This window comes from Zonotrichia leucophrys, chromosome 4A (assembly GCF_028769735.1).
Source record: "Zonotrichia leucophrys gambelii isolate GWCS_2022_RI chromosome 4A, RI_Zleu_2.0, whole genome shotgun sequence".
Taxonomy (NCBI): domain Eukaryota; kingdom Metazoa; phylum Chordata; class Aves; order Passeriformes; family Passerellidae; genus Zonotrichia; species Zonotrichia leucophrys.
Window position 1 is genome coordinate 5,899,533 of NC_088174.1, and position 72,089 is coordinate 5,971,621.

General features: G+C 37.4%; 2 long non-coding RNA genes across 4 annotated transcripts; both read left to right on the forward strand.

Annotated features, from left to right (window-relative positions):
* The first annotated feature begins 9,992 nt into the window (after nucleotides 1-9,992).
* LOC135447723 (uncharacterized) lies at nucleotides 9,993-31,564 on the forward strand. Of its 3 annotated transcripts, XR_010440265.1 has the most exons (7): nucleotides 9,997-10,034; nucleotides 12,892-12,962; nucleotides 20,752-20,836; nucleotides 20,939-21,036; nucleotides 21,137-21,537; nucleotides 30,277-30,311; nucleotides 31,227-31,564. It is a non-coding gene; the product is annotated as an uncharacterized LOC135447723 (long non-coding RNA). The 3 variants fall into 3 exon arrangements; XR_010440266.1 differs by lacking the exon at nucleotides 30,277-30,311; XR_010440267.1 differs by lacking the exons at nucleotides 12,892-12,962; nucleotides 20,752-20,836 and having other exon boundaries at nucleotides 9,993-10,034.
* Nucleotides 31,565-48,886: 17,322 nt separating this feature from the next.
* On the forward strand, nucleotides 48,887-52,605 carry LOC135447724 (uncharacterized). Its single transcript, XR_010440268.1, has 3 exons — nucleotides 48,887-48,967; nucleotides 50,510-50,570; nucleotides 52,318-52,605. It is a non-coding gene; the product is annotated as an uncharacterized LOC135447724 (long non-coding RNA).
* The last annotated feature ends 19,484 nt before the right edge of the window (nucleotides 52,606-72,089 follow it).

Sequence of the window (72,089 nt, forward strand, 5' to 3'; positions counted from 1 at the left end):
TACACTTAGAATGGAATAGTTTTCTGTCAAGAATTGTTGCTCTGTTGAAGGATGTTGTAGGAGCAGTTTCGCTTCAGCATGATGCAGAAACAAAGTATATTAATTTCAAGATTATTGAGCCTCAAATACCCAACAGTATTCAAATCCCTGTTTCCAAGCCATGAGGCTGGGGAATCGGTGCAGCAGAGTTGTTAAAAAAAAGGCATTCAAAGGGCCTAATTTATTCAAATTTGATTTTAAAAGCTACACCTCTCTCTTGCTACTCAAAGTTATCGGTTTCTTTCTCTTATTCTGCTCCATTTAGGAAAAGCAGCAATTTATTTTGGCCTCCCTGAAGTGACTGAAGGTGCAGCCTCCAGCCTAGGCCTGCTGAGAGGGCCCAGCACTGCTCCCTGCTCCACTGGCACCTGGGATGGTCTGAGTCACTGAGTTTCCTGACTTTCCCCTTGTCCTAAGGGCAGGTAATTTCTTGGCTATTGCTCTAAAGCTGCCTTTTCCTCTTCTCCCTGCCAACACTCTGGCAGTAACTTCCAAAGAACTTTGCTGCATTCTGATTTCAGGCTGTGCTTTGAGGCCCTGCAAACCAAGATCCCTTCTCTGGACACAGACACTTGGGTCTAAATTACAGGCAGGCTTTGGGCCACCTTCTGCTTCTTTATTTTCACCTATAGCACAACTTCTCTTACTTTCTTCCTGCCTTTTATTCCTGCCTCTCTCTCTCTCCTCCCTTCTTCCCTCCTTTCCTTTCCCTTCTGTCGCACATTCTGTGACTTTGAGCTAGGTCTCAGATATTTTAAAAGCCTCTGAGTTTAGGAGCACTTTGCTCAATGGGGCCAGAAATTTACCCCAGGATGCAGAACTAACCCAAAGTCTTTATTTTCCATTTTTATTTTTCTTTCATTGTACCTAGAGGTCACTTTCTGACAGCCAAATCCCAGACCATGGACTGATGCATGAAGATTTGAAGGTACAAGTGATTGTTGTGTGAAAAGTGAATAATGGATATGAGATTATTTTGAAAGATGACTTAAAATTAAATAAATTCAAACCCAATAGTTTCTGGGAAAAAAAAAATATGGGGGATGAGAGGGAAGGACAATGTTCTCAGGTGATTTCAAAAGTTTCTGCACTTTAACATTCAGAGTTGCAGCAGCTAAATAGTTCCCCACTGAAAAGATATTTTCTTGGGTAGTGCACATGAAAGACAGGTTTCAGTAAATATAATTCTGCTCTGGATCAGAATCATTCCTCAAGGACACAACTCAGATGGGTGCTGCAAACTGATCTGATTTGCATGGAAATCAGTATATGCTTGTTGGCTGTGGTGATTTTTGGCTTTTTATAAACAGTACCAGAAATCAAATGCCTGCCTTGATATTCCTAGTCAAAATAGTTTTTAGAAATATTACTAAAACAGCAGACAACATAGAAAAAAACCCCACAACCTACATTGTACAGACATAAAAGTAAACAAGTTCAAATGTGATTTTGTTCTGATGAATTAAAAGTGAAAAAAGTGAAAATGAGAAGCAAATGAAATTTTTCATATTTTTGATATTGAGTTATTTATTTCGCATCTCATTTTCTTTATGAATTTTCTGTTTCTTTTTTTTAGTGTGGTTGTTTTGTTTGGTTGGTTTGGTTTTTTGAGTTGTATGACAACAACAGGTCCTTTCTTGGTAGAAGAAAACTTTAAAATTGAAGCCATTTGAAAAAGTGAACGTTGGTAATAGACACCTAAAAGCAACTTGGATGAGCAATAGTTTTGGGAAATCCAAGAAAATGCCTGTTGTGCTGCAAATAGCATGGGAGTTGAGGTTCTTGGTGGATTTAAAAAAAAATCTTGATGAAAATAAACATTGGAATGCTCATACAATCTAAAATGATCTTTCACAATCAAACCTCAGGCAGGACAGCACTCAGTGTTTTAAATAGATCAGGCAGAGAGATCAATATAATATAAAAGTATAGAAAAGGTATTAATGAAAAAAATCTGTTTCAAGACCAAAAAACACGTGATGGAGTGAGATATTTGCAATGTTCAGCCAACAACTGTGGGACTGCTCATACAAAAATCCCTTTATGGACCATTCTTGGTCCCCTGCCTGAGGTAATCCTGCATCTCTCTTGAAATGAGTATTGTTCTTTAAAGTGACCGTGGTACTTGAGTGCCTGGGCACAAGGGGAGTGAGATTTTCCCTTTATGGTCCTCTTTAAACTGCATTTCTTGGGAAGAGCTTTGGCCTGTACATAGAAACCATGTCACTATGCATTTTTATTTTTAAAGCTCTTCTTTAGCAAGTAAATTTACAGTAAAGTCAAATAATGTCTGCTCAATGGGGACATTAGTTAATGCTCCATTTATCTCTTTGTGAGGTCTCAGATGTCTCCACTGAGGTGTTGAAATGAGACAGGAAAGTGGTGCTTACTACCAGTCCTTTTCTGAAGGACATGCAATAGCTGTCAGAATACATTCTCACTGAGCAGCTGGAATTTTTATTTTTCCTTGTCTGTCCATGTACTTTCCAAAGGGTTTTGGATTTATGTGCCTTGGCATGGTTCCTTGGACACAGCCAGCTCTGTTGAATCATAATGTTGATGTGGAAATGGAACTTGCACTCATGAAAGATCCTGCATAAATATCAGAGTAAGGAATAAGCATCACATGAGGTGAAACATCCCTAAAATGGGCTGGTTGAGCAGTCAAAAGGGAAAATCTGACAAATATCACCTGAAGTGAAGGACATAGGCATAATTCAGCCTGCTGTCATAAGCGCTTCTAAAATTTACTGTGGAAGCTACAATTTCCTGAGACAATACCCTCACCTCTGTTTTCCTGGGGCACCCATATTGTCATCAATTAGAATTGGACTCATATATGCCAAAATATAATTGCTAGTGTGAGCTGTGGAAAAATGATGACAGTGGCAGATTTGCTGTTGCAGTTCTGGAATATTTCCCATTTTCTAATCAAAGAAGCTTACTGACCTAAAGCTATGTTAGCAACAACAAGTTTCCTATATGCCTTTCCCACAGTGTGCCAGCTAAATTGATGTTTGAACAAAATCATCCCTAGTCTAAAAACTTGGTTTATGTTTTCCTCCCTAGACAAACAAAAAACAAACAAACGAAAACATAAAAAAAATAAAATAGAACCCAAATCTGCAGGGGGAGACAATAACTTCTCTTAGAATGAATGCAGAATTCTTGGTGCATGCAGTGTCATATTGAAACATGCATTGTCACATTGTCATTTTTCATCTCATTTATGTGGGATTTTATGTATATGGCGAGGACTCTCTAACTCAGCATGTCCAGAAAATATCTAATAAGCAATGTATAGCATGGTTTTTGGGTATCATTACCATTAGCATGGATTAGTGGCATGGCTAGGTTTTTGGGGATTGTTTCCTAAGCCTTATCATATGCAAGATTAATCATTAACATTCACTCTTTAATCTGCTTTACCACATCTAAGTAACTCTCTTTGTTCTCATTCTTATCTTAACTCTCTTGATTTTTAGTACTGTATAAATGCCAGATTTGAGTGGATCTCACTCCATTCTGACACTTGGTTTTACCTTTAAAGCATTACTGGGGGGCTTGGGTGACAGAAGACCCAAGTGGGCTCAAGAAGGTTGTTTGCAGCTCAGTGAATGTCACTTCTTAATGCCTCAATCTGCTGAAGTTAGAGCAAGAATTTTGCCATTTGTTGTGCTAAGTTTATATACTTCCTAATGAAATGTGCTAAACTAGAGTTAAATATTATAAACTTATTATCAGGAACTGCAATTAGCAGGAATGTATGCTTGGAGGTTCAAATATATTTAGTATTTATATTGAATATCACTCTGCATCTGTTCAAAGACTCTCTGTAGTAACAGGGAGCTCTTTCCATAGAAATGCATATTGGAATCCTGAAATAACAGATGATAACAAATGTTGAATTATGCTGTAGCTTCAGTGTACATAATTCATCTTTGCTGATCAATTTTCATTCCCTCCATGAAATTAGAAACATGAATTCATCTGAAGGACTAAAGGAGCTTCAATATCCAACATCACATTGATATACTCTGCACCACATGGTGAGAGATTTCAACACAGCTTCTCTAGTGAACAACCAGTAAAATGTTCCTTTAATGCACATGGGTTTTATATTGCTCCCATCCCAGCTCTACTCTCCTTTCCACCCACTCCCATCACCACCTGGATTAAAAATATTTCTCTTCTGTAATTTTCAGTGATTTATATTTGTAGATCATCAGCTAAATATGAGGATAAAAGCATCCTCATGAAATCTGTCACCACTGCTTCTATGTGTGTGTCTCACTGGTACAAGTGTGTGAGAACAGGTTCTGTCGTGACCAAGGACTAAAAGGGACATTAAAGAGGCTGCCAGCACCTATTTTTGTACACATTCATTTGTGTACACTTGCGAAGTTTTCATAGGTCTTAGAGTATTTCTGGGGCATAAGAAATAATATTCCAGTCCAGTTTTATGCTGAAAGAATCCAAAGCACAATGATGCTTCAGATCGTTCTGCAGCTAAGTGGCAGAACTGGGAATAGTTACCATGAAAGCAGATTGTTTGCTATGAATGTGCTACCAGAGACTTGGTTGTTGCAATAAGAAATTTCTTAAAACAAACCATATGATAAGATCTCTGTAGGTTGAAGCCCTGTTTTTAAAAATGACTCACAAATCTGTGCTACAAATCATGATAGGAGTGTTTAAAATCACTGGGGCGTGTACTGATAGTAATGTAGTGACAAAAGCTCAGAGCAGAGTGGGATTCACAGCAGCTCTTGGTACTCTGCTCTAAGCTGTCCTTGGTGGTTGTAACTACATGGGAATACACATCTGAGTCATGCAGGTCTAAACTTGCACTGTATCTGCCTCAAAATTGAAATGCCCTTCTAGGTGTGCAGGCTTCCCTCTGGGAAATTTGGACACAAAAGGTGATTAACCCTTTCAATGGATTTATAATCTTAAATCCCATCATATTTGCCTTTTGGCTCTTCTCTTAATGGGCTCTGCAAATATCAAAATAGGTGCCCATGTCTCTTGTACCACCAAAACTGAAAACCTCAGTCTACCAACATCTAGTCAGCTCCTACCTAGAGTATGAGTTCATGGCATGTACATTTGTTTTTCAGCCTTCTGAAATTCTGACCTGATATCTCATCATGTTAAAGACCAACTTGGAGTCTCTTCCCAGTCTTGTCAGAATCAATAACATAGATCTTTCATACTTTTGCTGTGAGGGTTTGAAATGAGGAAATATGCCCTTAGTGAGAGTTATGGATAAGCTGGCGCAAAATGCAAGGAAAGAGAAACTATTACTTGCTTAAAACTTTGGGTATTTACAAACTTATTGGAAGATTTGTACTGCAGTTCCTCCTCAAATGACTGTTTAGGGAAAACTTGTATAAAGGTCAAAATTCAAGAAATCAAACTGTACCATAAAACCAAAATTTTGTAGTCAATAAAATAGAAACGGATGTGTGGTATTTACAAAGTTTAAATAAATGTCTTTACCAGAATTGATCAATCTAATCTTCTGAGAGACAGTTCAGGATAATTCTGATTTTTTATCTTGGAAGGGTGACATTTCTGTCTTTTTTGTAGAGTCTTGATCCTATGGAGTCAATAGACTTTGGCTCCTTTCTGTTTCTGCACTTAGCCCAGCATTTCCCATTATAACACAATATTAAAAATGTGTGGAAAGAGGACATCCAAATCCAATTACCTTGTGGAATGATTACATTTCCCACAAACTTGCTGTGTCTTCTCTTTTGTCTATTTATTTTATATTGGTTCACAAATAAACCAAGATAATTATGATAGCATATTTGAATTAAATAGAAAACATATATCTATTTGGGCATTATTAATACATTTAATTCAATAAATCAAAACTGCATTTACCAAACTGATGATAGCTTTTGTTTTAGGGAGGCTTTCTGGCCTAATTCTTTAAGGACCCTGTATTCATTAATAAAATATAACACTACAAATATAGAAATTTTCTGGAAAGCAGTAGACTGCTTTTGCAACTAAGTTATCTGCACATAATACTGAAGAAATTGGTTCATGGTTCTTTTTAGTGCTTCAAAAAGTCAAACCTACACATGAATACATAATACATCTTGTACCCTTCTGCAGAGGTTTCATGTAAATTCAAGTGCCCTAATTTTGAATGACATTTGAGGACCAGTGCAGGAAGAGGAATATTTTTTGTTTGGTTCCACAGTTATTTTCTGGTTTTCAAATGTTGTACCTACCACAAATTAAAGGAAATTAATTGTATGTTGCACTGCTTTTAATTGTTTGTTTTTGTGGATGTTAATTGTATTATTTAATACACAACTAAGAAGGGCTTAGATGACCTGACAATGAGGACTTGATTCAAAACTACTCAGTCTAGTATGGTATTTGTAATTCAGAATGCTGTCTTCATTATTAGCTTTGATACCTAATTCATGATCATTCTTGCTTTCCATCCTTTTGATGCCCACTACTGGAATGTCTCCCTGGAACTGGTGTCATTTTGGAAGACATATGGTATTTCTGCCCCACCCCTTTGATTAGGGTTCTGACCTGTCAGTTGTTCTCCAAGGAAATATAAATAATCAACATTGTTCTCAGTTTGTTAAAAGACCTCCCCATATGCTCCTTTGTGGCTGTCTGTTGAATTTCAGCAGCACTGCAGTGCTTTGAGCTGGCAATCCAAACATCTTCATTTAGAAACAAAACACCATACGGTATAATCAACTCCCCATACTAATTTTCTCCACTGCAGTATCATTAAAGAAATATTGTAGCATAAAGAGTAAACTGAAATATTCTTGGCCAATGAGAAGGCCAACAGCCTTCTGCAGTTGAAGATATTTTTACTTATTTTGCTACTGTAATGTCTGAATTCTTCACAGTTTCAATATATTCTCCTAGCACATTCCTGTCTCCCTTTGAGCAGGATCTGAGTTACAGAAATTCATGTCTGAGGAATCAAACACTGCAGACTCTCATCACTGCCCCAGAGGGCTCTGACTCTCTAGAGGAGCTGGAAACTGAACCTGAAAACTGAAACTTCCAGCCCAGAGCAGATAGCCAGAGGATTGCAATCCCTGCTGTGGAGTCAGTTGTTACAACCTGGAACCATTTTTCTTCTGCAAAGCTTCTGTTGTGCTAAGGCTTGAACAGAAGCCAATGATTTGGATGATGCACAAGGTGGAAGATAAAGCTTGACTAAGCATAATCTGGTAATTAATGTCATATTAATGCTTTCAACACTTCCTCTGTGATTGGGATTTCTTCCCTTTCAAGAATAATTTGAAGCTTGGAAGCAGCTGAAACATTGGGGCTTTTTGTGACTTGTTACTATTTAATATCTTCACAAATTTGAGGCTTAGGGAGTCCTTTAAGCTCATGCTCAGAATTGGGAGGTTTTTTTCTATTTGTCTTTCATTAATTAGTGAATCCCCTGAAAAGAGGTTGAGGAGGGGGCCCTCTTCAAAAATTGGCTGATGCAGACCAGCACAACAAATACTGAAAGTACTTGTCATGAGAACTTTGTTAAAATAGCTGAATGAAAAGGTATTGAGTTCTTTGCTTTTTGAGCAATACAGTAAATCTCACTAGTTGTGAGGGGTTCTCCCTCTCTCTCCTTAACGCTGTAAGCCAACATAGGAAAAATGCACCGAAGTCATGTAGGGCATTAACGTGGCTTTTTAATGTCTCCCTCTGTCAAACATCACTAGCATGAGAAGCAAAAAAAACCAGGATGGTGTTTCTACTTTGGGAAGCTTAGCTGAGATTTTGATGAACAGAGGCTACAGAAATGGTTTTTGGAGAAAGGCATGCTCTAAAATAGTCTGAAAGCTAAATTAATAAGTCAATTCTTACAACCTTTCCAATATAATTGCTATTTATATTTCCTGCCAGACACTGTATAGACAAAGAGAAAATGATCAAAGTCATTCTTGCTGGTGCCAGTCTGCTGTTAATGTCATTAATTGTTTCTCAACATTACACATGTCACTGCCTCAGCTAGGGTCAAATTAAGCGAAAGCAGGATGGAAACCCCTTTTTATTTGTTGATCATTTACTTTTGACATCTGTAGAAGAATGGAAGCTCTTTAAAAGAAAGAAAAGCTTAAATGACAGTCTCTGATTTATTGCTGCAAGCAAAATTGAAAATAGCTTTGATTCAATAATTTGCTTATTACTCAAGCACTGCTCAACTCGATAGTTTCAAAAGACTTACATATACATTACTTATATAGCCATCAGGTCTACAGGAGAGAAGAAAACACCTCATGCTCTTTATGAATAAATCAGGAAAACAAAGAGGTATAAATCCTCAAAATTCTGAAGCTCCAGACATCTGAAAGTCAAACTGAACACCACTGAGATCTTCATGCAATCAGAAATTTAAATGTTTTATATATACAGGTGTTGGGGAAGATATAAAAAATAAGTGGGGTAGGGGTTGATTTTGGTTTTATTTGGTCTTGGTTTTGCATGACAAGTTGTCAGAGATTGTTCTGAATAGTTTTGTCACTGAATTTGTGTTTGAAGTTGGAATAGTCTGTAAATGTTGGGAATCACTGTTTCCCAGTCCAGTCCTTAACCCCACAATACAAATATGTATTAAAGCACTCTGAAAGCATTGACTGGCTAGGAAAATAGAAATTAAACATATCCTGTGTGTGTTTTGCACAATCCAGTGAACCTTTTGAAAGGACAGAACAATGGGTTTTTTAGTAAAAAAAAAAAAAAAAAAAGAAAAAAAAAGAGAGAAATTTCTTTTGCCATCCAGAAATTGATGGAAGGGAAAGAAGCAGTGATGTATTAGGAAAAATGTATTTTGTATGGTGTATTTTCAAGCCTAGAATGAGACTGTAGTTGTGACATTTCACAGTCTTCTCATAGTTAATTTTCATTGGGAGAAGTGATGGTTGATGGATGATGTTGAACCACAGTTACTTTTGTGTTTATATAGACAGAAGATTTTTTTCTTTGGAATTTCAGCTAAACCAAAAGTGTGTTCTGTTTTTTTAATCCAAATCTCACCCAAATATTACTTGGATTTACAGTAATATCTACACATATAAAAGCCAGTTAAAGGCCTTTGAAGCTCATTCATTAAAAAGAATCCTTGTAGCACATCACAGGACAAGGAAAGATAAGAAAACAAGTGGGAATAATTTTTCTGCCTTTCCTGTCAGTTTGTTGAATATATTCCACTTTTCTAACTTGCAAAACATGCTGTTGCCCCTAATGGTAATGTTTTTTTCATAACAAGAGCATAAAGCCTGCGTTCACTTTATTGATCTGTCTAAGGTTTCAGATATGGACATATAATGAGTTCATTATATCAAACTGATTCCAAGTAAGTATCACTAATGTGTTTCTGAAAATATTTTCCATGTGGTATTTTCTTCTGACAAGATTCATTCCTTTTAATTTTGTAGCAAGAGTATACAATAGATCTGTAGTGGCACTGGTGTTTGTGAAAAAATAATTTCTAAATTACAAGCTTCAAGTATGGCAAAGCACATCTGTGTAATTTGCCAGCAAGCAAGCTGATACAACCATGGCGTGTTCCTTACCTGGCAAATCAGAGAAAAGGAAATATGTATGTTTTAAATATCAACTAGTATCTACTTAGGAATAACTCCTTATTTGTTTCATATTAAAATTTGTGACACAAATTGAATTAATCATTAATACATTTCAGAAAAGATGCCTGCTTACAGGAAAAACTTTTTAATTATGTGTTTCTTTGTCAGGGGATAGATTGTAAGAAAATAAAGATCGTGCAGAAGGTAATCTCACCCCTGAGGAGTTGCAGCTGTGCCAATCACCAAAGATCAGGAACAGGCCTGCCCTTAACAGGCCACAGCTGTGTGCAGTGAGGATGAGTGCTATAAAAGCTGGTGGAGAAGAGAGTTGGAGTTTGTTGGTTGTGCTGTAAAGAAGGAGGAGTCAGTGCTGTGAGGAGCTGACCCTGAGAACTCACTAAGAAGGTATGGAACTTTTGTAATAAGATGACAACATTTCTTTGCAGTTATTCATAAAGATATGCTCAGGATGTTGGCACTTAAACTGGATTCACAAAACTGTACCTCCAGTCCAGTCTTCCACTGAACTTAGATACAGATCAAAGACATTGGATTTTTATATTGAATGGTACCTTCTTATAGAATTATTCCTCTGCCTTTATTATAGATATGAAAAGTCCAGGGGCCTGTTCTTAATAATAAAAACATCTCCCTCTAAATGGAGGGAGACTTGAAATTAGATATAAAATTTATTTGCCAAGAAACACTCTGCAAGTTAATAACTACAGGTTTCATTTATGGAAATCTACAAAATTGAACTGAGTGGAAATATCTGGGTAAATACTTAAAACTACAGAAAATCTATCCAATTAAAGATGCATGTCCTAATCCCACAATCCTACAGGCAAATATATTTGCTTATTTAAATAGTCTCTATTAAATTCCAGTAAGTTTAAATACCTGGTAACCTATTTATTCATTTGCCTCATTGTTTTATGGTGTTCTAACTCTAAATTATACATATTTGGTTATATTTGTAAAGGTTTGTTGTCTCCCAGAACTGGAAAGTAGTGAAATTAAGTCACCAGGTGTTTTACATTGGTTTTGTTTGATTCTTATTTTTACAGTGAGAAAAATAAGAAAGCTAGCTAATAATGAAGAGTCAGTCCATGCACTGCAGGAGCAGGCTATTTACCAATCCAATACTTTTAGAAGAAAATAATTACCTTTTTCTTCAGGCAAAGGCAAGGGGGGCAGATTTACCCAATACTTAAGACCAAATTGCTTTTTCAAAATAGGGAGAGAAATATGTTTCCTGTGGCACAATTGACAACAAAACTCCCATTCCAAATTCTAAAACACTGGATGATATAAAATTTGCAGAATCAGGATGCAGCATTTCTGAGGAGTGAAAAAATTCATAATATCTTGAATATCTGTTTCCAGAAAATGTTTCATTTATTTACTTTCAAAACTCTCCCTTCCATGAAAGTTCCTAAATCAGTGATGTCTCAGAGAAAAGAAATAACTAAGAAAATAAACAAAACTGAATGTAATGAACAACTGTTGTGAACAAAAAGACTTCAGATACTTCCTGATTTACTCCAGTGCTTGGATAAACTGAAATGTATCTCCCATTTATCCAGACCAGGCAGTGGGACTGGAACATGCTGAGTTTTGAAAGATACTGTGATTGAGTGTCAGCTGTAAAATTTCCTTATTTATTATTTAGTCAGCACCTGAGTGGTTAAGCAATAGATGATTAAGAGTTATGTGTAGCTATAACAGGTATTCACAGAGATATCATTTTAAAATAAAAGCTTGCAGGATATCTAGAAGTCGATGGGATGGCTAGTAATGGCTAATATTATTTCTGTTTTTTCCTGAGCTATGTCCCCAAACTCTTTCTGAATATAGCTTTCCAAATGGTGTAAAAAACAGAATGTAAATAATTCCTATACTTTATAATGGATAAATGTTATTTCTCAATTTTATATTTAACATGAATGAATGATAATTCATCTATGTATGGTATTTTGAAATGACAATATTTTCTGGCCCACTTTCTGCTTGCTAGGCATTTTCTACAAATGGATTTTATATAAAATGCTTTAGTTTAAACTAGATTAAACACTGATATTCTGTTATGTGGATCAATACATAGAACTGTTAGAATAGAACTTTCGGGCACAACTTCTGCCAATTGTTCATTTTATTACCATCTTTCTGGGAATATATTCTATGATCTGCTTAAAATTTCTGTGGTAACCATGGCTGTGCATTTAGCACTGCAGGAGGATTTTGCCAGTAAGTTTAGTATGGTGGTATAAAAAAAGGAGAATTGGCTGAGGGTGGGGAAAGCTAAATGGGTCATTTCTCTAACTGATGCTCTGACATTACAAATGTGCTTAGTAGTGCATTTTTTTTTCTTTCCCAGATGATCCCATCCCTTCTATCCCTCATGAGCCAAATCTGAATCTCAGAATTGTGAAATCTTTCTAACTTTGGGCTCCCACTGGTGGGAGCTTGAGCAAGGAAGAGTTAGTGGAAAGAGTTAGGATTTCCTCACCTCTCAAAAAGTAGAGGGAAAATTGCCCTCTTTTTCAGCTGTAGTTTTGTACCTGTGATTCAGCTGAAGTTGGAATAGTTCCCTTATTTCCTCTGTCTTTACCAGTACAATTGTGCATGTGTGTTTATTTATTATTTTGCTACTCAACATCTTCTTTTAACATTATTTTTCTTCCTCTCCTTTTGCTTTAAATTTATGTTTATCTCATTTTAAAAGTACATGCAGAGCTGTCCACAATTATCTGCTGTCCTGCTTTGCTGATGAAATTGGGCATGTCTGGAAATAGAAATATAAAACTGAGTCAAAAAACAGGGGTTTTTTAGACAGCTGTGCAGGATCTCTGACAGAATATTTGCACAGAATAATGCTGTTCTAATGAAAGGTGTTAGGGTTGTGATTTTAGAATATCACAAGTTCATCTCTCTCTAAAATACCATTTAAAAATTAAATGCACACTGACTGGAAAAATGCAGGCTATATTTGAAAGAGTGTGTGCTTTGTGGAGAGCAATTTCAAGCAAATTCAAGACAACTTCATGTAATTGACTATAACTTTTTGGTTGTTAGATAATAGCTGAGGTAGTTACACATGATTGTAACAAAAATGTAGCGAATTCAACACTGCATTTGTAGTGGAAAGTTTTTCTGTCCATCTGATACAGCAGTTTACAGTACAAAGTGAAATTACAAGCATTGACTTAAATGCAGAAGCTCAGTAAGTGACTGACTGTCCTATTTCTTTCTGATTAAACAGATAATTTGTGTGTCTGTCATCCTATGGGTACAGGCAGTGCATGCCCCAGAGAAGCTGAAGTTGCATTAAAGGTCAGGAAACCTCAGGAGGTAAAACTCCTACCTGTGAGCATTTGAATCCATCACTGTGTTTGGGCCCCTAAACCACTGACCTCTTCCTCTGAGGTTTTAATGCTTTTAATTTTCTGTGTGCCACAAAAGTTTAGGAAAATTCCCACTAAGAATTGTCATGTTATTGCAGGCCAGCTCCCACATTGCTTTTGAAAACAAGTGGTGTTTGCCAAAACTTTCTAGTATGATCTTAGTAGGTAAGATGAAGTTTTCATAGTAAGTAAGTGCACACTCCAACAAGAAATATCTGTGTTGAAACAAACAAAAAAAAGTCCCTGGATGCACATTTACTTAAAGAACATGTCCTAAATTCTCATCAAAATATCATCTCGCATCAAAAATATTTCAGATTAACATTTTCAATATAAATGTGATTTGAGAGAAAATATTTTCCTTATTAAAGCCAACTTCATCAAGGAATGTACAGGCAACAGTGTAAGAATGACACCAGTGAGCTATTGCAAATCATGAAATCAACCACTTGCATTTCATGTTCTTTTGGAGAAAAGCATGATTTAAACAGAATTTCATCCCCTGAATGATAATTATGGCCAAGTAGGAGAAAAATTCCCATTCTTAAACTTTCAAAACAATCCCTGGTCTCAAATTCCACTGTGCATGTTGCTAAGGACAAAGCCCAACTCCTACTGAAACCAGCAGGAATGAGCTCAGACAGTGCAGTTGAGGGGGTTGTCTTTCCACAGAATTCAGGGGGAGGGAAATTAATGACAACAGATGTGGCTGAGCAACATTATATTATTGTCTTATAGCCATATGATTCTAGAACTTCAGTGAATCACTCTATTAAATTACATACATGTTGTGATTTTGTCTTTATTATTTCAATAAAGGAAGCAATCTAGGCTGCAATTAGGATGTTTTAAAGGCTGTTATTTTTTGGCTTCTTTAATAAGCAATTTTTGTCTATTAGGAATAATGACCATGTGTTTTCTAATATGAAAACATGAAATACTTTTTATATAAAGAACAGCTCTTCCTCAGGCACATAGGCACAACTTCCAGTTATGCAAATGAATGAGCAACTTCAAAACAAAAATTAGTCACATTAGCCTAAAAAAGGAACCTGGTGTATGTATAATGCACAGAGAGGCACAAAATATCTTGGAAATGTGACTTTGACTTTGAATGATGTAACTGATTGACTTTGTTTTGTATGCAGGAAACATGAGAGCTTAGCCATGTACTAATGTGAAAATTATAGGTTATTTTCAAATATATGTACATTTGATATGTGTGCGCATTTGTGCACACACATTATGTACATGGTAGGAATGTGTATCTGTCATACCCATGTCTGTACAACTTTTCTCTAACAGAATCAAATACACCATGAGGAAAACTTGTTGTGGGTTGAAAGGAACTACCAAGTGATTACCTGGCAAAATTCAACAGAATGATCAGCCTAGAAACTTAGCAAAAATTATTGCAGTGGAACAGTTTAGAGATTATCATTTGGTCAGCTCTGTCTCATGATACAGAGTGCAGGGAAGGGCTGTGGACATTGGACATCTCTAGGATGTCCAGCCAAAATAAAATAAAAGATACCTAAAGTGCAAGAATTGGACAGGAGGAAAAATACCTGAAGAAACTTCTCTTCCTATAGCCTTCTAGCAAGCTTGTTATATTGGATTACCCTGCCCCTGAAGTCTCCAGAGATTGTCTTAAATAAATAGTCTAATCATTAATTACCTGCCTATTTCAAACCAAGTTGAGCAGTGTTCTGATGCACATTATAGGTTTCTGACTTTAATTGAAAACAAAGGTGGGTAAACAATGAAACCACATGTTTATCAAGAGCCTATTTCCTGACAATCAAGAGATATGGTAATTGCAGCAGTACAAGGGCTGTTTGTCAAGATGCTTCATTGTTGAGTGTTTGTGTGCATCTCCTCCCATAAAACACAGGCAGTGCTGGCAACAGTGGGAAAAAATGTCCCTCCTGAGGCCAGCAAGGTAGGGCAGCAGTGGTAAAAATGTTCCTCTAGAGGCCAGCAAGACAGTCTGTTCCACAAAGCTTTACTGAAAAGATGTAGTTGGAAATATTCTCCAGACAGGTCTCAGGGAAGTGGTTTCAGAGACTCGAAAAGGAAAACTGTCGTGGGAGGAAATTAGCATTTTTATATGTTATTAAATGCAAATAAAATAACTTCTAATAAGCAAAATTCTATGTAAAGATCCCCAAAGGACTTATGGCCATATTTTGAGACACTTAAGTGTAAAACACAAACTGGGAAGGTCCCTACAGGAGATCTTTCAGGAGAATATTTTGTGCCAAAAGGGAAAGATGGCCAAGATGCATTGAGTAGGACTTTTACAGATAGACAGCTACAATTTAGGGGAAAATGTTCTATTTTAAAGCTTAGACATTTCAATGCAGGAGTTGGAGCTCTTTCCAAAATCTTATTCTGAATGCATCACTGCAGAGACATTTGCTGAAAGCAGACAAATACATGATTAGGTACCAAGGAAGCAAGCTGGATGACAGGTAATGCACTTTGATAAGTGAGTGTGTCAGAAGAAATCACTGTGCATAAAGCTGGGGCAGAACTGTTAGGTCTTCACTAATAGCCTGTTTCTTTAAGAATTAGATTCTGTGATGATTAGAAGGTTGCAGCATCTTAGTGTCCCTTGCTTAGAAGCTATGCTGCCTGATGTAGGTGTGCTTATCTGTGTGCATGAAGTAAAAAATCATTATGCAGATTTGAAATGTCCTTTCTGTGGTTTAATGGCATTCAGAAATGATTGTTGATCTGACATTGCTTTTAAAAGTAAAAAAAAAAAATTGATCTGGTAAATATAATTCTTTCAAGAAACTTTCCCACTCTAGACTAGACATAACTAGTCACCCGTTTGTTCCTCCTCCCCCCCCTTTAAAAATGTCACAATTCTCTGGTTCCTGATGTTTTCCAATTAAGTTCTTCACATTCTAGATGTGGAACATCTGTTCCTTTTATTTCTTCTCCCATCTTGGGAAATACATTTGGTTTACAACCAGAGAATTAATTCTGCTCTTACCTTTACAAATATCACACAATCCTTTGATGTCAAACCAGTAGCTCTCATATACAACTGACTGCAAAGCTAGAAGATGGATTGACTTTTTAAAATTTCTTAGCCAATCCCATCTTTTTTTCTTTTTCTTTATTTATTTTTCAAATAATTATAGAGACCAGGTGTTCAGATGACATAAACCTATCACATTCCATTCTTCTTCCATGTTTCCTCATTATTTTATGCCTAATGAAGATTCAGCCCTGCTGTTGTGGAAGAACAAAAGCTAATGTGATTGTGTTTGTTAACCTGCTTGAGCATGCAGCAGCAGTGCTGATGGCATTAACAGAAATGAGTACACCTTGGGAATTGCAGTTTTTACTTAATTACTGCTGTACAACCAGCTGGGAAAACTCAGTTTGTTTTTATTAAACTTCTGAAAGTTCTGTGCATGTAAGGAATGCTTAGGTGCCTGAAAACACACACAGTACAAACAGTAGATTATATTATGCAGGGGATTAAATACACAAAAACCAAAACACACAAAAAGGGTGAAAAGCAGTCTGCCAGAACCAGTGCTATGACACCACAGCCATGGGGTACCCCAGACTTTGTACCCAGCTAAGAATTACATGAATTAAGGACTTCACAAAACATTGTGAGATAATCCCCAAAGTAAGTAACAACTAATAACCAACTGGCCATTGTCTCTGCCTGAGAGCTGCTTTTGTTGGCATTTCTACAGCTTCTCTAAACTGTCTTAGGAAATACTCTTCCTTACCAAATATTTCTTGCTAATTCTTGTGCCCTGTGAAGATCACTTCTATATGGTGCTTGTTGAGTTCTTCCACCATCTCTGAAATACTGTGGGCAATGTCAATTTTTCAAGACATCCAAACATTCAGAAGCTTGGCAAAAGCAAGCTCACCTAGCTCTCCCTCTCCTCCCCTAGCACACATCTGGGTCCCTGTGTGATCTACAGGTCCCACAGAAATAGAAATCAATTCTAAAGAGAAGCAATTATTTTCTTCTTGTTGTGGCCAACTCATGTGAATTTTGATGTGCTCTTCAGATAAGGGAGTGATACTTTTCCATGGAAAAATGGATGAAACAGATTCTCTTTTAGGATACTATGAGCTGAGCTGCAGTGGCTGAAATGTGCATTGTTTGCTATTTATTGCCTCCCAAATCCAATATGATAGAGGTAACAGAGAAAAAAATCTGTATTTACAAATACCTACATTAATTTCTAAAGTTTCACATTATGTATCTTTTCTAGAAATATCTGTTACTACCTTCATCATTAGCTTTATAATTTTCATTGTTTTTCTGAAGTTTGTGGGAGAATAAATTTCTCAGATTAAAGCAATGTCAATAGAAGTTCACTTTAATGACAGACCTATTTTTCTGTTTTTAAAAATAACTCCATTGTCTTTCCTCTGCTATCTTTGTCAAAGCATTTATTTATGTTTAATTTTCATTTAAGTCCCTGTCTTAAAAAAGCTGAATTGGTAACTTGCTACAACTATTAAGAAAGACAAGGCTATTATACCCCCACTTAACATTCTCCACAAAATTTTTTGAAATATTTTCATGACCAGGATTGATGACATTTAAACCCCATCCTTCTTGTGATCTTTCATGTGGAGAACTGCAGCCTCTCTTTGATGATAAAAAAGTTAAACTAGCTGAATTTAAAGCAGGTTCAGCTCTGGCCATGAGTTACTGTAATTGTTTTCAAACACCTTGATTTAAGATAACTTGCCTGAGAGCAATGCGATATAAATGGCATTACTTGATTTTTTAAATAGTAAGTTCACTTTATCTTATGACTATCTGAATAAGCTAGGTATGGTTTTATACAATCACTGAAATGGAAGTGCTTAGGTGAAAGACCACAAGCATGAGCAAACATCTGGTGTCAGAGCTGGGCTGAGGCTGGGAAGTTTCCTTTGCCCTGCCAGAGCCCTCATTCTCTGTGGCTTTTACTCTGTGCAATGCTGTTTATTTCTTAATTTTGCAGAAGGTACCCAGGATTTTTAAAATATTTCAAGAAACAAGAACTAAATTGATCGTATTAATTTCTGGGGCAGAAGGTAGATAATAAGTAACTTTCTTAATGACATAAAAGTTTTATGTTCTGCAGAGTCCATTAGGACAGGTTCTAACAGAGTCAGCTAGATCACCTCCAGTTTGTGGTCTGAGGCTCTGACAGGAAAGCACACCTGGATTTGGGATGTCTTGAAAAGTTGTAAATTCATGAGGGATATTTGCTCTTGTAGACTTTTGGGAAAGAATTTGTCACTTGTCAGTTATGCCAGCTGCACAGGGGCGATGAGAACCCGTCCCTCTGTCCACTGCTCCTCAGAGGAGTTGTAGGTGCCTCCTGGAACATGCTCCATCTCCCAGAGATGGATATTCCTTGCCTCATAGATTCTGCCACTCATTCATCTGAGTTTTATAGGTCCAGTGGTCCATTGAAATAACCCATTGGAATACAGATATAAATCCTTGTTTTATTCCTTAATGATGTGAGTTCAAGAAGCCTTTGGACAAGACTCTCAATGACTCTCGGGGATGTCCTGAGCAGGGCTAAGGGTTGGTTGGGCTCTGTGGTCCTTGTGGGTCCCTTCCAGCTCAGCTGATTCTGTGAGGCTGCAGGAGAGGAGGATTCCATTCATGTTAAATTCTGGTTCAGACAAAGCAGATTACCAACAGAGGGAAAACTTGGAATTTCTGATAATCTTGCTGATTATGGCTACAAAATAGGAACAAATTAATCTGAAATTTGATTAGATGTAGCAGTATGTGGTTAAAATGGTAATAATCAGTAAAGAGAACTTACAGACTAGTGCAAAACCAAGAAAAATCATGTTCTAATGGTGTTAGTTACCAAGTTTTACTATAGCCTGCTAATAGGTTTCTTGTTAATGTGAGAGTTTCTTTCATGATATTGGGAAGCTAAGAGATTCTTGGCTACTAGTTCTTTATATTTTTTCTTAGTGTAGGCCAGTTTAAGTGCAGAATCCCTTTTATTTGAAGCCTTATGAAAGAGGAGATTGGAGGATTGGCACCAATGTTTGCTGACTCTGTGCTCCCATGGCACAAGCTCTGTTGTATTTTAGGAGATGAGTGTTCAGAGATTTTCAGAAATCTGTCTTTTTAACAATTCCACTGATGACATCTATAAATGCATTTTAGAGAATGCTATCACTTTGGCAAATCGGACCTTTCAAGTGACTTTTAGAGCGCCATTAGAAAGAATTTTCATTAAATAAAAACCTAATCAGCAACAGTTTCTGGCTTAGTTTTACATTCTGAAGCTTATGAACAAAGATGGTGTCTGCAAAAGTGAATTTTGTCTTCAATCCAGGACTGGTTTTGGGGTTCACCTTTCTGAACAGTGAGTAACACATCCCACATTAATTATTTTCATCAGGAAAATGTTGTCTTGCAGTATTTTACAAGAGAAAATAAAGTCAGGGACAGTTTACAGTGTCAAGTTGATCAGTTGACTATATGGAAAAAAACAAAGCTACAGCTATGTCAAAATTATTAATAGAGTTACACAACCTCCATGCATCTGGTTCAGGTAAAACAGTGGCAGAATGAATAATTGAGGTTTTGTCTACCATAAAAATTCAATATGTTTAAAGTGCTGACTCTTCATTTTCCTGCAAACATTACATTTCCTCCTAGGTGATGTAATTTGTCATTAAATAAAGAAAAAGGAAGACAAAGATCTGAAAAGGATGCCATATATTTTTGCCATTCTAGGTCTGGTACATACACAGAATTGAAATTTTTTTTTTTTGTTTTAAGGATAATGTCAACACTTTTTAAACAAATAAAGACTAACAAAAATTGTAATATTTTGAATCACTTTTTAGATCTATTTTTGCTTTGTGACAGTATGAAACAGCAGCAGTCTTGGCTATTCTTATTGACTGAGGTTTATTTATGACATGTGCTTGGGTGTTATTTATTTCCATCTGTAAGCACTTTGTCCTTCTTATGCCTCTTAAAATTTGCAACCATGTTTCCTCGAGGTATAAATCAGAATATGAGGCTGTTCTTTGGGAATTTAACTAACCTACAAATTCACACACTGAATTGCTTCTTCTTGAGGTGGTTTTCATGGAGTTTTTAAAAATATATTCAATAGGGGACAATCTAATTTGTTGCAGAGTAACAAATGTATTTATTTATTTATCACGATGCACCCTACTGACTTGAAAAGTCTTCTGAAGCTTTAAAAACTTTATCTTTGCTTTGCTGAAATTGTAATAATTTATTAGAATATTTTCATAGGTTCTGAAAAGGTTAAAAGAACAGGATCTATTTAAGAGTTTCAGTTACTGTGCTCTTTTAAACTTTTCCTTTGTTGAGCTTGGGGTTGGTTACTTTTATTCCATCTTATTTCCTTTACTCCTTTTTATTTCTTTTTTTTTAACAACCATTTCTACTGCATGCTAGCATTGCTGCCATAGATGTTAAAGACTTCAAAGTGTGATTTTGCTCCTGGAAAAGCTTTCTGACATTTGCAGGTTGGAATGCTGTGCTGTTTTTGATGCTGAGCATGTGCTGAAAAGCAATCACAGGAAAAGTATTTGCCAAATGGCATGTTGGAACTACAAATCTTAAAGCACCTTGTGCCCGTGAGAACTTGCCAAAACCTTTCTGATTAATTTGCTGAAGCATTTTGCTCCTGCTATCTCAGCAAATATTTACCTTGCAGGAGTCCCTGGTGTCCTGGCACGGCTGTTGGGGATCTCTGTGAAGTTTGAATGTGTTTCCACTTTTACTTCTGCAAATGCTGCAGAGTAAGCAGGCACTTAGATACTATGAGATGATGTACTTTTGAAAGTTTTTCTCTGTTTCTCCAAGTTTTATGAGGCTTGTTGTTTAGGTCTTGTATAAACCAGTTTCAGGCTCAGGTGTGAAGTATCAGAGGAGCTGAATTCCTGATTCAGGATGGTTTCATACCTGCTGAGTGGAGGTGTCCTGAAAATTGCTGATAAAGGTTAGCCATTTGCAATAGTGGTACCTAGTAACATCTTATTAAATATTGGTTTGCCTTTTATTCTGGGAAAGCTTGCTTATCTCTTGTTCTTACTTTCCAGGATAATAGCCTGCATAAGGAAATCAAATTGCCTAACAAGTAGCTCTTCTGTGGAATAAACTAATTACCATTGTAATTGATTGCTTCAATTGCCTGAGACAGTTTAGGTGCACTCAGGTCCACGTGGTGTGCAGGGCTTGGCACAGGTGTGGGATCAGCATTCTCACCATGGTGAGCTGGATTCCATTTCCTGGACACTGGATTTCCATTGGGTTCTGTGCAGACACTGCCCTGAGGGCTCCGTTTCACAGGGATGCTCTTCTGAAACACTTGTCATGATGCAAAAGCCACTGGTTATTGATATCACTGTGCCATCACTGAATGGGGAGCATGGCAGAATCTTTCTTCCCAAGGAACATTGGCAACTTGATTATTGTGAACCAGGAATGACATAACAGCCAGGTAATTTCCTTCAAAGGTTTCACTTTCGATTTTTGAAAAAAAATAAAAAGGAAAAAATCCATATTGAGATATAAAGGCAGTATCACAAAGTATCACAAATTGTCCTTAAAAACACCTCAGAAAAAAGAAAAAAAAACACCAACTTTTTTTTTTGTACACCTTCAAAAATATTCTTAATAAGAGTGGAAAAACTTTTTTGAATCAACGTTTCTTACATTGGCCAGAAAATAAAAACTCAGGAAAAAAAAACCCAACCAACCAAACAAAACAAAAAATCCCCACAAAAACTCAGAAACAAACCTCTCAGAAAACCTTCGCAATGCAGTGCATTTCTTTTATTATCAAAATCTGGGCACTTAGTGAAATTGTAGTTTGAAAGGGACAAAGAACTCCAGAATGTGATTCCAGATGTACCTCTCACATAAACATCTGCCTTTGATTCCTCAAAACACTGCTATATTTGAGGGTCTTAGTCTTATTTATTAAAGTGTAGGAGTAATTATAATTATATATACAACTGCAAAAATTAGCTTTCATTGATATTATTGCCTACTCTTGTGTTCCTTTCCTTGATAGTAAGAAAGAGATTTTAAGTTGTTTTATCGTCTTTATGTTGAGCAGCCTTTCAGCTGAGTTTAAGGGCAGCTGTGTGTTTGATCCATGTGGCACAGTTTCAGGATGGATAAAGCAATAGGTGAGAGCATTACCAGAACAAAAGTAAACCTGAACTGTGTGGAAGTCATTTTCTCACTCGTTGAAAACAAATTTTTAGAAGTGCATTTATGTGTGTGTTTGTGTGTGCATAGGCTGAAATTCACATGGCCTAACTACATTGCAGTTACAATAGTGGAATTCTTAGGGATCAAGCTCCTTGGGACATGTGAAATGTGGAGCACTCTGACCACATTCATGATAAAACCAAACTCTGGAATGAGATCACAGACAAAAACATCTCAGCCCTTTGATGTCTTCACCTGCTTTTTTGGTGGTTTGCATCCCTAAAGTAATGCAATTTTCTTCTGAGCTTCTTCTGGCTAAGACAATTTTGTCCTAATTACAGGCCAGAATTTGGACTCCCAGCTGTGATTGAGACACAACTGTAAGATTAATTTTATATAATTGCTTCTAATCTTTTCTCAATGTGGTCAACACACACACACAAAAAATCTTATTGCAGCCGACTAGCAAAATACTGCAATGTGAGTACAGTTTCAATACTTAGGAATCTTTGAAATTATGGTTAATAAGTATTGTGGAAAAACCCTTAACAAGTCTATTTTCAGACTGCAAGGAGTTCTGGTACTGTTGATTTTTTGTGATTTCTCAAATTCGTACAAAAGGGAAGGACTCAGTTTTTATATTCCTATAGTTTTGCAGAGCTAAAACTTTTTTTTTTTTTTGCCTGTGTGCTGGATGTACAAGTGATCCACAATATAAATTCATGCTTCTTCTCAGTCCATACAGAAACACAACACCAAGGACTGTGTGTTAAACACAAGACTGAAGAGCTGTTTGGATGTTTCCCCAAGAAAATAATAATTGCCTTCAAACTGTAGCAGCTCAGGCAGAGTGTCCATTAGGCTTAAAACAGCTCATTTGGAAGTTTTTTTATTTTGTCCTAAGGAATTTGAAGGGTTGACAGCTTTATAAAGTGCCAGGATGCAGCCAATGCCACAAATTTGTTCAACTCACAGCAAGCCCGTGCTTGGCTATGGCAGCAAGTCAAAGGGATAGAAATTTCTGGTAATGTTTATTATTTGTATTACAGGAGGGCCTAGAGGCTCTGATTGGGGATGGCATCCTTTATGCTGGAGGCTGTGCATAGCTACATGAACTAATCTCTGCTTGGGAGAACATGCAGTATGAGCAATAAACAAAATAAATAGAAACAAGGGTAAATAGAATTTTAAAGGATTAGGAGCTGGGAAACAATAATTACATGTGTCTGTACAGGATCTCTATACAGTGACTCTTATTTATCCTACAATCATAATTGTACCAAAGCAGCATGCTGTGGGGAAAAAATATTGTTTCGGAACTAACATGTTTGTAAGAAATAATTTAACTCCTCATTCTGCTACAGTCTTGCTGTTGTGCTTTGGAAGACAGAGAATTTGAACAGTAATGAGAAGTAAATACAGATAAATATCCCATGGGAAGTAAAAATTACTTTCAGAATGTCACATTCTTCAGAGCTGGATAGTAAAGAATTATAGAAACTTTGATGTAGTTGCTATGAGTAATAAGTTTATTTTACTTTTAATCAGTCTTCAGTGGGTGAATTGAAAAGTATGGTGCATGATGGGATTAGCAAAACTGGATTTGAAAATGAAATTCCACTCACTGTGAGAGAGAAGTTATAGGCAAAGAAAGAAATGAAAAATAGCAGTGATGGGAAGACCAATATTGTAACATTAATTTAAAGTGTGGTGAGTGGAAATGAAATGTATTCAATATGAATTTTGAGTTTATGCAGTTCCTCTTTAGCAAAAGGAGAGTTCTGTACCTCCTGTAATAAAGATTTATACAGATGGAAAAACACAAGAATTCTTATAAAAATAAAATATATATTGAGATCAGGCAAGAGTGGAGAGACACAGCAATTGACTCATAAGACTAAATTTGAAAAGTGATTAGTGATTTAAAGAGAAGTGATAATATATTCATTTAGTGAATATATATATCACCTATAAGTGATAAAATCAATGAGCTTTTTTAATTTCAAAGCATGCATACTTATAATTGCTTTCAATGGGGAAGTGAGTTCATTTGTATATATGAATCTATGTACCTATCTGTTCATCTAACCATACAGGAAAGTTAAACTCAAGAAAATCACTCCAGTTGATAAAAATAACTGTTGGGAATACCTGTCAAGCAGATAAATGTTTCTACTGAAGAGGCCAAAAATATTTTCCCACAACACGATCTACAAGGAGGAGTAATGAGGTAGTAAAATGCAGTATAAAACAGAAAATCACAGCACACTCCTTACAGAAATTTTACTCTCATTTCAGGGTTCAAAGAGTTCTAAAGAGAAATATAGTTTTGGCAACCCATGAAGAATGTTAGAAAATAATTAAATAACAGGATTCTGTAACCTAGGATTAAAGACCTGGTTCTTGACACAGTTATGTTGATGTGATAGATGTGGGAAATTGTAATTTCTGCCATTGAGTTTATAATGTAGACCTTTGTGGAATAGTGTAAGTGGTTTGTCCTGTATCTGAGGGAGAGACAGAGGCTCTAAATACCTAAAGTTTACCCTTCCTTAATAGCCAGAATAGATGTTTGGTTGCATTTATGGGTAACTGCCTGAGTTTGAAAAGTCAGATCTCTTCAAAAGCCAATTCCTAAAGCAAGTATTTGATATTACTGGGATGAATCAAAATGTGTGTGATTTTTTTTTTTTTAAAACAACTGTGATTTGCTGTTCACATTTTGTAACAGACCAGCACTGGGATTCTATCTGCCTGCTACGAAGTCATAATTAAAGTTATCCTTTATTTACTACCTAATTTAATTAACGTAGGATAAGAGCCATTTTGAAATAATAATCATGCCTTGAAAAAGTTTGGGATTTTCCCCCACTTAATAGTGAGTCAATACTCCTATGTACATTTAAATGTATTTGTCTATATTTTCCCAATAGTTTTGATCAAGGCCTGTTATGGATATTTCACAAAGCCAAGAGCAGCACTGAAGAGGATATTTCACAGAGACTCCCTTCCCTCTTCTCTCCCTGAGGAGACAAACAGCCACGTGGTTGCAGTAAATGTCAGAGGGAGTTTTGTAATGTTTTCCCTCTCAGAGTCCTTCAAGGAGTATTACCAGCTCCCAAGCTACTCCAAAATCACTACAATTTACAAACTCATTGCTGCAATTTTAGATTTCAGTGTAGTTTTGAGCAGTAAAAATTCAATGAGTTCACCTAAAATCCTCTGTTGTCACCACAATGGGAAATGCGGCCTGCTGGGAAGGATTGCCCACCTGCACTTGTACTATACTGTAAAGATGGATTGTTGATGAAGCTCTTTCTTACTTGGGGGATCAGGAAACCCCTGCTGAACTCTGCTGGCTGGAGTGGGAGGGTTTTGTGTATTGCTGGAAATTAACACACAGTGAAATCATACAAATTTACACAAAGCTTTCCTGTGTACTATCCTCCTAAACTCCTGAATCTTTGGATGCTATCTTGGTCCTATCTCGTGAGGTTCAGAGATTAATTTCTCCCTCCAGTGGCCCCATGTGACCAATTGGAGCTCTCTCTATTGAAGACAGCTGTTGCACTCCTTTGTATTCTTGGCAAGCAGATGGCAGGGTGATGGTACAGGAGAGTTAATAACTCCTTCAAACCAATCTAGTGCTTACTCTGATCCAAGAATTAATGTCTATTTGTGAGGGCTCTCTGTGTGCTGAAACACCCTCTGGTCACTTCCCAAAACTTTTCTGTTATTGTGACAGAGAGTGACATTCACATATCCCATGACTTGGCTCTTTATTGTGGAGATGGGTCATTTTTCTTCCTCTGGCTAGATTATGTTAATGAATTTTCTAAACATGGCCCTTGCTGTCACCATCTGCACCCTGGAGGCACTTGGGGTGGCTGCAGTGGCTTATTACCAAGGAGATGCAGAAAATCACATTGGAGTGCTTTGGCTAAAGCTGAAAACTCATGCCACTTTCCTGGGTTTTTTTTTGTGCTCCTTTGTTGCAGGGTGAGAATTAGTTGCATTTGCCACTTCCTTCAGCTGCACATGAAAATAGCAAACAATTTTTATCACATGCACAAGGCAACAACTTGGTGTGTGACTGACCCACAGCTTCAGAGCAGTGGCAGCTCTTTTTATGGAATATCCTCGTTATCCTTCTTCCATAAATATATGCCAGCCACAACCATCATGTTCTGATGGTTTGTGTGGCTTGTTATTCTGATTGCTTCTTACATTTCAAAACAGAAAACAGTGGTTTTCTTAGGAGTTTGATTTTTGGGTTTTTTTGTAGTGATTTGTTTTTTATGGGAACATAACAAATGGAAGAGATGAGATTTCTGACATTGTCTCTTATACTACCACACTGTAATACACAGAAGAACAGAGTGGAAACAGGTTTTTGAACTTCCTTTGGCCCTGGCAATTGGGCTACAAGTGCCTGGTCCTCTCATTTCATAAAGGGCAAGGCATCGTATTCTGTGATGGTCCTCTGAGTGACAAGAAGGGAAATGGCTCTTCAGAAGTGGACACAGAAATGCACTATGCCAGAGCCCAGGGAAATAAAAACATGATGATATACTTTAGATACACCTCCAGTGCATAACAGACCATTATCTAAACCACTTAATAAAGGGTGATGAAATTATGACCCTCAGCTCCTACCACTGTCTTCTACATCTCCAGTTAAATAACTAACAAATTCATTTGAAAGTCATGGGATTAGCAATTCAGATTACACTTTGCAGCAAATGAAAATACTGGCATTTAGACAAATCTAGTAGCAGGCAGTAATACTGTCTTAAGTTCTACAAATAAATTGCAGACTTCCACGTAATTAATAGCATTTACACCAAGAGCATTTCCCTTGCAGAAGGATACTGCTTTGATTTACCAGCTCTGTAACTCAGTTCTGGACATGGGAAATGGGAATGACCCCTCAGGTCACCTGAGTTCCTCTGTGCTGCTGGAGCAGGTTTTATAGCAGGATCCCTTCACACATCACTGAGCTGCAGCCACTTAGGCTGTCACTGGGCAATTAATCTGCCATGCACCCACCCATCATATCACTAGCCTAAAAAAGGGCACATTCAAGTGTGGGAAAATCAGTATGTCCTTGAAATTACCGCTGGCCTTGGCAGTTTGATAGGCAAATAACCTGCTGAGAGAAGTCACTTTATAATTGCTTTCATGCACTCTGCATAAGCTGAGAATCCAGGTAAGAGAGTTTAGGGGGTTATTGGAAAATCAGAGGTCATTTTTACTAGAGGAAAACAAATGGGAGGTGCTTTCAACAACGAGTGCATTTGGCTTGTTCCTTTTTAGGCTAATACATTCACTTTTTAGTCCAGAAGAGAATTGCCAAGCCTGTACAAGCTGTTTGATAATAAGTTATTAATTTCTGAATTATCTCTGTTTATTCATAACAGACAACAGCAAAATTAAGTTGATCACAATTTTTGCAAAATACTATAGGAAATTATGAGATATTCTATAAATATTTATTATCAGTACCTCATAGCTAGGATTTTTCATTGAGATGGAATAAAAAGTGAGTGAACAGCCAGGCCCAGAGTATGGTGATCCTTGGTGAAAAGTCTTTGTTACTGCCAGGTTCTTGTCTTTTGGGTTTTCTTCTATTTCACGGGGTGTGTGTTGGCTTATTTTTTTTTTTTAATTTTTAAGATCAGAATAATAAAAGACTATGTATGGTGTAGCATAGTATAGAAATGTCATGGGAATATTTTTAATTAATGCAATATGGTTTTGGTCTCCCTGTGATCATTGGCCGTTTTTCTGGGATTTCTGCAGTCCCATCAGAACTCACTTCTGCTCTCAGTACACTCTTGACAACTCAGGAAAGTTGGGCAAATGACCAAAGTCTTTCAATTCCAGCTGGCACCATTTCTGGAGAGAAAAGTGGAGTTAAAAGCCCACATATAGGGCAACCCTAAAATCCCTAAATTAGGTGGAGCACAAGTTAAAGCAAGAATGATTTTTAAAATTATTAGTCACTGCATCTTAAAAATATAGGCTTTCACATATTTTAAAACTTGCCTAGTGGAGATAACAGATGAAAACAGAACAGAAGTTACTGTCTGTCTCATTTGCAATTACACTTTCTTAAAACAATGGGAATCCCAATGGGGAATTAACAGTGTATTTCATTAAAATATTATCACTTCAGAATTCTGAGATAAAGTATTCTCTAATATTCAGTGATATAAAATATAATTTTCTGATATATTTTCTTTGTTTTAAGATGAACAATACATCCTTTCCAATTTTGATGTTTACTGATGGATGTCAAGGACTAAAAATTATTCCTGATGAAGGAAGGCTTTCTTGGGGAATTGTGCAGAAGACATGGAGGAAATGTGAAGGATATTAGTGAGCAGAGGAGGCTGTTTAAGCCCTGTTTAGGCAGTGTGTAGTGACATGCCAGCAGTGCTGTTCTTGCTGTGCTGCTGGGGATGGCAGTGAAGGTGCTTCATCATTGGGTTCCAATTAACCTTCATCCTCAATCAAAATAGAACAAATGTTTCATACCTGCTGCACATGTGGAAACAAAACCACAAAAACAAGAGAAAGAGAGCAAGACATCCTCATTTAGTCCTCATTTAATAAAAAGGGATGGGGAGATTTGGGCAGGTTCTGGGCTACTTTGCTGATAAGGCTTTTAAATTAGGAATGGAAAAAAGTGGTTTAACTAGGCAACCACTGTTCTCACAGGAAAGATGAGCAACAGGGTCTGGAGTCTCCTGAGCAGTCTCCAGGGTAACATTTCAGAACATGTTCCTGAAGCAGGAACTCAAAATCAGTTCTTGAAGTCGGAGGAGTGGAAGAGAGGATGTGAGCTTTCATCTGTGAGAGGGAGCTGTACAAAAGAGAGGGAAGCCAGTGATAGCCTTTAATTTCTAAGGTCTCTCTTCCTTACTTTTCATTGAGTTTGCTGCTTGGCAGGACCTGAGAGCCAGAAGATGTAATCTGTCCTAAAGGCACAGTAACCCTGATGCACCTGCTCTGGGGTACTTTGGAAATTCACAGTTGTGCTTTTTCAGGCCTCCCTCACAGCACTTGCAGTGAGCAGTTCTTTGCCAGCTGCCGGTCTGTCAGTGCTTTGTGACTCTTCATATTCTATTGCAATCACATTTCAAGGTCTCATGTTCTTTAAAAACACATTGTTTTTAAAGATCACATCCCCTCCAGGTTAAACCTCTAGGCCTGTACCTCTCTCTGCTTCTGACAATGCATTCTTTTTGCTCTGAGAAGTGCAGGATGACACAGTTGATCTAAACACAATGTAGTCCTTTGATTTCATGAAACTTGAGCAATATTAGAAGTGCCCACACGATCCCTCATGGGATTGCAGTCAAGAGGGGAAATTGCAAGGAACAATTGTGTGCACCTCAGCCTTTGACTGATCACGGCAGGCCAATGCAGAGTCTGCTGTTTGCCTTGACCTCACAGCACTGCTGCTCTTCCATCAAGGCTGAAAACTTGCTAGTTCCCAGGTTCCACACCATAATTCTAAATTTAGCAACCTGGCTGTGAACCTAAATGGGAGGTAGGAGCAGTTGTGCATGAAGTGGGAGGCTTCATGATGGGGGAGCTCGTGGCAGGCTAATAGAGTCATGATGGAACAACTGCACTAAAAGTCACACAGGCTACACAGCAACAAAAAAGCATTATTTCATCTCTAAGAAAGGTGATCTGTCCAAAATAGCACCAAAAATGTGCTTTGATCTCTTCCCTGGGAAGCAGATGTGGTGATTCTTGTATGTGCTTCTATCCCTTCTTATCTGTAATGGATCAATAATGCAGCAGGATTCCACTGGCCATCCTGCTGTCCTAAAAGCCATTCCTCAGGTGAGAGACTTGAAGAATTTGTGCCCCATTTACAAAAGAGGGAGAGCTGAATTTCTAGGCCATCATTCTGTCTTCCAAATTTCATGCTCTTCTCCTCTTGTTTAAACTTCACAGGGTATTAGTTGAGATTTTATGCTAAACTCTTCTGATTTTGTTACAGATATGGCAAAACAGCTGCAGTTCTGCTTTCTGGAGGCAAGTGCATTTCATTAGTGATAGAGTGACCCAAATAGATCCTCTGGCTGTCACACAGGAGCTTAAAAAGTTTCTTGTGTAGTGATTAAGAAACTGCCTGCCCCTTCATCTTCTTTTTCTAAAGAGTTTTAAATAATGTATTCCTCAAAAACTTGTTTATCAATAACAGGTTTAAAGCAATTTGAGGAAAAATGTGAGACCTTTCAGCAATCACCAAAGCTTTTTATGACTTCCATGAATTATTTTCCAAATTAAATATATGGAAAAATCTCCTCCTGCTTTTGCTGTTTTGACAGTGCTGAAAATCAATTGCTCCTAATCATTTCTAATTTGCACTTAAAAGCACTTACACTTAAAAGCAATTTTAAGTGTGATCCAAACCTGCTGGGATGTTAGGAATATGTTACCTCTGAATTCAGCCAGCCTGTTGCTGACTATAAATCTGTTAGATGCTTGTGTGGGCCTTACTGCTGAAGTTCCCAAGCACAGCTGTCCATGAGTTATCTCCCCCTGACACCTGCACAGGTCACAGATTTATCAGATACTGGAAAGCCAAGGTGAACAAAGCATCTGCAACACATCAAGAAATGTCCCAGTGCCCAGTGTTAGCCTTTAAGTACTAGTTAGTCTTACTTCAAATAACAATGTGCTTGGTTTGTTGCAAGGTGCAATTAAATTGTCTGAAGACTTCCAGGATTCTTCAAAGAGCACCCACTCATTTGTAATTCAAAATACATTTGAGTAGTAGCTCAAAACATATCATAACTGTTTCTTAAAGAAGGTAAACATTTGTGGAATGTCTTTCTTTTACTTCAAGAAATTTACAGTACAGAGCATTGAATGTATTTGCCTTCTGGTGACAAAGTGAGGGTGTTTGATTATGTAGAATTTAATGATCACGTCTCATTCAAACAGGAATGTTTCAAAAAGGACATTGGAGGCAACATGGATAGTGACAAAGAATCCCTTAGAACAACTGCTAAAGACTGAATTTAAGGAAGACCAAGAAATTATGTTAATAAACCACTGAGGAGCATCCCAGTATCAGAAACCCTACAGAGAAATGTTGTTTCCCCTCTAACACACTGGGATGTGATACTGTATGACACAAAAAGTAGCCTCTAAGGAATACTGCATTCTAAATATATTCTTGACACCAATGCACAACTACTTCAATCTGTAAATTTAGTTTTGGGTTGTTTCTTTTTTTTTTCTGTGCTAGAGGACATGATTGTGCTTGAATGGGAATTGAAGTTCATGTATGCTGCTGCTATCTTTTTCACTACCACAATCTAGTAATAGACTTTTATCTTTTATTGGTTATTGTTTGTAGTAGCTTCATATTTGCATTTTGTATTTTCACTTCAAACAATCAAAAGCAATAAGAAAAATCTTGTATCTGAATTTAATTTCCTCTTCTCGCCTATTAATATTCATGTTTCATGCCATGCATGAGCATTAAAGAGAAAATCCTCTTGGCTATGTGCAGTGAGACTTAAAGAAAGATCAAGGAAGATTCACTTCATGGGATTCTGCTTGGGTCACACAGAAGGGCAAAGTTAAGAAGGCAGCAGCGTGGCTTTCTGGCAGGAAGTCTGATTTAAATTGTGTCAAACGCTATTCCAATACAAAAATGGCTCCATACTGCTGTTGCTAATTAAAAAAAAAAAAAAAAAAGGTGGGTTACTGGCAATCCTGCTGATCAAGGGGAAAAGCAGACAGGACTGCAAGGAGCAGAAGAGCTATTTAGTGAGTTCCATGGTTAGGAAAATAATGTTGGCGCTTGGGTAATGCACGAGGCAGCGCCTCAGCCAAGGCAGGAGAAGGGAGCAGCCAGGAGGGGTGGCCGGGGTGGCCAAAGGGACCAGACAGTTTGCTGCAGCCCAGAGCTGCAGTCACTGAGCTGGCTGAAGCATCTGTATTGCACAGATGTGCAGGCAGAAAAGCATTTTTTATTTTATGTTTTTAATATTTTTTAATTTATGTTCTGTCTTCCCCAGTAATCGTTTGTTGTCTGATTAAGAAGTTAATTATTCGGTTTTATATTTGAACAAAAACTGTTGGTGTTTTCTTTCTAATGCAAAAGCTTTCTGGCCTCTGGGGAGCTCCTCTGCCTAGACTTAGAGGAGAAGGTCTGGGCAGATCCACTGCAAAGCTCAGACTGCTTCAAAGCCTTATCAAAGAGATTTTGCAGCTCTTTTACTGAGCCAGGCAGTAGCAGTGAACTCTCTCGGGTATATTATCATGGAGGTTTTTCTATATTTCTGGTCTAAATATGTTAATGATTCAGGTGACTGTTATCTGTCAGAATACCTGTATTAGGAACACAGGTATTAAGTTTCTTAAGGTCTCTGATATTATATTTGAATAGCAGAATATTCAACAAAATCATTGTGGAGAAAGTGAAGATTTCCCTGCTCTACCCTTACTGAATGTTTCCATTCTGCTCTTATTCAACATGATGCCTGCTGCTATTACTTCATTTGAACTCTCTTCAGCAAATTCCATTAGTTTCACCAGCTGTGACAAAGCCAAGGTGAGGTGCAAGCATTATTCTGACATCTTATCCTAAAGCAATTTCCTCTTTGTCATCCCTTTTCTCTCATTCACAAGGTTTCCTTTTCTGAGGCACACACTGGTGAGCCAGTCCTTGCATAATACTTAGCACAGCTAACTACACACAAACTGCTTATCTTAGGGCCTGTTTCTTTTGATTGCAATGTGCCCATTTTAGATAGAGTTTTCTGACTTGGAAATAAAGTGACAGCTGATTTTTTACCCCTTATTCCATGCTCCCTCCATGGAGGGGTTAGTGTGCCCCTAACCTTCCTTCTTTTGGTGTTCTGAGGGTCTGTGTGTGTGCCTGCCATGCATCACTGTGTTAGGTGAGGCAGAAAATAGTGCAGCCCCCAAAGTACAGAAGGAGGATGTTCATCTGGGGAGATCTGAATAGCCTGAAAAGTCAGGACAGCCATCTACTCTGATTTCTAGATTATAGCAGATAATTCTCAGCTTAAACACTAAAAATACACTATAAAGGGCTATAATTCAAGTGCTGGAGTTCTAGTTGATTTTGTTAAATCAGTCTTTTCATTGCAGCTTTTCTGAAAGCACTTGGAGAAAACAAGAGACCGAGGATTTCTTGTTAGGGATTGCCCCCTACAGATAAACTGGGTGATGGCAACAGCCCGAGTGTGGAAGGGGAGAACATGTGACTCTACTGCAGACCAGCACCAGTTCAGTTTTCACTGATTTAAAAGTCACCTTCCGAAAAACCATGCTGTCTAGGTTAATGAGATTTTAGCTTAATTTTTTCTATTTTTGTATTTAGGCCAGGTCAAAAAAAAAAAAAAAAAAAAAAAAAAAGCAAAACTTGAAAACAAAAAAAAATAAACAAGCAAAGCAACATATAAGACTGCAATGATTTTCAGTATAGCAATGGCAAGGCAACTTCAATGCTGCCAAGTTTGTTAAAAACTTTTCCTGCACCACAATAGAAAATATTAAATCATGTCTTCAACTTCTCATGAAATCTGTGAAACCAATATCCATCAACATTTTATTCTAACATAAAGGAGAATTGAAAACAAATAAATAAAACTTGACAGGGAAAATTTTCATGCATGAAAATTTATCATTGAGACGAATTTAAAATTCTTGTTGTCTATTCCTATTGTATGAATATAAAGGAATAAATTAAGCACAAGTATGTGGACACTCACAGATGCTCACATATGTAGAAACCCTCTTTTTATAAACCTGATGAAGACCCAATGAAAGCATTTTGTTTTCAGTGAGCTAAAAGTTTGATGAAATGACATCAGAGTTGCTTCATTCTTTCGTTCTCTCTCTCTTTCTTCTTTTCCTTTTCCTTTTATATGAATAGATTACACCATCCATTTATGAGACTTTCAGTGGGTGGGCTATGAATTTGACACCAGCATCACTTTCAAACAGGTACCATTGAATCACAGAAAATGTCCCATAAGTGACAATCACTGAGTGGGATAATCAACCTCCCTTAAAACCCCTTGCTAGTTAGGAGGGTAAGGATCCAGAATTCCTTGTGAAATTCCTACAAATAGTGTCTCTGCTGTAGTGTAAGAGCTATTGAGATAGGAAAAATGCAGAGTGTCAAGCCCCAGATGAGACTGGGTAGGAGGAGGAGAGTTAATGACTGGTTTTGAAAATCCCAGCCTTGAAGCAATCTGCAATCACAAGAACTCTATTTGTCTAAATTAAAGACCTACTTATGCAGTCTCCTGTTCATGGAAATTGCTATATGCACATGATTTTCTCTCTGGAAAATGTTGAAAAGAGCCTGACATACAGACTGCTGTAATGAAACCAGGAATTTTAACAAAAAATAAAAAAAGGAAAATATAACAAGTTAAGTAATTCTTCCATGTTCCTGGCAACCTGTTAACTAATTACCAGTTACCAAGAAATACAAATCTTGCTTCTGGTTATTACAAATCCATTTGAAAGACACATCCCTCCTCATTTGAAATTCATGAGATGAATTTTGTACCACATTAGAAATTATCTTTAATGCATTCATCATATACCATCATAAAATACATAATCATGGGAAGGATTACTGAGTGTTTTACTTGGCCTGTACTCTTTTAAAGGGGTAAAAGGATTATGCTTAATTCCATTGAGATATTTTTCTCTCTGAAAGGATGCATTGGAAACTTCTGTTAACATGAATAATGTTCTTTCTCATTACAGAGGGAAGACAAAGGGCATGTGTGGTAATCTTGCAAGGAGAAGGCAAGAAACACTGGCCCTACTTCCTTTTAATGGAGGCATCAGTGCTCTGAGGCCCTTCCTCCTGGATTATCTGCAGTGACTGCTAAACAGCATCACTCCAGGCCCATTTACCTTTTCATGTAATTTCCAGGAAATTCACAGGCTGCAGATATCGTAAACCATCAGGCAGTGTGCTCTATGTATGAAACACATAATACTATGATACAAAAGATCCTTTTTTTAATCTGCTAAATTTTGGTGCCTATAAAAAGAATTAGCCTCTCAATGATTATCTTTAGACTGAGCATTCTGTATGGCAGATGTCAATAGTTACAATAAGTGATTCAGAAAGGAAAATTCTATCTGGTAAAATTAAATGGAAATTTTGTTGTAGAATTGATCACACCTATTATTTCTGGGTTGAAAATGATTGTGAGGATGAGAGTAAGAGAGGATATAACCCTGCCAGAGGCATAAATCTGCACCTACTCCACAATAGGTAGAGGTAGGAAATAGTTGCACAAACTGTGAGACACACAAAAAAGTCTGCAAGTCAAATCTGGTTTAGATCTCCTTTGCATCAATTTGTGTAGCTATTAATTTTGTACTGGAGAAATGTAATGACAAAGAAAATTTGGCTCCTATTCTCTTTGAGAGCCTTTATTTATTCTGCAGGGACTCCATCCTTTCTACCCTTTTTTCTCATGCTATATTTGTCTTATCTATGGAAGTGGTAAAAAGCTGCAGAAGTTTTGCTTCCCACTTCTCACAGAAACAAGCACAGAGGGCAAGAGAGCCTCTAGGTGGTACTGTGCTATAAAAAATAATTAGGAACAGTGAGAAAAAAACATGCTCACTTCTTATTTGCAGTTCAAGATTTCACTTGGATCGCAAAGATAATATTTACAGAAGAGAGGCCTTTTTCTGTTAGGTGAAATTCACTCCAGCAACTCAAAAATCTTCTGTGTTTTATCTCTGTCAAACTTCATTGCTTTGCTATTTCCACCTTTCTAACAGAGCTCTGCAGGATCCTACTTTATAGCCATTTTCACAGAGTTTATATGCTTAACACTACTAGATCATAATTTCATTGAAGACTGATTCTTGCCTGGGTATAGCAGAAACCCCTCTGCCAAATTTGATCAATTGCTTTCACATTAGCTAGGATATAGCCAAACATTTCACAGGAGAAGCAGAACACTAGATTTCTTGTAGGGGTCTTTCCAGAACATATAAATCAGAGCCAATATGCAGTGCAAATCTTTGTGTAGAGCAAGATAAATGTTTGAGGTGACATGAAATTTGCAGTCAACACCAAAGGAAAGAACAAGCCATTCTATAAGAACTGAGTTCTTTTTCAGGAAATAATTACAAACTAAAATGGATGAAAATAAAATAGATAAAACTGCAATTACTTTAGTTTTGAAGAGGAAAAGAGGCCAACGTTTTGATACAAGAAACTGTATCCCTTAGCTGCCTGGTGGATGCACGCAGGCTCAAATCTCACCCTAGGATAAGTGTGTTGTTCCTTCTTTCCTACAAGTGAAGAGAGTCATTCCATTCATGACACATGGCAAGGATCTGCTGCTCCTGACACATCCTGGTCCTTTTTTTTCAGCTGTTTCCATTTGTTTTATTCCTTTCTCTTCCTCTGCACAGTGAGATCTCTTCTCCTCCCCTTTTTTTTCACCCTTTTAAGGCGTTCTGCCCCTCTTGACCCTGATGCCAGTCTGTCTTTTGTGCCAGAGGCTGCAGTGATAGAGCTGAACACTGATTGTGGATCCTATCTTCTTTATTCTTGTCAGAATTCCTGTCTGAAGCAGTGGATTAAGATAAAGTCAGGGTGGATTATTACACTACAGGCAAAGAGGTACCACAGAAATATTTTCTCGTTTTGTTGAGTCTGCTATGGAATTAAATCTGAAACACCTACCAGGTTTGTATTCTCCTACCCAGAAAGCCATCAATTGTTCTCCTCATGCAAACAAAGAAGAGATGAGGAGCATGATCAGTGAAAATTTCTAGCCTGTTCACCAAGAGTCCCCAACAGACAGATTGCAGGAAAGCCTTCTTTTACTTTCTGAACTTTGTTTTTACCAGTAAAATCAAACAGAAGTAAAAAAAACTTTTCCATACTTCAACTTTTTTGGCAGTAGGATTTCTTACATAAAACTCTGCAGTCCTATGTTCTATATTCCTCTGCACAGAATATTTGTTCTGTTAAATAGTCTGATCAGACCTATTATAATAATTATACTTATTAATATGTACCTTAGACTAGATTGATTAGCATGTGATTCCAGATACAGAGTCTGTTTCACGGCACTAATGTATTATGTGGCCTATTATTTTAATCACAGTTTTAGTGATCCCATCTATCAGGTAAAATGTGGCTTTGAAAGCTGTGAAATGGAATGTAAAAACCCCACCATTTAGATTATATAATTCATTCTGGCAAGGCCAAAGAATCTGTGTACAAATGTCATTTCAAAGCAAGTAATTAACTTAATCCAATCATCCTATTTCATTACTTAATAACTTATCCTCAGAACAACAGGTCACTGCATTAACTGAATGGCAGAGGAACAATTCATGAAGATCATTTATATGTGCATGGGTGAAATGCTGATGAGTTTTTGTCTAAGTTTTTGGCCTCTACTTTATAAACAGTGTAGATCAAAACTCACAAAGACAAGAGATCTGCCTCACCTGGGGAGTGTAGAGTCTATAACAAAGATTGTGTAAATGAAAATGACATCTTTTCTCATAAATACTTTTTTTTTTGCAACTTTTTTTCCTGTGTGCCTGTAATTGAAGTAGATGTGCATGTTTTGTCTGATGGATATTTGCTGCTGTAAAGTGACAGTAACTCAGTCAAGCATTATGAAGAGAATACTTTTTAACTTGTGCAAAGAACAGATCGAAAGGCTGGCTGCCCCATCAGAGAGCAACTATCACAAAAAAGGCTGTCACTGTTAAAATAATAAACTGGATTTGTGTGACCTTCCAACCTTACTTCTCAGTTGGTTAAAAGTTTTCACAAATGCTGGTGAACTGGCAATATCCAATTAGGGCACCTTCAGGCCACAAAGGTGTTTGAAGGGTCGGAGCACCTCTGCTTCAAGGAAAGACTGAGGGAGCTGGAATTGCTCATCCTGGAGAAGAAAAGGTTTCTCAGTGCCTAAAGGGAGCCTACAGGAACGATGGAGAGCAACTTTTTACATGAGTATGTAGTGACAGAACCAGGGGGAATGGTTTCCGACTGACAGAGGGCAGGTTTAGATGGGATGTTGGGAAGAAAATCTTTACTATGAGGCTGGGGAGGCACTGGCACAGGTTGCCCAGAGCATTCCCCATTTTTTGAAATGTTCTAGCTCTGGTGGCATGGGGGTTTGAAGTAGTTTAGGATTTTTTTTACCCCAAACAAAATGGAAAAATTGATCAGCTTGGGAAACAAAGGATTATTTCAGGTTCCCAAAATGTATTTCAGGCTTTGTTTTAAACATGTTCACTTTAAAAGCTTATCTTTAGAGTTCTTGAGCTATTACATGTAATGAGGGCCAGCAATCAGTGGTTAATCCAAAATTACATAGAAATACCCCTTTACATCAAAAAAAAAGTTAAAAAAAAAAAAGTATACCATTTGAAACAAACCTATATAACCAGCAGACAGTTTTGACTTTAAAAAGAAAAAAAAAATCTGTTTACAAATCCACGTAAATACAAATCAAATAGTTTCCATTTATTTAATTAAGTTCAAATTTGAAAGAAAAGACAGAGGAAATATAATAAAAAATGAAATTAAATTACTATGTTATAGTATAGCATAGTACTAGTTACTATTAATTTTTTATTTTCATTTGAGAAAAAACATTGGACTTTTCTTCTAAATGTTTTAATTACAACATGGCAGTAAACAGCAGACCTGTGCCCAAATTGTTTTGCTTTTTAGCTCGTTGATTCTTCTCTCGGCTATTCAGAAAGATGCAGTGATGGGCAGTGGGTTTGCAGTCCTGCAGTCCGTTTGTCCCGTGCTGTCTGTCCATCCATGCCCCGCTGGGGCTGGCTCAGCAGTGAGCTGCCTGCCCCACGAGAGGGCAGAGCAGGAACACAGAAAAACTCAGTGTGAGCCCATCACTGCCCGTTCCTGTATAGAGCTGCCCTCTTGGGTTAAGGCTGTTTTGTAAAGAATAGAAACGTCCAGTTATTTTCGAGTTTTTCAGTCGATTCTAAGTGACTGGCTTGCAGACAGCCTCCCTGTATTTTTAGCACTAAACCTCTGGAAAATTTTGAGTTGCTAATGATTTTCTGTGTAGGGCTGTGTAAGAAGCATTGGTTTGCTGTAGTTCAAAAGTCACTTTTTTGTGAGTAGCTCTTGTTTTGGGGGTTTTTGTTAGGCTTCAGTACTATTGTGAAATAGTGAATGTAATAAGGAAAAAAAAGAAATTGATGAAACTTAAAACCCGTGATTTAAATGTTTGGTCCTCCTCGTGTCTAAAACTGTATCACATCAGAGCTTCATATGTTGTTCTACATAAATATATACATTTATATAATCTAGGCAGCTCTATAGGTTTGTCTGGGGACAATGAAGTCTCATTTGAAAGATTTTCTGTTTTCCAGAGTAAAATATTACATCTCCACAAAGCAGTGGTGTTTAGGTTGGTCAGCGCATGCACAGATATAATGAAGGAAATTGGGACCCCGTATCCAAGCCAATGCTCATTCTACATTGTTGGTGGCAGACAATGATAAAATAGAAGATAACTCAGCAGACTTGGCAAAAAAAAGAGAGTGAACAGAAATTCTTGTATATCTGAGATCCCCTTACCTGTATACAGCACACGGTTCAAATCCACACAGACTTAGAAAGGCACTTTGACACTCATTCTATCAAGATACTTTGGGTTAAATTTCCCTTTCTCTTAATTGTTTTTCAAGGAATAAAACCCTCTGACCACAATGTATTTATTCTGTGTTTCCTGGTAGCAAAGTTAACTGTAGCCTTTGAATTTATGCCTTATAGATAAGCCAAGAGTCACAGACAGATAACTGAGGGGGTGGAGGGGGTTATTGCTGCAATCTGCTCCATGCCATGGACTCTGTGCACATTCATTTGTGGAGGTCAATGTGCTGAGCTGGGAAAAGGCCCTTTAAAAGAAATACAGCCCTTATTAATGAAACCCACATAATCAATAATGGTTCTTAGCTTGTTTGTTTTGATTATCCTCTCCCTTGCTCATTACCCACTTGAAGCTTCACCAAGTGTGAGTTTGTGTGTTTAAATCTCAGATCTATGTGCACTACCCAGTGAAACACATCCCAGGATGTCCTGAGAGACACTGCAGGAGGAGTTCAGGTAATTCACTGCATGTGCTCGTGGGGCAGCTGGAGTGTTTCTGTGATACTTCACTGAGCCATGATGACATCTTGTCTGTTTCCTGAGTGAATTAATTCATGAATGTATGAATTTCATCTCAGTACTGTATTTATTCACACTTCAGGCAAAAGTTGTAAGTCCACTGTGCCTTTCCTAACATGCTTCTTATAAAATCTCTCTGCTAGAGCTCTGCCTAACAACCTAAAGAATTCATGAATGAATTAATCACTGTACAGTGAATAGCCCATTACTTGTTTGGCTGGTCTAAGGCCAGCTTGCTCAGTCATTTACAGGATAAAGCATTACTGATAAATGTCACCTTGTTATATATCTTGGTCTAATTTACATGGATTTGCAGGCCATTTGTCTTACCAAGAGAGGTATTTTTCTCCTGGATACCAAACAAATAGGTTTTAAAAGCAGCATTACTGCACTAAACTCTTGGGATGTTTCTAATGAAGCCTGCAAGTGATAAATAACATTAAAATATGATCTCAGAAATTAAATGACCAGAAATAATAGTTCATAAATTTGTCTTCAGGAGGAAAGTTAACTCCTAGAAGTCTTGAAAATATATTATTTTTACTGTATTTAAATGCAAAATATTTAAAGATGTAAAAATATTTGATTTTTAGGTGGTTGAAAAGGCAAAGCCCATGTTTTTTTTTTATTTGAAATTATCTTCTATGTTGAACTGAGAAGCACATATAAATAAAAGACAACTGTTCATATTATAATGAAACATTTCAGCACTAAAAATATATATGGCTCCTTCTATACAGATTAGATTTCAGGGGGAGTTGTTTTTGCACCTTTAAATGTTTTGAAGTTTAAAATTGTATTGTAATTTTACATGAACTTTTACTGCAAAAAATCTCCAAAAGTTTTATAAGAACACAGTTTTCTGTTAAGATACATTTAAGTTCATTTTTCGAAGAAAATCTGTAGAACTATAGAATACAGAATGTAGCATTATACATAAGGACGATAATTTAGAAGAATCTTTATAATTATAATTATAAAGATGGGAATAATTAAAGGGTAAATTAAAAATAAATGGAAATTTTATTTTTTTAATTGAAGTTCAATGCCCTTTAGAAACACCTATTCCATCAGTTTCATTATAATTTACACTTATTTCCACTAGATTTTTCTTTAAGAGTATGAAAAAAAATTCAACCATATATCAACTCATCACACAGAAGTATCAAAGTAACACCTAATCTTGCTTCATAGCCAAAAAAATTGCCAGAGCCAAGGTTAACCCTTAAAATTGATCTTCTGCAGCACAGTCCCACCATAAAGGCATCCTTTAAGTAGTAAAAAGTACAATCAATAACACATAACAAGAAAGGTCATTCTTAGTTGTCAGCATTTCTAAGTTTTATGTGCCATTCAATGAAGAAAGTCAGTTTGGGCTGTGCCTGTCCCTGGATTACATTTGTTGCACAGATTTCATGGCGTGAGGTTTGACTGCAGAGTTCCTGCACGCAAGGGCCTGAAAGCTGTGGTATATTTTTAATATACACACAGGCATCATGTGTACTGTGACAGCTGTTCAGCTGACAGAGCTGGGCAGCACCTTCTTCACAGTATTGTACTTTATATTATCAATTCACTCTAGATTTGTGTAGCTTTAGGCAGGTGTTTTCAATTTTTATTCACATTAATGGGACAGATGTTGGCTATACTAATGAAATACTTAAATTTTTTGACTAGCCAATTTCTGACTTGTCATCAATTTTTAAGAGTTCACTAGGAAGAAATAGAGTTGATAATGAGATTATGAACAGTTACTTAATGATAGACTCCATAAAAATGGATATGGGAAGTTAGATGACAAACTGTTGAGGCCAAGCTCTAATCAATATGCACACAGTGAACTTGAGAACGTGACTTCCATGGCTGAGCACCTGCAACCCCATGATTGTGATGTGCTGATCACTGCCTTCAATAAACTTGGATTCAGGTCATGACAAATCCTCAGGGCTAAAGTTCTCAAGGAATCCATGCAAGAATCACTGGAGCTTCATGGGCAGAGTTCACTTTGCTCTGGCTGTGAAAAGCATCCACTGCATGGCCTTCAGCAGTTGCAAAGATCACCTTCACTCCAAAAACTCCTCTTGACCTATAGATACAAGTTTATAGGGCAAAATTACTATAGTCAGACTCTTTCTTTTCCCTTGTGCATCCAATTGCTCCTCAGGATGCATAACTTCTCTGAAAGTGCAGCCCTGGCTGCAAAACTAAGAATGAGTGCCTGGGGACACAAATGAAACAGTCATTCTTATGCAAGCAGTATTCTGGACAAAAAGTGAGTATTTGGATAGGCCAAATTCAAGAAGGTCTGTCAGCACTCTGGTTTGTGTGCATCTGCCTAAATATCTTTTCATGAAGTGTGTATTTAAACCTTTTGCTGAGCCGGCGTATCAACAACAAAATGTTTTCTTGGAATTGAAAACTAAGGAGGCCAAAATTCTCTAGGAAGACAAGCAAAATTCCATCTTCCTGCCTTAGACAAACCTGTAGAGCTCCCCAGTTTAGGGGTTCTGAATTGCAATTATGTAATACTAGATTTTGTGTTGTAGAAGTTGCACTGCTATGGGACAAACAAATGGCCCAAACTCTTGAATACTCTGCACACCTTAGGGCATTGGACAGTGAGCTGACTGTGGTCACATCATCTCTGATGGAAAAATGAGTCTGCAGGGGGCTGCAGCAGCTGTAATTAGCAGGACTATCTGTAATTACTGGGAGTACCTGGTGTCAGCAGCAATTACCAGTCACATCTTCAAGGATCTCTCCCTGGCTCCATTACTGTTCCCCTGGCTTCCTTTTACCGCTACTAGATTAATTTCTTAGTCTGTCTCCTTTTATCTTTGGAGAAGGAAAACCAGAGAACTGAGTTGCCTTGAGATGAATATGACCTGACAACTATTACTTGAATGTTGTAAAATCTAAATGTGCAATGCCCAAGATGAGTGGGTATTATTAGCTGATAAGTATTGTGTATGGAAATGCTAATAACTGGGGTGAGTATTTAAAAACCATAACTAGGGATGAAACACTGCATTCAGGAGCATAATTTACTGCTGAGTGGAACATCATCTGCACTCCATTCTAATTAGTTGGATTACACAACAACAGTTTACATGGCAAGGATGAAATACTGTTAATGACTCCATGTAAACCTTCAGTACAATCAGCACTCATGAAAGCCAACAAGTGGTCAATAAAGTTGTTGAATTTATTATTATGGGGTTTGGTGGTGATGTTTTTGTTTGTTTGGGGCTTTGTTTGTTTGTTGGTTTGGTTGTTTGTTTTTTTAATAAGACGTGTGGGAAGGACTACAAGTTAGAATCCTTTTACACCTCTTCAGTCTCAACTACTGACCCCTGCCCTGATATTTACCCCTCATTCTTGTGTGCCCTGCAGACTGAACCACATGGGCATACAAATGTGCAGATATATATGAGACCATTGCTCAAAACAAGTGTAAACAGGTGATACAGTCCCTGCAATAGAAGAACAAGTCCCATGAGCATTATTGCTAAGATTGTGCAATGAAAATAAAATCAGAATATCTGCTTAGCCTCCCTGTTTATTCATGCTGGACACTTTATGGAGAAAAATGTAGATACATTTCCATAGCTATAAGTAGCAGAAATGGGAAACCACTCTGGTAGTCACTGTGTCATACAAAGCAAGTATCTAAAAATAAGATAAAAATCATAAAATTCTAAAACTGTGTAAGGGCAGAGCATCATAGTCAGTGAACTGTGAATTGTACAAAGCCAGTGGTTCTGTCTGTATGGTAGGAAAACTATCATAACTATTAGCCTAAAATAAATTGTGTAAGACAAGGAAAGTTTCTGACCAATTTCCTACTGCTTATCTGCACACTTTGGCTCTGTCAAATGCACCTTTAGGTTTGTGCATGTTTGGATATTTCTGAGTTTTCTTTTCCAGAATCTTCATTCCCAAATTCAGTTTCTTGTTCAGTTTTTTTCTTCCTAAAACCTTCATCTAGCTTTACTTTTTTTTTTTTTTTTTTTTTTTACTCTAAAGGTGTAAGTTTGATCTTTATCCCTTAAAGACTTGGATATCAAAGGAACTTCTATTCAGTTTGATATATATAAAAAAGACCAAGATGCCTTCCAGGCAAGTGGTCATATCAGCAAGCTATCAGAGCCCAGCTCCTGGTGGTGGGCAGGATATCTGAAAGAAAATCTTCCCCCATGGATTTCACTCAGCTTCTGTAAACCAAGGCAGTGCAAGTACAAAAAGAGAACAAGCTATGGGCTCAAGTATGTAATTTCTGCAAGTTTCAATTGCAGAATGCTAATAACTGCATCCTTTACCATGCTGGGCAATAAACTTATGATTTATTGGACAATCATAACTTCTTTGCTAGATTTCCTCGATGTCTTCTCTTAGGTTTTATTGACATTTATTTTAGATGCTGCACTTTGCATAAGTTTGGTGGCAAATTCAAAAACTTATTATTGGGTCCTTAACAATCAAGCTAAAACGACTTTTTCTTGCAAAATATCTCATGTTAGGATCCACAAAAAATATAAAAATCTAAATACAGTTAAATTTTTTAACATGGTAAAATATTGGCATTCTCTTAAGTATTATTTTATTGCTAAATGCTTGAAAGAGGTTTTAGTGACTATTTCAAAATAAAGTGATTGACAAATCTGCAGTTTAGATGGGGAGCATTCTGCTTTTCTCATAGTCATTGAATTTACACAGGTGTCAGTGTGGTCAGAACTGGATCCCAATTAACAATGTCAGAGGTATTTTGTCAGAGGAATGGGGTAGGAAGGGTCAGCTGAGTCCTATTGACTGTGGCCTGTTAAATGGACAGAGATTTTTGCTGAATGAATGTTTCACACTCTATACTGCACATTGTTAATGAATGGCTCAGCATGCTCAGAAAACAAGATTTATTTTCAAGTACCTGAGGGAGGATTCAAACCACAGCCCAAGAGAACAATTTCACCTCTACTCCACAAGTGGGGATTTTCCTGACAGTGGATTTAAATAACTATTGCTCACGTTCCATATAACCCTCCCTGACCTTTGGCCTCAGGCTTCAGTACAGAACCCATGCATGTTCTCCAGGGATGCTTTCCCTGCACAAACCTGAACTCATTTTCCTCAAAGATTCCCTTTTTCCCAGCCATTTCTTGTGCTCCATGAAACATGTTCCAATTGTTTTTATTGTAGTAAATTCAGCAGTAACTGCAGCCTATTTAAAATCATTTTAGCTAAACATATATTACTGCTTCTCCAAGCTGAGCCTGAAATTTTCAGAAGTGCTCTCCTCTCTTTTCAGTGCCAAGGGAAACGGAAGGTAAAATATAGTGCTTTAAAAGTAAGCCTCTTCCATCTGGTTAGCTACCCTTAGACCTACTTCAGTCTGCCAGGAATAGCCTGAAATTGTTTCTATTTTTCATCTGTAGTTAAAACACTAACAGGCATAATGAGAACAGGAGCTTTTATAATATTACTGACTGCCAAGACGATGAATTTATTCTCTTCTGTTAAAATGAGGCTGGTTTTTAGGTTTGATGTCATCCTATGTGGTTTGGCTATTACTCTGCCTTTAAAGGAGCTAAATGAACTTTTTCTTAATACTAAAGAGCGCTATTCCTGCTGCTATATTTCAGATTCTCACAGAATTTTCATTATAATACTTTATTTTCAAGAACCTGTGACTTCATTGAAAAAATCCTGCAGGCAAAACAAATGGATCACAGAGTCTCAGCTTGGGAGTAAGTCAAGAATGGCTTGTTTAAGTTGATTTAAAAAACATAATATGAATTTTGATGAATTTTTTTTCAAGGTATTATTTTTGCACATTTTAAAAAATGCCTTTCAGAATTATTTTTATGACTAGATCAGCTCTCAGTCTTTAAGCAAGCATGAAAGATTTGATTTGTGTTTACCAGTACAATCCAGAGCTATTAAATCAGTTTATGTTGAATGTGGAGTTTTCTAAACTCATGGCGACAGGTTTTGGGATTTGAGTTTCTCTTATAGGTTTTTTTGTTTGGCATTTATTTATTTATTTATTTAAGGGATATTTAAGTGTATCTGTGTGATTATATACGTCACCATTTTGTTTCATAAACTGTGAGTCTATTTATATTGCACCAAGTCACAGCACAGCAGGTCCATGACCTCACAATCCCCATTAAAACCAGGATACCTAAGCAGGCTGCATCTCCTGTCCCCTCCACCTCTTTCCAGGAATGGTGATGACAGGACATGTTAGGGGCTCTGGTACTTGTGGGGGAGGGATGATATTTTGCTTTGGAAGAGAAGGAGATCTCAGTGGTTACACATTACCCCAGTGGCAGCCAGACAGGAACAGCTTTGATGCCTTTTCCTGCATAGGTTTGCTTCATCATCTCTCCTTGACAACATAAATTTTTCCATGGTTTTTTTCCCCATCTCTGTATTAGTATCTGCTCTGGGGAGTTCTCTGGCTAATATTAAATAAATGCTGTTTTTAATTGGAGCTCTGAGGATGTAGTGGTCTGCAGCCATGCCAGCACTGGAGAGATGCTGTGTGGTCCTGCTGATCTGCAGCAGTTCACGGGCAGAGGACAGGATATAACTTGCTTCAGTTTCCCAGCCCCAGGGCCTTAAAGGGTTAGTGAAGATGAATGGAGTTGTCTTGCTAAGCCATTTTCTCCTTTTTCTTTCACTTAAGGGGTGAAGCCATGTTTTCTAATGGAATGCAATTGTTCTTTCCTTGAACTGTGAATATTCCTCAGGCTTACTCTTGTTTAGCACAAGTTTGCTCTTACTGAGGTCCACTTGGGCAGTGTGGAACATTGCTGGGTTAAACACATTAAGACTCATATCATATTCATATAAATTTGTTGGGATTTAAAGTGTTGTGCCTGCTTACATGTGTGCTCTCACTTTAAAACCACAGGCAGCTGCACATGCAGACTGTGCAGGCTTCTATCAGTGGCTCTGGGAAGGTCAATGATGCATAACCTAAGGAATAATCATTCAGTGTAATGACTTTACCATGAAGCTTCAGCACCGTTTATCATCCTTACAGCAAATCTATTTATAGGTATTGAAGCCTGAAGTGAGGATTTTCAGGATTAATATAGGCAATGAAAATAAGTGCATGTGTTTACATTGCTGAACAATATTCCAGTTCCAAAAACTGACAGTAGATAAAATTAAGAATATTCTTCTTATGGGTCAAATTCTGCATTTAATGATCAGGTGATGAGGCAGCTAAAATCCATTTTATTTTATGTGCTTTTTTGAGTTCCAGAGTAGATGAAAATGTCCATGTAAACACTGCAGTTAGGAACTTCATAAAATTGTTCTGATGATAAACATCAAAGGACACAAGGCTGTCCACTATCACCTTAGCACCAGGCCTGATGGAGGTACTTAAATCTATCACTATTCTTCTGCACAGTTTGGGGAAATTGGTTCATTAACAGAATATGTTAAAATAGAATTCTTTCTCCCAGTCCTCAGAGTGATATTTTGTTTTAAAATTATAACTATTTGATTTGTGAGAATCAAATAGTTCAATTGTTGCAATTCATGTAATTTAACTTCCCTAACATTAATAGAAGCCCACATTAATAGATATAGAATCTTAGATTCTTGAATAGAAAAAATGTGACAAAAATGAAGCTACTTCCTTCTTCTTCAAATTTCAAAGTACTGTAGACTCAACAGTATTGGATGAAAATATGACTCTTGAATATCCTCATCTGTTAGTAAGACTGTGGACTTCTTGCTATGGGCACACCAACCTTACAGTAATAACTTGTACTGTTAATATCTCTGGACAAAGGAAGGGACAAATAGAAAGGGAACTCCAGGATCACCTGGAGGGCCAAATCTACAAAGTCACATGGATGCAGCCCCCCAGTACCTCAGCATCTCTCTGTTCATCACTCCTGTGATTAGTATCCCACAACTATTTCATTTAAACAGACAGAGAAAGAGTTTGATTGCCTCTGCCCCATTTATCCATTTTCTTCTCAGAGTTCTGAGGTTTTTGTAGCTTAATACAGGCAGCATGGCCAACATATAAAAATTTGTGTATCATTTTAGGAATGTCCTTTTGCTTAATATAGAATAAACATTAATTTTAATTTTAGCAATGAAATTTTTATTTCCTAAAATAATATGCAGACTTTAAAATCTCTTTTTTATTGCATATTGCATTTATTGCATATTTGCATATTGAAGTGTTAAGAAAAATTTAGATTCAAAATTGTAGTGGGATAGATGATAAGAGAATAAAGATAGTGTAGAAAGTAATCTTACCCCTAAGGAGTTGCAGCTGGGCCAATTATCAAGGATTAGGAACAGTCCTGATTTTAACAGGCCACAGCTGTACCCAATGAGAAGAAGCTATAAAAGAGTGAGGTGGCTGGGTGAGAAGGGACCTGGAGTCAGTGGCTGCTTTGTGAAGAAGAGTCAGTGCTCTGAGGAGATGCCCATGAGAAACACCAAGAAGGTAAGAAACTCCTGCAATAGGATGACAACAGAAAATATGCAGAAGCCTAGTTGAAGCTGGAGAATACAGGCAAGAAGAATGGAAGTGACCCAAGATTCAATTCAATTCAGATGCTTTTCACTGGAAAAATTGTCTTCTTATTGGCAAGGGGTACGCAGACAGTTAACTGGTAGCATTTTCAAACCAGTAACATTGCACAATTCATGTTAGGAGAGACTGATTAGCAAAACAATATAATAAATAAGGATACCTTTTGTTGGCCAAGACAAGTTTGCAGGGACTGGAGTAGGACTCAGGGACTCAAGTCATAATCAGAGTAAATTAAATAAGAAATACTGTGGATATGCTTCATGCAGTTGCAGCAGCAAATTCAATTAAATTTAAAGTTTAAAATCCAAGTTGCAGTTTTCAGTGGGTAGATCTAATGGAAATGTAGGCCTCCTAAGTGATAGTCTTTCTTTCCTAGTGAAGGGCATGGAGATCTAAGAATACCAGCTTTTAATTTTTTTTCTTTCATTATTGTAATTTTAAAGCTTCTAAGATAACAAATTTGTACAATGCTTGGGGTTATTTTCCCTAAGTTTATAAAATATTAGATATACATAATTTTTATCCATATTGACAATGTCTGAAGGAAATGAATTTCTGAAGGTGATGACATTGCTTGAGTCTAAAAGACAGATGAGAGGAAAAGCAAGTAGGACATTTGAATTGGAACTAAGAATATAATTGTAGAGAACAGACCTAGAAGATTCTAATCCAAATGGATCATTATCACTATTATTTTCTTATGTGCTTTATAGTGCTTTGCTGTCTAAAAAATTTAGGAGTCCTCAGCTTCAAAGTACTTATATTTGCCTCAGTTTTTAAAATTTTAAAGATTAGCCATGGAAATTTTTGACATATGTTTGTTTAAGCATAAAATTAGATTTTGAATTTTCCATGAGATGGGAAAAATCAGTCTGAAAGAATTGAATCATTAAATATTATTTCCAGTTTCCTGGTTTTGAGTATTTTTATTTGAACACTGTACTCAGGTGTTCAGTTTTGAATATTGTATTCAGACATAACATGATGAAATGCATTGTCCTGAAATATCATTTTACAAAACTAATATATGATTTTTATATTTGACAGTAAGCCAGCTGAGATAAAACCTGTGAACTTCAGATTTAATTTCTACATGTCTGCTAAAATAGTCTTAAAGGAATATTTGACAGACAACTATGCAAGATCAGGTGCTATCAATTATTGCTTAGGTGTGGGAGCAAAGTAATTCACCTGAGTTTGGGGGAGGTCTCCAATGAAGTTCTTTAAAAGAGACTATTCCTTGCTAATTTTCTGAAGACAGTTTCAGTAGGCAGGTTGCCTACATTGCCCCTTTTTATTTAGTTTTTTTCCCCCCTGTATCTATGTATGGTGCTTTTTGTTGCCCCTGGATGTAGTTTTCTTTGAATGAGTCAGTATTTCAAACATTAAACCTGTCTGCTGGAAATAGGGTATGCAGAATAGATAAACCATCTCAGGCCTGCTTTATTGCAGGTTAAAGATCGTAATTTGTGTGCATCCTCACAGTCCTCAGTCTTCAAAGGACTCCCTCCTGGTAAGTAAAATATAAATGACTTACATGTTATTATTTGATGTGTTTTGACACTGCCTGTTTAAGGCATCATATGATGATTGATAAGTTAGGTAATACAAGACAACACTTGCAAAGTAAATTTCTAGGCTTGCCTTTTTAGGTTGTTTTACATTGCTGATATTTTCTAAGCTCTTTTTAGCACAGTCTACAGAAGCTTTTTCTTCTCTTAGGTTTAATGTGTGTTCCAGAGAAATATGCTAAAAAAATAACTTCTCATGGATACATGCCTTGTAAAATCTTAAATACATGACAGAAAAAATTCCAAAAACTTGACTTTACTAGAATTTATGGGGTCTGTTTTCTCACTTTAAAGTGTCTGCTCTGAGATGAATTAACTGTGAAAAAGGCTGAGTCCTGTGCATGGCTTATCTGCATTTAAAAAGTGACCTTAAGTATGCAATTTAGCATTATTTAAACTTAGTGTCCTACTTCTGATTCAGACTCTCCAGTTATGGTCCAAATCTACTTTAGGCAAAAAAAGCACCAAAACCCCTAAAAGTACAGATTTTGAGATAGGGCAAGTACATCATGCTTTGACAATATTCAACATTCATGTTTTAAGTTATTACCCTTAAAGATATTTTTTAAGTGATGGAATTTTATTTGTCAAGTACTGAAATGTCATTTTTGTAAATAAGTAACCAATTCTTGCTTTTCTTGCTTCTTCTGTTGCCAGGTTGTGATTGCACCTATTTCCATTCTTTGCACCCAACTTGGTCTTTTGTTTCAGCAATTTAAACACTTTCAAAGTCAAGTTGAAGGCAAAAGAAATATACGAAAATATTTGAGTAGTATTGTGATCTTTTGTGGCATTGCAACTTACAATGTCTGTCTTGGATATTTTTTTTATTAGGAGAAAATAGAAAAGGAAATTTTTTACGTTTTCATTGAGCTTATTTGCCACGTAACTGATAGACATTTTAAATTGAGACAGAGTCTGTAGGCTTATTTTGGGGAAACAAATGAGGATTTTTGAGGGGTAGGATTTTGAACCTTAGTGAAAAGAGTTGGACAATGCTATGGAGCAGAGTGAATTACTGATGCATGTAATAGGCAAAAATTTTCTGATGGGAAGCAATTGCTTAAAATCTAAGAAGCAGATAGTACCACAAAACAGTTATTTTTCCTAATATTTTTTCAATCATATTAATTGTAATTGCTGCTATATAAGGAATGATTCCTGTTATAAGGAGTTCCTAATGCTTCTTGATCATTAATCAATCCATTAGGTATCATTGCTAGGTAGTCCAAAGAATGCATTCTCCTTGAGAGTCTGCATTAGAATTTTCAAATCATTAATACTATTTAGCTGCTGCAGGCCTCTCTGGCTTCCCACTGAGGCAGATTCTCTGTCAGGGGAGTCTTTTCTGATTTATTCTTTTATTTGTGCTGGTGACTTAAAAATGCCCTTGTGTCTGACACTGCTATATTGTGTGTTTAGAGAATTTTCAGGATGTTAAAGGAAAAGTAAATACCAAAGAAAGTAGCTCCTATTTTTCTCTACAAGATCCTTTACTATTGATTGGATGCTTGCATATTTTTGCATTCTCTGATCTAGGTTGTCTGTTCTTCCATGACTAGACAGCTTTTCATCTATGAAATCACTGTTAAGAAACATCATTAATAAGATAAAGCAGTGGTATTTTTTTCATTTCTTTTGGTAAGACACGAGGAAAAGTAATGAAAAATTTATTTTTCTCTTCTACAGAGAAGTGGAAGAACATTTTCTCACTAACTTGCAGCTGAATATGAACTAAGGCACCTAAGGTGGAACTGATTAGGAAAAACTTCATTAAATATTTGTAAGGAATATATTCTATTAGCTGTGTAATAAAGAGAGATGAAACAGTAGAAGAGACCTTAACTACAGCAATATATTAGATAAGAGACCTTAACTACAGCAATATATTAGATAAACATTGGGAAGGTAATCAGTGTACTGGGAAGGGAAAGAAGCACAAGAGACAAGTAATTGCAAAACTTAAGTTGTCTTAACAACCTTAGTTGCTTTTGTTTTCTCTAAGATATAATTTCATCTTTATGTTGATGAAATTTCAATATCTAAGTCAAATCTTATTTCTGTCAAATGCAGATTATGTAATGGAGTCAGAAAAGAGCCAGAAGGCAAGTATTATGTCAATGTGAAATCTTAATGGTAGGAAATTGATAATTTGGAATTGAATAAAAATGTTTTTTGTTTCTGTTCATTTTATTGTCTTGTAAATGATCGCTACAAATGCCCTTCACTAAAATTGTAAATTAATTGTCCTCAGGAACATTTAATGTTCTAATTCTTCTAGCTTACTTTGTAAGTAAAAATATGCTTATGACTTGTGGGGAACTAAAAGCCTAATTTTCATTCTTAAATGAAATTAACCAAATCCATTTGAATTGTAAACTACTTACTGTGCTTATTTTGAAGTGGCCACATTTTAGCTTATTGAAATGTTAATAATACACATGAACAAAAAATAATTAAATTAACATCTGACAAATGTTGAAGACTTGCCAAGGGTTCATCTTGTAAGAATGATTCTGACAGTATTTCAAAATACTGCTTATCCAAATTATCAAGTCACTGGTGGGAAACTATAGTCAATTTTTGATTTCTCATGTTGAAATTTATTGTCGATATATGAAATTGTAAAGTGTTTGCACATAGGAGGAGGACCAGCTGTTCATAGAGTGTAGTCTTTGTAGCTTGCTTAAGGTGTGGAAGGATGGTGATTAATGGCAGCTTTGGGTGTGACAGTATTTTATCTAGATGCATTAGATAATGCATCTTCCTTCTCTTACAATCAGGATGAAGGACAAATGAATTTGTCTGCTTTATATCCTTCTGGAAAATTATCCAGTCCAAACATAAAGTAAGTAAGGACCTGCTAGGGCTCTGAAAACTTGAAAGCCCAGAGCTTCAGCCACAGTGCTGCTGCAAAAGGCACGGAATGGGAACGGAGATGCCACAACATCGCTTCCTGCAGAGCTTTTCCTTGGAACCAGCCTTGGCCCAAGGCTGCGTTTGCTGCCTAGGGTTAGGGTTGGGGTTATTACGCCTAGGGCTAGGGTTTTGGAAACCACAAAGCCCAGAGAGCACCAGGCACGCTGCAGCTGCAAAAGGCATGCCAAGGGGAAGACTAAAAAGGATCCTTCCCAGACAGAACAGCCATCACCACCAACTCTGGCTGCTTTCACTGTGCTAAGCCCCTCATGCAAACTGATATCAGGAACCTGGGCTGGTCAGTTTTGTTTCACATGGAAAATGGTCCACTGTTGTTAAAATTGAGTTTTAGTTTCTACTTTAGTACATATATTCTTAAGTTTTTTCTTTTATCCTCTTATAACTGTTACTTTTCTGCATAGACTAAAAACAGAGTTTTGTGAGGTATTGTTTATAATTTACCTTTACGAGACCTTCATTTCAGGTGTTTGACTGAATGTATAGTTTCTTAATCTTTCATATTTTTCCAACTTTTTTGAAGCACTTTGTTGTTCATTCTGCCTTGCATTTCATAGGGCTCTAGGAACAGAATTTGGTCTACATCGAAATATGTAATCCATATCAGCTAAGGAGGGCAATTGCATTGAATTTCTTTAGAAGCCTTTCCTTAGGTGAGTGATGAGATGCTGGACAATAATTCTCCCAGAGGTTTCAAGTAGCATGCAATCAAATCTTTAATAATGCTTTAAAATGAGCACACAAAGACACACAAACCAGTGGGAGAGTTGTTAAAAAATGATGCCAGTCAGACTTATCTTTGTAGTACAGACATTCAAGACAGCTGCAGTATGCACATTTTAATAATTTTTCTTCATTTAGCAAGCTGCAGATTCTATAGGTGTGAACTAAGATGATGAGTTGTTCTGTACACTTGGAGGGGGTACAAATTTATAAGGTCATAGGCAGAAGATGAATTCAAGCAGAGAGCAGATGCAGTGGGCCAGGAGCAGGTAGCATGGGAGAGCTCTCTATTACAATCTAATGTATCCAATAAGTTCTGTGGTTTTGTGCTGACTGACACAATGGTGGAAAAGTTAATGAGACTTGAAAGCAAACTAGTAATACATCAAATCTGCCTAGTTCTAGTATTAGGTAATAATCTGGCAATATGATTGCAGTGCTCAAGTTTGAATGAATATGCTGTTCTCTTAAGGGTGAAATTATCTTTATGCAGTGTGGAGTTAGAGAGAAAATGAAAGGATAGAACTTTTGCTACAGTTGGTCCTCTGGCACCACATTTTGATGTATTGTTCATCATAATACCACGCCTGATAAATGGTTTCATAGAAACCAAATAGGCTTTTTCTGTGGAGTGTCATGACTAATTTGTCTCTGACTAATTTGGCAGAACACACTATAAAATATTGATGTGGATAGCCTGGCTCCTTCCTCATAAATAGAGCAAGGTTTTAAAGTGAATTATTTTGAATTAAAAAATGTTATTTTATCTATGAATTTTAAAGGTCAAAATATGTGTCAGGGAAAGTTATGCTGATTGACAGATTGGAAGGTCATGGAAAGCAGGGAAGTAAGAAAGGAGATATAGCCATTCAAGGAGGAGGCAGAGGAAGTGGGCAGTAAGGAGGACTGTGGTGTGTTGACCACGGCTGAACACCAAACTACTGTGTCTCTCCTCCTCAGCTGAGCAGAGGAGAGAAAATTTGCTGAAAGGTATTTGGTTTTGTCCTTATATTCTGTATATGTAGCAAGGTTTTGTGCTGGAGACAGCGTAGACATGAACACAGTCTGGGGGAGGAATTCATGGGGAGCAGCATGAACAGGAGCTGGGGGTGCTGCTGGACAGGAGGCTGGACACGAGCCACCAGTGAGTGCTGGTAAGCCAGGGAGCCAGCCTTTCCTGGGCTGCATCCAAAGCAGGGGCTTGAGAGGGTCCTGAGAGGGGATTCTGCCCTGTCCTCTGCTCTGCTGAGGCACCACCTGCAGTGCTGCCTCAGCCTGGGCATCCCCAGCACTAGAAGGACATGGATCTGTTGCCATGGGCTCTGTTTTTCTCTTGTTTTTCAGTGTAAACAAAGACAAGAAAGGAAGCAGAAGAGCTGTTTCCTTTTTTTTAGTCAGGAGCTCCACCACAGAGGTAATGAAGTGTGAGCTCTTACTCTCAGCTTGATCTCAGATTCCTCCTTACACTGAGCTATGTTTTCCTTTATCCAGAGCCTGATGTCTTGCTTTTCTACCACTCTCATTTAGTTCCATTGTGTGCTTTATACACCCACAAGCTGTGCTTGTTCACCTTTCCTCAGATGTAGCATCAGGGGAACACCAGGGAGGAACACTCACTGCAGGTACCAAAGCAGCCAGGTAACACACATGAATTTCCAGTTTTCCTGTGAGCATTCTGGGTCATAATTTGAAAATTGCCTATTACATCTCCTAATTACCAGGTGCTGTTACAGACATGAGTGGTGACTGGGTGGATAACACGGAGAGTGCTTTCAGAAACAATACACCAAAACATTACTGCACCAGATATCCTTCAGGTTTGGGGTGATATCTGAAAATGCAAAACCTGTGAGTGGAAATCAGAACAATTATATTCTGTGCTGTGCATTTCCAAAGGCCATACAATTTCTCTGTTTTCTTTTTTTTGTCTGTTCCTTTAGGCTATGAAGGTTCTTATAAGTACAGGTTGCACTGTAATATTAGTGTTTACCCACCAAATGTGATGTCTATTTTGAGTCCAAGCACCATGGACCCAAGTTTTCCAATCTCACTTCCAGCACTTTTAAAGTGAATAAAAATCGAGCAGCAGAGTTTGTGTCTTGTGGCACGGTTGCAAGTGACTAAACAGAAGTCAAACTGCAACCAGTTAGGGACCAATCTCTGACCTCCAGGTAATTCCATTTTATGACAAATAGTCCATGTGGTTAATTTTCAATTATGTAGTTTATTTGCTTTTTATGTAATGCAATCATAGACATGCAGTGTATTTTTCAAATCTGAATAAATTATTTCAAATGAGACACTAAAATCCATGATTAATTACATTATAATGCTCAAATCAGATTCTACTTTGTGGCTGGTCAAAAGTACAGTTTCATTATAAGATTACAAACCTTTTAAAATTAAGTAGCAACAGGCATCCATCGATGCACAAGCTAACACTAATGCAGTTAAAGATGTATGATTATTAAACAACATCTTCAGAGGATTATACCTCAACCACTAAGATCTTTTTTTATATTCCATAGAACTGAACCTTAACCACAAGATGAACTTAGTTGGTTTGGTCTTTTTTTGGTTCTTTTTTTTACAAAATAGGGAGTACATTTTCCAGAATTTTATCCTTTAGTTTGAAGACTTGAACTTGCAAATATTTGGCTCATGTCGTCTTGTTGAACTATCTTAACTTTTTCTTTCTCCTGTCAGTTTTAGTGATTAGTATGAGGAGATCGAAAAGGAGCCAGGACATAATGAAATTCTGTTCTGGCTTCTGAACTTCGCGTCTGTCTATTATTGTTTCAGATGAAGACTTTAGTATTGCTCTCTTTTAGGAATATTGAAAAAAGGGCTTCCTGCTGTCAGTAGGAAAATCAATGACATTCATGCAGAGATGTCTCTTAATTTTCCTTTTGTCTTTCCAGTAATACTTTAATATTAAGTGATTAAATAATACTAGCACAAATCTTGGTAATTTTATTTTTTTTTGCTTCATTTAATTATATCATACCTGATCTGAACAAAAGGCTTGTATTCTCTACAGGCAATGACTTTGATATAACATTTACTATGAATCTCCCAAGATGATGCAGTAGAATCTGGATTTGTTGCTCACACTTTACTATTGTAACTAATTTTTAAATAAATGAAAATGTGAGTGTGGCTATTACTATACTCCTTTATAAATTTTTAAGTTGCATATATCAAGAAATGTGTTAATGCAGGAGGCAAGCAAAGAACAAGTGAAAATAGCCACAATGTCAGAAATAAAGGGTAGGAGTATTAAAAGAATAATATTTTAAAAAATCTTTCCTAGATGGAGTGGAGTTGGGTGACTGGGCTGGAAACCCAGGGATGGGATTTGTTGAATGAAGCCATAATTTGACTAAAGCAAGAAAGAAAAGACTCCTAGATTGAATTAAAAAGCTTTTCTTTTCTCTCAATAATCTTTTTAAGTTTCCAAGTAGTCTTCTGTGGTCTGCTGCATTCAGTAATCTCTGGCTTTGCTCATCCAGTCTGTCACAGGTTACAAATAAGGCGCTGCTGGGCTATGGGATGGTGATGCTGGGTGTCCCCTCAATGAGATCCAGGGCTGGCAGGGCAAGATCACTGCAATGGGGAAACCACAAAAGGTTGGAGACCCTTCAGAGTTTGTCATTTTGTCAACATCCTGTGCTCTTATCCTAGACACCCTTTAGGCCTTTCAGGGAAGCCCAGTGGCGTTCCTGCCTTTCTTACCTTGTTTCCAGGTAGGCTGGGATTGCTTAGAGAATTTCCTGTGCTCTGCTCATGTTACTGAGTACTTTCTAGTGCCCAGGGCTGACTGAGGAGAAGCTGCAAAACTCTGTCTCAGTCAGGTAAAATCATGCCTGTCCTTGAATGATTGAGGAAGGCAGTGCAAGGGTCATTGGCTAATCCTGTCCCCATTTCCCCCTAATAAAATGCCTGAGCAGTGATCTCTTGCTGTTGTGCCACTTGGACTGCACTAAGAATTTTATCAAGTACTAACACTTTATTCTGTCTATTATTCGTCAGCTCCTGACAAAAATTATTACTGACTTGGCGAAGGGGATTGAAACCCCTTCAAACAAAATGAACTTTTAGGCAGTGTCCCTGTGCTGTACCAACCTCCAGCTCCCTCAAATGACACAAAGCATCATCTGGTACATCTGTGTTCCCTCCCTGCTGCAGTGGACCCAAGGAGAAGACACATTACTGTGACTGCTTTAGAACCTGCTTGTTTCACCTCAGCCATGAGGCAATCTTAGCCCTTTGATGGATACTTAATTTTCCCTGACAATAAACACTGGGAGGTTTCTTTGTTCTATAGCACAATTGTCCTTTCTTCACCACCAAATTTCTTAGAGTAACAGCTTAGCTTAAAATTTTCACTAAAATGAAAATTTAGGAATATTTTTAAAAGACTTCCTGTTGTCTAAAGGTTTGCTAAATTTTATTTACTTCCTGTGAAGTTTTACTTCCTGTGAGATAAAGTCAGCAAAAGAGAGAATTTTTGGAGCTACCTAAAGAACTACTCTCTTAGAAGTGCAATTCTGACCAAGGTAGACTGTTCTTGATATAATTATTGATTATTTCTCTCTCCCCAGCTGGAAAAAGCAACTTGAAAGTTGAAAGACATGACATTCTAGGAGCAAGAGGAAAAAACAAATACACAGCCTTAATTGATGTCCATCTAAAGAGCCCAGCTAGAGCACTTTGTTGTCTATATCCTGGATAGCTTTAAATTTGATATAACAAGATTTACAGGAATTGTCTTGCCTCCAATTTACCGAACATGTCACCCTTCCTAATGCATTTTTGATTCTTTTCAGATCCCTCCTCCTGATAGAGAAATCATATCTTGAACCTGTTTTGGTCTTTTTTTTTCTGAATTTCTCAACATTGACAGAGATGGTGTAACCATATTATCTGTGGTTATGCTATTGTGGGTTTTTTAAAACATGTAATAAATAAATGGGGAGAACATAGAAGTAAAGTTCTTGTTTCTCTGACAATGGTTAATATTTTTATGCATGGAGTAAAATTCAGACTTATAAACCAAGATGATTGCTGTTCAAAAAACAAACCAAAACCAAGATTAGTCAAGTTAAAAAAAGAAATGGCCTCGTTTTGGGGCAAAGTGTCTGAATTCAGAAGCATCTGCTGCTGCCTGAATATATTTATTCTTGATGGTATTTTAGATTTTTTTTTTTTTAATCAGATCATTTAAAGTCAGTTTTCACTGAGCATGAGTAGGAGAATGTGGCCAAATGACCTGAAGGCAGAAAGTCTTCTCTCAAGCTTTTTTGTTTTTTAGATCTCTGAGGTTTTTTTTCTAAGGTAAAGATTTGGGATGACAATTCTTTTTCCCCTTTTGAATTTAAAGACTCTGGGATGTATTTAGAGGATCTACAGCTGTTAAGTGAGCGTATCAAACTTTTGAAACATAAGCAAAATAAAGGAATAAGAGAAGGAAAGGAGGAGGAAAAATAAGACCTCACAGAAAAACGATCCAAGTTTAGGAAGATATCTCACTTAGAGGATTTCTTTGAAATCTTTCCTAGGTTTTATAGATTTTGAATGTCTTTGAAAAACCCAGCCTTCATTGACTGAGGAATATTGAAGACAGTAATCAAGGGGTGAAAACACTTGCCAGGAGCCACTTTCTCTGTATATAGGCAAAGGTGCCAATGTGTGTGTCCTGCCTCGAGATCCCTCATTGACTATATGGAGAACAGAGAGGGATTTTGGCTTGCGTAGTCTTTAGTAATCTGAGTAGATCAAGATACTGAAGCAGCTGTCCAGATTGTCAATGTAAGATCTGCTCCCAGGTTTCTCCATATTTGGTTATCCCAGCTGGCACGAAAACCCCAAAATCATATAGAAGCTAATGATGTAGGCAGATACTTGAGTTAACTTTCCCCAGGGCTCAGTGGGGTTTTGGGGCTTTTTTTTTTTTTTTGTGCCTATCAAAAAGGTCTTTCTCATACAGTCAAACTTTTTTTTTTTTTTTTTTTTGAGGGGTGGGGTGTTTGGGTATGTTTTTTGCCTCTGGCTTATCAAAGCTATGTACTGAAATCAGGATTCCTGAGGAAATTGCCATCCCCTGAGGGTGAGGTGTGAATCACTAGGGCTGTATGGAAGGCACTGAAGTGATCCTGAGCACATGTATTTTATTGGTCTGGGCAGAGCATCTCATCATTTCAGAGGCACTGTTTTGAACCTAATTTTACGTTCAAAGCTGGCTGGGGTGGTTTTCAGTGACCTCGTGTTTCATCAGAGAGCAAGTTTCAGCAATCATTTCCACACTGGGAGAAGGATCATTGTGTCTCATTTGGCACATAATCTTTTATCCTTTCTGTTGTATACCTGCTGAGTGCACTGAATAAACCTAAAAGCAATTTAATAGCTATTCATGATGTGATGTCAAGCAGGCCTCAGGGAAAAAGGCTTCTATTTTCCAGACTAACCAACTTGCCATCGTGCCACTTTGCAGCACATGTACAATGTGGCACGTCACATTTCCAAACTCTGGGTGGCAGATCTAGCTCTGCTCCTCCTACAGTCCAGTCAGCCCTCCTTGTCTGAGTCCACACTGCATTAGGTATGATAGCCCTGACGAGCCATTTCACAAAAAGTAATTTTCTTCCAGCTGCGATAACAAATTCGTGGGTCTGTGGTAACCATCTACAGCACTTGAGATAACAATACCCCCCACCTGAACAAATTATCCAGCCTTCAAACCTTTACCTGTAACAAAAAACTCAGGTTGTGGCTTTTTTAGACCTGCTGCGTTGAGGTGTAAGGGGATTCTACACAGCCCAACTCCTCTGAAAGCATCACGGAAAGAGCACTTTGTCAGCTGGCTTACAGTAAAGAGCATTCCATTAAAAATGGATGTGTACATACCTATGTCTTTGTGAAGAATAATGTGCTGCAAAATGAATGGCCTGGAACAACTGCTGTTCTGGTACATGATAGAAAAGCCAGAAGACTGAACTGGGTGGTTCTTGCTGATCAGCCCTCTCTTCCAATATACATTCATTCCATGGTTGCATTCAGCCCAGAAATTGAAAAAGGTTTTGGAACAGAGAAGTGATGGACTTGAAAATTGGAGTTGCATTGTATTTTTCTAGGTCATACAAGGAACATGGCTAATGAACCTGTGACTCACTTGCATTTATTGGATGGTCACTGCAAAATTGAGTCTCCTGAACTAACAAGGTGGTAACACATTTTGTGAGACAGATTATTTTTCATTCCTTGAGTATGCATTAGACTATTAATTATGCTGAAATCTTTATGTATTAATGGAGCTGTGCTGCATAATTTTGAAGGATTTTCAATTTTTTCTAACATTCAACACCCACCATAAAGTATCTCAGCTAATGTGAGTGACTTCTGTACACAGAAGATTCAGTAATATTTCTGCTTTGATTATAAAATAAGCTGTCTTTTTACAAAGATAAAACAAAATTTTAGGGTAAAACTATAGACACAAGCATGAATAATATACCAGTGAAAGATGGGAATAACTCAGTACAGTCAAATGAACTTTATATGGATAGTAATTTTCTATTTCCTTCTAACTAGGAATTTTGTCATTTTCTATTCCCAGGACTATTTTTTGTTTATTTTATTTTTTTTTTTACAACTTTGAAACATTCTCCAGGTAACTGCAAAGGTTGCAGAATAAATGTTCCTAATAAAAAAAAAAAAAAATTAAACAGCCTTCTGAGTGAGGTAAGATCTACCATCTCAGGTTTTTTGCTATTAAAAGGTCAGAATTTATTCACATACCTTGCAGTACATTATCAGGTGTGTTTCTGTTCTTTTGGATGTTAATTTCTTTTGAATACGTAGTTAAATAGTGTTGTCATAGGATGCCACAGTGTGGTAGCTGCTGGTAAATGCTGCAGGTTTAATAATAAGTTTTTGAAATGTGTTTTAATGTGTCTGTTTGTAGTCTTTTTTTTTTTTTCTGAGAGTGAGTTTTAAGACTTTTCATTATGCTTATTTGGTTTTTCTGCGAATATTGCTAGGCTGCCTTTCTGTGGTCCTCAAATTGTGTTATTTACAGACAGAAGTTGAGCATAAAATGCTGCTATTAGGTGAGAGAGCAGAGTTCAGCTATATCCTAAAACAGACTCTCTCCCACAACAGGTGTCTCTCTGAAATGGATTATAGATTGCGATTCCTTCGTTTTTTGGGTTTTTTTCAGTCTGAATGATGTTTAAGCAGTCAATAAGGAGCCTGTTGTAGGCACAGTGGATGTCACAGTGCTTGAGGAAAAGTTGAGGCACAGCAGGGACAGTACCAGCTACATCAGACCTCTGCATCTGCTTTATAAGGAACAGTATACAAATATATCACTGCACTTGTGGGAATTTAAAACTGCAAAAGTTACTGTGCAAGTAACTAGCAAGGAGCTTGGAAGAGTCTGGAGTCTCCTTGTCTTTGTTTCCCCACAAAGATTTTCTGCTGTGGTTATATTGATGCTGATATTTTTTTTCTGTTGCTGAGAGATTTAGAAAAAAAATAGGGCAAGGAAAACAAAAGTAAGAAAGGTCTTTATATCCTTCTGGTTGATAGAGGTTTAGGATATAGTTATTTTATTTATTAGCCTGTCAATCTGCTTTCTGTGTTTAGAACTCCTTACTTTCTGGCTGTGGTCCATTACCCTGGCTGATCACTTTGATCAGGACATGGGCAGTGGAGAGAAATGCAATAGGGCTTTGTCAGGAGAATCATCTCCTGCTTCTTCAGGAGATGGAGAGCATGTGACGGGCTGGGACTCAGGTGCTGCAGATGAGAATGGCACTATCTCCACCAGAACTGATGATGATAACTCGGATTTATCCTTTCTTTTATTGCTCCTCTGAAGCTGGCAGTAATGCACTTTGAAAGAGCCTTTTTCATTCCCTGAGGCTCTGGCAGGGCAATAGAAACCAAATTCTGCTCTGCCTGTTAGGTATGAGTTTGGGGCAAAGATGAGTCCTGACTGCTGCAGAGCCTCTGTTCCTGGGACAGCACATTAATGTGTGAATCAGAGCTTTTATTGCTCTTTGCGAGCAGAACTATTTCCCTTCCAATGAAACAACTGCAGAGACTGCTGGAATTAAATCTTGACATGAAACTCTACTAACTGCTTTGTTTGTTAGACTGAGATCTCACAGGGAGTTTCACTAAGGCAGACCTGTTCTGTTCCCCTCAAGATTTCAAGTCTAGTCCAAAATGTTGCCTACCTTGTGGGGTTTTTTTGTGAGTTTGGCTTTTTGTGGAGGGTTTTTGTTGCAGGCTTTTTTCTCCTCGTTTTCTCTCTTCTGCCTCCTACACAGCTTGTCAGTGTTTTGCAAGGAGCAAGACAAAAGAGTGGAAGAATAAACTGAATGTCTTCTGAACACAATAAAAGTGAGTGACAGCCGCTGACTGAGAATTAGAACTAAAAATATTCTTCTCTATTCTGAAGGTGAATCTTTGAGATAAGAGTAATTTTGCTAATAAAAACCCCCTGATGTCTCATTTCAATAGACTTAATGCAGCACATTCTGGCAGGAGTTCCCACTCCCATGTAGGTTTTGGTTTTGCTTAGAAAAAAACATCAAGCATAGTTGAACATTGTGAGCAAAATCGTTCTGCCAGTTCACTTTTTGGTTTTTTGGGGGGTTGTTTTTGTTTGGTTGGTTGGTTTGGGTTTTTTTTTTTGTTGGTGTGGTTTTTTTTTGTTGTTGTTGTTTGTTTGGGTTTTGTTTGGTTTTTTTTTGTTTGTTTGTTTTTGTTTTTTGGGGGGGTTTGTTTGTTTGTTTGGTTTTGGGGTCTTTTGGGGGTCTTTTGGGTTTTTTTGCCATTGCTTCAGATAAGTTGGTAATACATGGTAGAGGTGAACAACTATTTTAACAGACCAAAATGTGGTGTTTGGCTCTCTTCACACTGAATAGCTTGTTCTACTGACTTACAACTAGGACAACTGATCCAACAGGAGCCACATTCAGAGATGAACATCAGTGCCTCCTCTGGAAAATGGCAGTTCTGAAGACAGGTATGCAGAGGGAGCTGTATGACAAGAGAGAAACACACAGTTCTAGGGTCCAGCTGTTAATTTGAATAAACTTAGCCATGATCTCCGGGGACTTGTTTATTTGTTATTCTCTTTTTATTTCCCACCCAAAAAAAAAGTCCTTCAGGAGGAACTGCAGGTTTTTGGTTTTTTTTTTCCTTTTTGTCCCAAGAAACTTTAATTTGATGCAAGAGATAGAAAAGTTGAGAAGAAATAACTTTGGAAAACAAAGGGGGAATGGTAATTAAGGGCAAATTTCCAAGAAGTATTTAAACAACTAGAGATGCAGTTACACATACAAAAGAAAATGTGTCAGCTGCTTATACTGCGATGTGCACAGCTGAGAGAAGTGAGGTGATTGCTTTCAGGAGCTTGGTGGGGTTTTTTGTTTGTTTTTTTGTTTGTTTGTTTAGTTTTGGTGGTTTTTTTTGTTTTTGGTTGGTTTTATTTTTGTGCTATTCAGTGAATAAATACTTTTCTGTGAGGGGAAAAGAAATGTTGTGGGTTGGAGGGACTTCAGAACCTAATTCTGTTTATAGAGACTGTTCTCGACCTGAGATGCAGGAAGTCTTAGGCTAGACCCAATGTAGCCACAAGGTCCAAGGGCCTGATATTGAACAAAAGTGAAAGTTCTTTGAAGTTCAATCATGTTGGCTGCCCCTTCTCAAGCCAGGCAGAGCTCTGAATGCTTTAGAAGAAAGAATCAGCCCCAGCTCTGTAGTACACAAATTGTACCATGAATATTCTTTCCCATTCACTGAGCCCCAGCCCCTCGTATTCTATAAAGAAAACACATTGTGCTTCCACAGCTTTCTTTGAGAAACTGAACTCCCTTAGACTTTTGATTATCAATCCCCAGGTGAATATCAAGGAGAAAAGAAAATAAGTCTAAAATTCCTGCAAAAATGTAATGTGTCTAAGATGTGCTGCCAGCCACACTTCCATTGTTGAAGCTGTCTATTGTTAGCATTTGTTTAATCACATTTCAAGTTTTAGTTTATTGGGTTTTTTGTGATGAATGGGCAAATGGTAAAGATACCAATTGGGAAAAGGATAAATTTCCAGGAGAGTTGAAACTTTTTTTTTTAATATCTTAAAAAAACTAATTCCTTTTATTATTTAGGACATAAATGGGAGAGAAATGCTAGGAACATTATTTATGTAAGACATTTTCCATCAAGAAAAAGAACAAAATTCAGTGACAATCTTCCAAACTAATTATATTTCGATTAGTCCCTTGGCCCCTAAAGACCCATACTTTATTTTGCAGCTGTATAAAATTTCAGCTGTAACTCTTAGCAGTGTGATTGTGATAAAATATAACAGGATGTGCTTACTGACTTCATGCAGATACCTGGATTTTCTTGCCTTAATAAAGTCTCAGGAGACTGCTTTTTCAAGGTAAAGCATTCTCATGTATGACTTTTCAATTAATATTTTTTATTGTACCAAGTTTACAGGACTTTGTCTCACATAATCTTCTAAATAGTTTCATGTTTATTGCAGCAACAGAATGCTCTCAATGATAAATGAGGCAAGCATTTTCCTGTCACTTATTCTAATTGTCTTATGCTCAAAAGGCACATGGGAACACATTTTATAACTTGCCTTTGATTACCTGTTTTGGATCTTTTCACCTGGATAAGCAAGCTGCTGAAAAATGTCATACAATTATTAAATTATTCATAGTTAGAATTTTTTAGCAGGTCTTGATGCTAGATGGATTTGGAGTGACTGATAATGACTAATTTGCTTTTAAAATATTCCTAATAAAAAAAAAAAAAACAACCAAACATATATATATAGAGAGAGGGAGATACAAACCTTGCCAGCAAAAATCAGAAATATGCAGAGTTCTCTAAAATCTTGATGGGGATCATATCCTATTTTAAAATAAGCACATATATGTAGTGGAGCTGTTCAGAACACAAGGCAAATTGTGTCTGTGTCTGCATGAGCTGTTCCAGGCTGTGCTCAGCAAATATAAGTATCACAACATTGAGCTATCTCAAAGACCAGCAGCTATGATAAATTAAAAAAAAAATTAAAATCACCAGTTTCATTCATGAATATTGAAAATGAGGTTTGAATTCTGAATTAGGGGTGAAAACGTTCTGCAAAATATACTGGGTTTAAATAACTTTTATAACACTCAAATTTGCTTTAATACTTTGCTACTCCTTAACAAAGAATCACATTTTTAAAATGTTATCCATTTACATTTGAGGAGCTGTGCTCAGAGCAATAATGTCAGGAAGATGATATATGTAACTGAGAGTAGACCTCATGATAGAGTTTTAAGAATTTCTTCTACTAAAGCATCTGTTCTGGAGGAACCGTAATAGATTTTACTGTGGCTGAAGTTCTCTTTCCATCCAAGGTGACAGAAATCTGTAGCTGTTTTTAATGAGGACCAAAATGTCATCTCAAGCTCATTTAGAGGTAATTTTACAAAAATCTCTTTTGCTTGGAATTGAAAGAGGTGTTCCTTCGCTTGAAAGCTCTGGTAACCTCTTAGCCCTGTCCTGTTGGTGCATCTCAGCTGAGAGGAGCCTGAGAACAGGTGGGGAATGCACTGAAATGGGCAAAGCTGCTGCCAGCCCCATATGGCACAGCAGTGAACAGAGGTCCCTCCTCCTGGAGGCTGTGCAAAGTGGCAATCTCCGGTCTCTGAGATGAAGTCTGGGACGATTTGCCATCACATCAGATTCTGTGATCATATTCTGTGATCATAGTTTTCTGTGTGTGAAATGGAGTTTGCTGTACTTCTAAGTTCAGTTTGAAAATATTAATCCAGCAATTGCCCTGTTTCTGGGGTTTTCAGTAGAATGTTGAGGGATGTTTTGAGCAAGAAAAAAGGAGTAGATTTCTCTTTAGGTTTTAATGAACTCTTTCTAATGAAATGAGAGGTCCTGTCGGCAAGGCAAGTGAGGAACCACGTATGTTTTCTCCATGGGCAAGGTGTCAGGCAACAGCAACAGAGAAATCTGCGAAGGAAGATGAGCCAGGAGCCAAGGGCAGCGCCCAGACAGGCAGAGCAGAGCCATCAGCCCCCAGGGATGCAGCTGGCACATCCAAAACAACTCAGCAAGTCCATCTGGATTCAGGCCAAGAAGCCAAAGAGAGGCAGGGAGCTGCCTCCCCCTGAGCATGGTCAGGGCTTGGCTGAGGAGAGGGGGGTTCCTGAGGTGCTGCAGGGAAGTTTGTGCTTCTTATTGCTCTGACAATTGCGCTGAGCTGAGCTGAGCCGAGCTGACACAACTGCTCTGGAGCAGGCTTTGTGCTGCTGATCTGGGGCGGGATGGATGAGAAGGGAGAATGCAGGGGCTCACATGGAAGGGGGTCACAGGTTTCAGTCTGCAGGTGAACTCCTGACATCAGCAATGTGTGTCACACCCTTGCCTTATGGGCTGTAGCTCCATTCGTGAAAATGAGTTCAATTAGCTGAGCTGTTGATGTATATTCATCTGTTAACATTGTGGTTCTTATGGCTTGTTGCAAATCTGCTTCTTCAGAGCACTGGGACCCTATTAAAAATAAAAAGGCATCTGTCAAAAATCACAAAAACTGTTTAACTGTATTTTGATGGATAGTGGAAAAAAAATTTATGCACTGTTTGTTTGAATTTGAAAATCCTAAGGATTTTCTGATGAGGAAGTTTCTAAAAATGGTTTGTGAAGGTTGAGGTACAGGAATGCCAGTCTTAAAAAAAATCAAGGTGAAGCTGTACAAGGGGATACAGTACAGGTTAGTAAATGAGGTGGGTTAAATGCAAAAGACTCAGAAGTCTCCCAGTCATTAAATAGTGTCAGCTCCCCAGGGTGCAAGAGTCCTCTTTGGAATCCCTATTTTCATGCACTACAGTACTGTCTTTAATAACATACCAAAAATGGATGTACTTTTCAATCTTGTCCAGAATTGGAAAAAAAATCTGACCTTTCCCTGATTAGATTTTCTTGGCATTGACTGTTTTGTTCATGCTACTTTTTAATTTTTTTTTTTTGTAGACTTAAAGAAGTGGGGGAATAGTTAAATGTTTATAGTGTGTTCACTCATTGGATAATACCTGTGCTCAGTCTCTATTTTTCTATAAAAGTATTAAATATAACTATCTAAAGTTTTGAGTGGATGACAATAGAAATATTTTTCATGAGCCTTGCCAGAAATTTCTATTTTGGCACACAAATCTAAGTCAATCAGATTTGCAAGAGACATCTGTGAGAAGCTCATCTTCAGCAGGTTGCTTTTAATCAGTCTGAGTAATTCCTTGACCACATCAGACTTCTGTGGGCACTGAAGAAGAATGGCTTCTAGCAAGTGGTGCAGCATATAGCCTTGTAAAGTTCTGGTGCCATTGGAATAATTTAAAATTGAAATAATTCGTTTTCTAAGGCTTAAATTACTGCGAGTAATAATAAGGCTAACTTTAATACCTCCTAAAACCATTGAGTTTAGCACTGGATCTAGTGAGCTGTAGTATCTTATTTTATTACAGAAGAAAAAAGATTCAGAAATTAGGTAGTCCTAATGAAAATAATACTCCTCGGTTTCTGCTTTTGTGGTGTAGGTATTGCTATTTACTATTCCACTTTTTACATTTTAGAGTTAAAAAAAATAGAAATATATCAAGGAGGATTTTGTTTCATCAGTGTAGTTAGTGGACACTAACAATCACTGCAGATAGTACTTGAATTTGCAGAGCTGTGCATTGTATGTATGTCCTCTGCCATCTTGGGTCCTGTGAGACAATCATTCCAAAATTGAAATAATGGAGTACAATAGTCATTTGGTGTGTTCAGTTTTGATACAGCCACAGGATCTCATTGATTTTTCCCAAAATACAAGTTTCATCTGATATGTAATCTGATCATCAGAAAATAACATTCGGGGAACTCTGTTATTGAGAAATGTTTGCTTCTTCCTGGTTTTTCCCTTCCAAGAAAAAGATGCACCTTTGGCCTCTTGCTGGAGCACTCGGGGGGACTTTGACTGTCTTGGACCACATGAAAGCATTGAGCAGCTTCTACACAATCTCTGCTCAAAAACAAGGCCAGCAAGGTGACATGACAGCCTGGTGTCCCTGTGAACACCAGCTAGCCTCAGAAAAAGGACAGCAAAGCTGGCTCACCAGCTTAAGAGCTGTATAAGAAATGTTCACCCACTCTTTACGGAGCATGAGGATATTAGGGGTAATACCGAGTGTGACAGAGAAGTTCCATTGCAGCCAGTTAGACTGTTTTCCTTTTTAAAATATCCAAATATGCGCCAGATTATTGCCCAAATTTAGCCAATAAACTCTCTGGTCAAAGCCATTTTTATCTCACTCCATGATGGTACAACTCATAACATGATATGATCTTGGTTTAGGCTCTGCCCATGTCTGTCAGACAAATGATGAAGTTCTCTTCTGGAGCTATTCAGATTACTCTTCAATGAAAAGCATAGGCTAGTTTACATGAAATATGTCTCCAAGTGACTAATTTTGCCCATTATTCTGCTTTAAAAAGAGAAGAGGAAGATAGAAAGGACATAAATTTTGTTGCTAATGCTTCAAGTTCTCTCAAACAGCATTTAATAAAACCTCATAATTGTAAGTATTGTTCAATGTTTCCAAACTAAAATTTACAGTGAGAGGCAGAGGGAGGAACATTTATGTTTCTTTCTTTTTTCTTCTGAAATAATACCTTGTTAACTCTAAGGAGAAGCTGCAGAATGAAGTGATTGTGTTATTTCATTAACCTTTGGTTGTTGCCAATTTTGCCTTAATGGCAATATGTAAATTTTCCCTCAATTTGGATGTCATTCTGCTGGCATATGGAATATTGTTCATAGGACTCTTACTGGGTCAGTAGATGCTTCTTCTGTCAGTGGTATTTGCAAAAGCAGAATCTTACTGCCAATAAAAAGTGTGCTGTAACATCTTTAATATGCAAACATATGTTCATCTTGAAACTGCCCTTGTTGCTAATAGCTGCAAGCTGACATCTGCTTCTGTTAGTGAGCTCTGTCTAGGTCTCCATAAGCTATTTGAAGAGAAAAGCCTGTGCTGATTTGCAGAGTTCAAACTTGAAGAAATTTCAGGTATACTGAAGAAAATATTATATTAATTTCTTACAGATTATATATAGAATATATATATCTTATAAATAATATATTATTATGTATAATATATTAAGAAAAAATTTTCAAAATATGAAACCTTTCTGGGACTAACTAGAGTAGCTTGAACCAGTCTTGCAACATGATAGACTAGGGAGCATTTTCCAAATTCATTGTGCTAGTGGTTCAGTTGAACATGATCAGTCAGTTTAATAACTGGATTGCCCAATAATTTGCTTTCCTAGCATGTCAGCATTGTGTACAGCTGTATCTCATTTGCTGCACTCACACAAATATTAGTTAATTTCTAGGGGCAGCCAGAGTGAAGCCATCAATTCACGGATATCCTTGCTGGCAGCCCTGTCACTATAACTCCAGAGCCATTGGCTCCAAAGCCTTTCCCACACTGCTTTCTCAGTCATGCAGTGCCTCAAAAGCCTGAATTAAAATACAGTACAGCATAATAGACCAGACAAAAGCTTTCTGTTCTGCCTTTAAGGAACACCATTTTACTCTTCAACCTGCACAGTTGAGGAAGAGGCAGGGTACAGAGAGGAGAAGTGACAAAGTAAGGATGATATAAAGGGTGTCTGTCTGCTAATGGACAATAGTACTTCTCGTTTCCTTTAACATCTGCTGCTGCAGAAGTTCAGGCTCAAAATGCTGGTATGGGGATATAGTTTGGATTTGTGCTGAAAATCACTTTATTATTAAAGGGATGTTTTTGCGATATCTGAGCAGCATTTACACAGAGACAAAGGCTTTTCTGCTCCTCACCCCACACACTGGGGAGCAGGCTGGAGGTGCACAAGGAGCTGGGGAAGGGGACACAGCTGGCCCCAAGTGACCCAGGGGATTTCCCAGACCTTATGGTATCATTTTTAACAAGAAAGAAACCTGGGCCATAAGGAGTGAAGGGGGGACATTTGGGGTGATTGTGTTTGGCATTTACCAAGTCACCACTGGCCAGGATGGAGCCCAGCTCTCCTGGATGATGGCTGAGCACCTGTCCCCTCATAGGAAATGGGGAAGGGATTTCTTGTTTTGCTTTGCTTGTGCACAAGGTTTTGGCTTTACCTGTTGAACTGGCTTTATCTCAACCCATGAATTTTGTCACTTCACCCTTCTGGTTCTGTTCCCATCCCAATGCAGGAGGTGTGTAACCTACAGGGGTTAACCCCTGGCATTACCTCAGGACAGGGAGGATTTTCCCTATTCATATTTCGGAGGCTTTTTTCCAGTATCACCATTTCAGCTACTGTCCGATAATACTGCTGTGACATCAGAGAAAAAAGATTCTGTCAACAGTTCAATTTAAAATTTTGTTTTTTACACTTGTGAAGGAGTGCTGATAGTAATTCACCTCTTTTCTATATTAAACTATTTAAAAGGTGTCTCTGTGGGTCCCATCTGCAAGCTAATGGATCTGAAATTTGTAGCAGCAATGCTGGGAAGAGGCTGGCTGTTCCTGACACTGGGCTGCACATTTTCTGTTTGCAGATCCAAATTCCTGCAGTTTCAAGAGTATTTGTTTTTAAATGACATCTCCTGACATCGAGGCCAGTAAGGCTGCACATCCTGAAGTGGAGCGTGGCTGAGGGGCAGGGTTTGCCATCCTGTGCTAGGACACAGCCTTTTGGAAGAAATG